The following is a 72,089-nucleotide window of genomic DNA, read 5'->3' as shown; positions in this document are numbered from 1 at the left end:
ACGATTAAAATGAGTTGGTACTTACGATTAAAATGAGTTGGTACTTTATTTTAAACGAATTTTCCTATTACACGATTCAAACAAGCTAGATTGCTATTTTGGTTTTTGAATAATTCATTTTATTTAATTCGTTTCGAACATTTTAAAGCATGACTTGTTCTATCATGTCCATAAATACATTTTTGACAATTGGCGTTCCTATTTAATTTTTATATCGAACGAATAATTTTAAACTCGAACAAAAATATTTAAATGAACCTAGAAAAGTCGGAATATCAGGGTTGTGCTTCATGGAAGTCATAGAATTTCCCAGATTACCGACACATTTCATTTGTTTTTCTTAAAATTAAGCAGCTAAATTGGCTCAAGATTCCTTTATTTTTATAAGAAATATGTCTTTGAATGTGTGGACAAGATCAAGCTCAATTGATTCGTGATGCCATCAATAATTTAATATGTGTGGTGTATCATTATGTATGTTTGCTTACTGCTGAAAATATTAAACAATTATGGGTACGAAATTAATATACATGTACGAAACTTATAGGTTGCTTCACGCGGTCGTCTACTTATTTGATCCACATAAAATATTAAATTAACCGCCATATCCCCTAATTAAAATAATTAATATACGAAAAATGAAACATGCAATTCAGAGTTTAGCTGTAGTGCACATATACTATTAATGTTTTAAAAGTCCTGGAATCGTCTTATCTTTAGATATATAATTCCATATTCAAAGTAATTGTAATCAAAATCCACAAATTTACACTAATTAGTGTTGCTTGTGGATTTTTACCAGAGTATCACTATCAATCGCTTTCATGTCTTACACAAAAATGGATCTTTGTCTATATATGAAATAGGAAATGTTCCATTTTTATTGGGACTTTTGTTTATCTTACCTAGGGCAAATTTGACATTTCTATGATACTAGCTGTAATTTGTAAGGATGATAGGAAAAAGAGCATGCTTTTTTTTTTTTATATATGTTATTGGGGATAATTTTGAAGGAATTAATGATGCTAAATATCCAAAAGAATAGTGTAAATTAATAGTTATTCATCAATTTATTTTTAATATATTTTAATTGACTTTGTGTTAATTAAAAAGAGAAAAAAAATCCTTATTTACTCGTCAACTTTACATCACAAGTTTTGCCTCTTTTTATCTCTGGAAGTTACACTTTCTTTCTATTTTCTCTCTTATCTCTAACTCCCCCCCCCCCTTCCTTTTATTCAAATGCAAATATTTTTAGATTATTTTCTTTTCCTCTCAGCTATTTTCTTCGGCAACAACATGAGTGATTTTATCCTTCAATGTTTCACGTGTTTATTTTGCCTCTGTTCACGTGTTTATTTTGCCTCTGTTCACTTCTCTGTATTTTTTGTCAGGCTATCTTCTCCATTTAAATTCGGCGACGTGGTTCTCGTTATGTGGGTTTCTCTGTTATTTTCTCTGAATATACTTTTCCGGTTATCTTCTCTATTCAAATACATGTTAACTAGTCGTTTTTTGTGCTTCTCCATTAAAATACTTATTTTTCATATTTAGTTGTGATATTTCATTCAGCTATATTTTGAATACTTATTTTCATCTGTATTTCAGATATGGTACGAACATGAGTTATTCGTACCAGTCCTGGCATGCCATTCGATCCTACGCATGACACGAATTATATGAAAAAACTCATTTGTACAATTCGTGCCTAGTAAGCCTTGGAACAAATAGTACAAATGAGTTCTTTCGTGCCATTCGTGCCAAGTATTGGTGCGACAAGCCTTTGAATGAATTGTATGAATGAATTTTTTTCGTACCATTCGTGCCAAGTGTTGTGCATTAGCAGTACTTGAGACGAATGATATGAAAAAACTCATTTGTACTAGTCGTTAATGAACATTAGATTTCTTGGGATTGTTAGTATTTTCTTCTTCACTCCAAGGAATGCTCGATGGTTAATTCCAACCATCGTCTCGCTCATTGATCTTGATAAAGTTGTCATCGGCCTCCTTCATCATCTCTATCTCGAATGACTGATCATTTTCTCCCAATAAGTCTCCACCTGTGTAGGTTGACCCATTCGTGCCAAGTGTTGGTGTAATGGACAGAATCCGTGCAACCCGAAATCATGCGGCCCAACGGGTCGGCCCAATGAAGCAAGTCCATACGTAAGTCAATAGTAGTTGGTGTAATGGACAGAATCCGTGTAACCCGAAATCATGCGGCCCAACGGGTCGGCCCAATGAAGCAAGTCCATACGTAAGTCAATAGTAGTTGGATACCTAGGAAAAATAGGAAGATATGAAAGGACGTTTCCGGGGGAATCGGAACCAGAAGGGTTTCAGAGAATACTCTAGAAACCCTAGTCGCCACCCTACGGGCCCGTGACCTATATATGCACCAGCCCATTGACATAATAGGGGGACGGTCAATCATTCATTCCCACTCTGGCACTCACACACGATCTCTCACTCCCGATATCCCCGCTCTTCTGTTCCGCCTCCACGCTCACAACTTTCTAGGGTTCCGATCGTCCGGCTGGCCCCGCTAGCCCCGACGTCCGTCGCCCCTTGATCCATACCGCTCATTAGCTCTACCTCTGACTACTGGATCAACCGGATCAGTCGGAGAACTCCCTCATTACCATCCTTTTTCTATCTTCTCTCCATCGTTTAATTATTGTCATTACGTTACTTACGTTATTATTCATATCAATTCACTGACTTGAGCGTCGGAGGCCCTTCCATCGACACCCCCACCGGTGCTCTTTGGAGGGCTCTAACGTTGCTTGTGGTTTCAGGTTGCTAGTGCCCATCGATCCAGACGTTACTGACGTCACTTCCGTAATTGTTGGATTCACCCCCTACAGTTGGCGCAATAGATCTTGAAATGAATGAGCTAATTTGCATCATTCATGCCGAGATTTGTTGCTCTAATACTTGGCACTAATGGTACGAATGAACCTATTCGTACCATTACATTCCAACAAAAAAACGCTTAGCTTTCAGCTTGTTTCAACTACAATTCATGAACAAAATTCGAATCTAATAAGCAAAATAACACGAAATCTCACAAATTGCAATTAGATCTAACTAAATGTCTGAACTAAATCTTCATTTTCTTCATTTTCATGTGGAGAGGCATAGGATGTTTTCACCGGTTAAATAAAAGCGTCGACCATTGGTGGCAGTGAATTGAAGTAGAGGATTGGTTGATGCTAGTGATGACGCTGGCGACATCGCCTAATTTTTAGAGAATGATGGAAAGATTTTCAGAGTAAATAAGAAAAGAGAGATGAGAAAAGAAAAGAAAAGAGAGAAATTAAAAATGAATTGAATAATAGAAATTTAATTTTGATGAATGGATATTTTGTACAAAATCCTTAAAATTAACTATAATTTCTTAAAATTATATTGATAGACCACTATTAATCTATACAATCTATATTAACTATATATGTCAAATTTCTCCTCATTTTGAAAAGGTATGAGATTTTATATTATCTATTAGCGTTTCATTACAAAAATTGCTCATTGACCTATTTGGCTGTCTCCTTGGACTGTAGTCAAATTGGTAAGTAACGATTTCGTCAATGAAATATTATGATTCTCAAATAATCAACGTTTTCCTTGTCAAAATATTTTATACACTATTTATATCTAAGTTATGTTTAAGTTAGAGAATGTTTGGCTGAGTTTATAAGTTCTTTAAAACAACTTGTAAGTTGTTTAAGAGTTTATAAGCTTCTACAAAGTGTTTGTAAAATAAGTTTCCTAATAGGTTATAAGTTTCTCAAAAAATATATTTTTCTATCCAACTTATTTTCTCATTATCTTATAAGACTTATTTTACAAAAATAACTCAATTATGACCTTTTTCTATATTATATATTATTCTAATTTTATTTCTTAAACACTCAATAAAAGTAATAGTTATTGTTACCATTCCACTCATTTATTTGATTTCATTTCCTTGCCATTCCTCTCGTTGAACCAAACGAGCACTTAATATTGGAAATGGTGAAAAATTGAAAAGTAAGAATAAATAAAGTATTATTAGTGGTGAGATAATGTCCCAAAATGGATATAAAGTTATTTGGGGGCGTCCAAAAAGGAAATATAAGAAGTTATTTTAGGGACAGAGAATACATCTTATTAACTCTTGAAACATCTTATAAATTCTAAAAACTTATAAATAATTAAGCTCTTTAAAATAATCTTTACCCAAACACCCTCTAAGTCAGGCAACTAAAAACATATTGAGTCCAGAAACCGTGATTACCATCCCACAAAAATAAATTTATATAAACCCATTTTTTCTTTATTTGACTTGATGTAATTAATATGCGAACACATCATCCCAATCTGAATCCTTCATATGAGTTAGTATACTATTTGATGAGCTTTATCTTAATTTCGCCGGACGTAAAAACCAGAAATTAAATACCAACAAATTAAATATTTCTGACATGAAATTGCTAAAATTAGAAATTGACGAAATTAATCACCAAAATAATGAATGGTTTTTTTCGATCTTAATCCATTTTAGCAGTAACAAAGGTTTTATCTCATTTATCAAAAAAAAGAAAACAAAGGTTTTATCTCATATTCCGTCATGAAGAGCAGTCTTCTATAGATAAACTGTACGGTTTATAGAACGAGCAAAACGAACACATTTTTTTTTTGAGAAGGAAGATATATAAATTAGGACATATTATCCGAAACAATCTCCCGCAACCACTAATTCTCGTATGTCTTTGTGATAAAGTATAATTTTTTCATTTAATATTATATAATACGAGCCAGCACCAAGAAAAAGAAAAAGTCCTAAAATTTAACGCATAAATACACTAATTTCCAATATATATTTCTCCCATTTATTGGGTTCGCATAATTTCAAGAAACATGGCGCCACCTAAATTGGCATAGTAACAAACAGCTGGCCTGTGTGCAAATTATCAAAACGCGCTTAATTATGCTTCGCCCTATCCAACTAATCCTACAAATTATGCAAATTAACACTAATGATAAACCGAAATTCAATTCATAGCTACAGCCTACAAGTAGGGCTGTAGGGGTTTTCACGGAATCAGATTAACATTAACTAACTCAGATTTAGTGCTCGTTTGATTCAAATAGAGGAATGAAAAAAGAATGGAATCAAATAAAGGAGTTGAATGGTAACAATAATCATTATTTTTATTGAGTGTTTGGTTTAACAATAAAAATGATTAAATGAATCATTAATAAGGGATTCACTTTTGTTTAGTTCCCCTCTATTTTGAGGAGTAATAAATTGGGTGATTGGGTTACCCTCAAGTAAGGGTAATGATTATCTCATAATTACCCAAATCAAACAACAGGTAATAGATTCAATTACTTAATTCGTTTCCAACCTCTAAAAACACCCGACCAAAATTTGGGTACGAAAGCTGCTAGTAATAATTTGAAGAGGAAAACCGAAACCAAACCCATGCGACATAAATATCGGACTTTGAAAAATAAGGTAAAAAATAATCATTTGGTCTCCTATGCGGGCATCCTCATAGGATACGGCTGGGTCGGGTCTGTCTTGACCCAACCTGAATAGAATTAGGGATGACAATCTACCCGCGGGTAATGGATATCCGCGAAAATCCGAACCTATTAGGGTGGGTTTGGATACCATTTGATATCCACAGATAGTTTTGTGGTTGCAATTCACTATCCATTTAGTTCGTGGGTATGGGTTTGGATAGTTACTATCCATACCCGCGAAACCTGTTTACCCGCGAAAAATACCCGCCAATTACCCGTCAATTATCCGTGAATTACCCGTCAAATATCCACAAAAAATTCCATAAAATATGGGCTTTGAATATATATTTTGAGATTATGGGCTAGCATATTATATCTTAAAATAGGCCCAAACAGAAATTGAACTAAGGCCCAAATTCTAATAGTCTAATTTAAATTTGAATTTTGTTGAGCAATTATAGAATTTTGTTGGATTTTATATTTTAGTTGATGAATTTGAATTTAAACATTGTTCTTTGTGGATTTCAACATATGGATTTGAACTATGTTATTTGTGTTGATTTTTTTTTCTATTAAATTTGTTGTAAATTTATATTTAAATTTTGTTTCGGGAGTATCCGGCGGATAGTAGGTGACGGGTCCGGCGAATAGCGGGTTCGTGGATACCCGACGGGTAGCGGGTATCCGCGGATAGCGGGTTTGGATACCATTTGATATCCATGGATGGTTTCGTGGTTAAAAACCACTATCCATTTAGTTCGTGGGTATGAGTATGGATAGTCACTATCCGTACTCGTCGTACCCGATTGCCATCCCTAAATAGAACAGGTTATACTTTAAATATTGGTAAATAAATTCAAAGTGTGGTTTGGTGCAATGGCAACATGTGCGCTCCATGTTTGTTTATCCACAAGGGCTATTGATATGTATAAAATTAATGTTACTTTTATAATACTTTATATTGAATGAAAGGTAAATATTATATTAACATAAGTATGTGTTTGTGCTAACAAATGTATAATTGATACTTATTAAAAGTAAGGGTTAATAGCCAGAAAATACATGAACTTTCACTGAATTTGCAAATTGCACATGACCTTCAAAAATGGCCTCAGAATACATGACCTTTTAATTTAATTGTAAATTGCACACGCGTTGACCAACACATTAATCTCTGCTGATGTGGCTCCCGGAATTTTCCTACGTGGACGACCGACGTTCAATTAATACGACGTCGTTTTGTAGTTATATTTAACGCTCAAAACGACGTCGTTTTGAGTGATTATAACTATTAAAAAAAAATCCCAAAATCTGCAAACCACCGCCACCGCCTGAAACCAGCCACCCCAATCCTCCACCACCGCCTACATCCAACCACCACCACCCCAATCGAACCCTGAATCCAGCCACCCCAATCCACCACCACCGCCTACATCCACCACCCCAATCGAACCCTGAATCCAGCCACCCCAATCCACCACCACCGCCTACACCCAACCACCCCAATCGAACCCTGAATCCAGCCACCCCAATCCAACCACCGCCTGATCAGCCACCCCAATCAAATCCTCACAAGACTCCATTTTCTCACAAGATCTGCAAATAGAGAAGGAAATGAACGGCAAATGAACCTTCGTCGCCGATTTCAAGTTCTCAAGGTCGGTGCAGACTTGGAGCCACTGAGCGAGATCACCGGAGTCATTGCGCGAACCTAGAGAGAATCCTCAGATCTGCACACGAGCCCAGATCTGGTGCGCCTCTCGCTTCATACACGAGTCACAGAGCACTCATTATCTTCTACTTCCGCTAGGCAGCCGCAGCGGAGGAAGGTTTTCAGGGGCGCCGGCGGAGGAGGATGAAGGAGATGATGATTTGAAGAGGAACATAAGAGAAGAAGAATTTCAGAGAGGAGAAGAAGAATTTGAAGCGGAACAGAGGGGCGGAGGAAGAGGGCGTGGAACGATGGCCAATCGCCGGTCCTCGTCGGCCCCTCGGCAGTGACGACGGTTCCGGAGGCGGCAGAGGCGGCGCCGGAGGTTAGGGCGGCAGAGGCGGATCTGTCGCGGAGGTGAGAGGTTAGAGCAAGATTTTGGAAAGAGGGGTTTTGGGTTCCGGCGTCTTCAATTTTGTTTTTTTCAATTTTGTTTTTTCTGTTTTTTTTTAATATGAAGAGTAATGCCATGTCAAAAAAAAAGTGTGTATTGTGGAGCTACACTTGTAAAAAAATCCACGTGTAATGCCATGTATGTTAAATATTGTCCACGTCATCGCCGGTCAAACTTAAAAGTATCGGAACTTTCACCGTGTGCAATTTGCAATTAAATTAAAAGGTGGTGTATTCTGGGGCTATTTTTTAAGGTCATGTGCAATATGCAAATTCGGTGAAAGTTCGTGTATTTTTCGGCTATTAGAGTTTAGGATTTAGTGTTTAGAGTTGAGTCTTCAGGGCTTAGGGTTTAGAAAATATAATATTTAATATTGAATGAAGGTAAATACTTATATTAACATAAGTCTACATTTGTGCTAACAAATGTATATTTTATACTCCCTCCGTCCCTAAAATAACTTCCTCTTTTTCCATTTTGGGACGTCCCCCAAATAACTTCCTCTTTCTTTCTTTCCATTTTTGGAAACCTACCCCACCACTAATAATACTTTATTTATTCTTACTTTTCACTTTTCATCACTCCCAATACTAACACTTCTCACAACTTCCAATAATAATTATATCACTTTTTCTCCACTATCAATACACTTTATAACTTTTTATTAAAACTCGTGCCGTCCCCAAAGAGGAAGCCATTTCAGGGACGGAGGGAGTACTTATTAAATAATGTAGACATAAATAAAATACAGAAAAAAATAATCAAATAATTATTCATGTAATCATTGTTGTAAGACAAAGTAACTATTGAAATGATGAAAAGTAATGCTTCAGAAACATTACTTTTTTTATGTCAATAATTACTTTTTGTCATAATAATAATTATTTTGAAATAATATTAAAATATATGAAATACAAATAAAATAAAATTGTAAAAATCAGAAGAAGGAAAAAAAATTGAAGTAGAATATAAATAAAACAAAAAAGAAACACAAGAAAGCAGGCTGGTAGAAAAAAGAGGGAAAAAAAGAGGAAAAAAAAGGGGAAAAAATGCAAGCTAAAAAAAGAGGAAAAAAAATACAGGCAATGGGTTTCAAATCCCATGTCCTTCTTCTGAGGTTAGAGCAAGTGGGAAGTCTGTTCTGTAGAATTCTCCACGCGGTGACTCTCACTTTAAAAGGAACTGGAATTCTCCAAACCTTCGACCGGATCTCCTTGCCTTCATCTGCAGTTGGCGTCCCATTGTTTTTAATTATGAAAACAATAATATATCATTTCGGTCCGGGTCGGATCAAAGCGGACCCAACCCGTCCGTATATTATGTGGGTGTCCGCACGCACATAATAATTTGTGAAAAACAATTGCAATTTAAATCTCCAAGTGTTGAACTTTATGGCAAATTAGATTCAATTTGTATGCATTTCAATTATATACAAATTAAACTTTTGATTTCTAGGAAATTGTTCTATTTTTAATTTTTGCATGAGTTTAAAGTTAAATATATTTAAATATTCATCTGAAGTTGTCGAAACTTGAAATTGATTGACAACTTTTAAAGCCCATTATTTGAATTGTTCTTTCTTATTGTCAATTTTATCACCAGACATTTGGTTTCTAAGTCGTTGAGTCAAGATTTGGTGCGACAAAATTAAAGTTTTCTAATAGCCATTCGACGACAAAAATGACAAACATACAATTAGCTTTATGTCATCAATAAATTTTGAATTTCAGTGTCCATGTGAACATGGGACGGATTTATATGAGAGCTAGGCGCGCGCTAAAGCCCACACCCAATTTCTATTTTTATTTGGTTCTTAGAAATTTAAGGATCGTCGGAAATTATTTCTCTCAGCCACACCGACGTTGATGAAGATAAGGGGTAGAGATGAGGATAAGGTTATACTTGTAATAGAGATTTTTTCTGTGACTACTATAATGTGATAGAAGTTGCAGGAAAAAAAAAAAAAAAGAGAGAGCCATGAGGAAGGCAACTATATATATATATATGGATGAGATGAGATCCGGTAGATCCTCTTTTTGTAGTAGTATATAGATCCAAATTTGGATCATATATTTTGTTTATGTGACGCACTGAATACGCGACACGTGGCAGAAGTCTTTCAATGCAAAATATACACATGGATAAAGTAGGAATAGAATCTTCGAAAATAAAAAAATATTTATTTTTTTGGTCTAAATATTTAATTTTATGCATATAATTGAACACAAATATTCATATATCATATATGTAAACACATGTACGCATAATGTTGCAAATAAATATGCATAGCACTAGCGACTCGTCAGGTGCCTTTTGCCAATGCTCACCACCTTAATTATGAATATAATTGAACACAAATATCTATATATATAAATACATATATGCATAACGTTGCACATAAATATACATTGCACTAGGCGACCCGTTAGGTAATAAATTAAGAATTGTCTATATGGTAACATCATGCATATCTATATGTAACAACATACATATTTATATTTAACTATTTGCATATTTTAGCGAGCGGTGCAAAAAAAAAAGATATATATATATATATATATATATATATTAATATATATATATATAATATAATACCCAAAATTAATATTTCATATTTTATCCATTTATGTATTTTTCCTTGAAAAATCTTGGAATGTCTCTACTATATATCACGTTCTTAGTGCGTCACATACACACAATGTGCGATTTATATTTAGATTTATTATAATAAAAATGAAATTCCTATATTTCTAACTCTCAATTCTATTCCTATGCAAAAAAAGAGAAATAAATTTACTACAATTCAAAATATATATGAAGACATTATTCAAATGCTCAAAAAATGGGGACTAGATCTAAAAGTTTGAGATTTCAATAAGAATCATCTCCATGAAGGAATAATACTCCCGGTGTTCATGAAAAATTTGTCAATTATTTTTTTCGGTTCGTTCATAAAAAAATGTCACTTTCATTTATAGTAATAGAGTTGGTGGTCGTCGTCTACCACCAAATAATTCCTGCAATCTTACTAAGAATTAAATGAGTATAGCAATAAGCAGGGTCGAACCACACTAGTCACTACTCTGATCATAAATTGAAGAGATTGATTATAAACTAAGAAAAATAACTAAAACAGCAAATAAGTAATAAATCAAGAATAAAACGGATTCAGTTTCAAATAAATCCACACTAGTCACTACTCTGATCATAGACGCAAAGATAAATTAATTCTCATGGACCAACCAGTTATAGGATACCGTGAATGCAGCGGACGTACCCCAATTCCACTTACTTTATCGATAGTTAGTTGTAGACGCTAGACCTAACTATTTTTCTTATTAAAACACAACCTAGCTGTAGATGCCAGACATAGATTTAATATTTCAATAGCATTATGATGAAGGAACCCGATTTAGACAAATTATCCAAGAAACTCAAGTAATAACTCGTTTACCAATTTATTCTTTACTACCATATGATAGCTTCGTCACTAATTAGCCCGATTCCAACAATTACGGATTGAAGGAACCAATTGACACTAATCTGAATTAACCTAAGGTGATGAGGCTCAAGAAAATCAGATTAAAATACTCTGCTCAGGGAACAAATCAAAATCCAATTGAATCAAAACTTTTTTTGATCAGACAAAGGAAAAAAAATTATTAATAGCGGGTACCAGAAATACCCAGAATTTGAAGAGAACAGAGTGAGAAAGTGAAGGGGAAAGAAGATCAACTCTAAACAAAAGTTAGCCAAACAGCTTTACCGCTGAGAACCACCGTTTGAAATCTGTTGACGAAGTCGACATGTTGAAAGCCAGCTTCCACCCCCAAAGCCTCGTCTTGATCTCAGCAAGCATTCTCTCTCTACTCCACGTTCCTTGGTTGAACTTGCAGTCATTGCTCCCTTTCCAAACATATCAAATCGTGCAAATCCAGACTCCAAGAAAAAATAGTTTAATTATCCTCATTGTTTCCCAGATTTATGAAAGCTAGGAGGTGTTCTTTCGCCTTATGATGGTTTGCTGTCTGTTTAACAAGCCATAGTAAAATGTATTTCCAAACTTCATCGATTTTTTGACAATCAAAGAAGAGATGATCAATGGATTCTGATTTCGACTTGCAAAAAACACAAAAAGCCTCCGAGTTTTGAATGGCCATCTGCCGTTTTTGAAGCTCGTCACAAGTGGCCAACCTCCCTTTTAAAACATTCCAAGATGTAGTTATTGCCTTGAAGAGGGCAGGAGCTTTCTAGATCGATGACCATTCCTCCTTCTCTTCTCTGTGGATATCGGTAGGTCTTGCCTCAAAACAAAAAAGCCTTGTAGGCCTCACTGAACAAGAAATTAGCTATTCATACTATTGAAATTAAACACAATAAAATAAATATAAAACATAATAAAAAATCTAAGAATTGAAAGAACCGAAATCTTGAAAATCAACGAATCAGTCTAACTATGAAATTAAAATAAAACCAAGAACAAGGTCTCCTGCAGCCGTCAATCTCCAATTCCCATTCGCAATTCTCATCTGACTTCCCAAGTTCCCCCACCAAGTCTCTAATTCCAAAAGTGATTCCTTGCTCCCAAAGCCTACTGCTAGTCTATATCTAATGTGTTTTCTCTTTGCAAAATAATAAACTTCTTCAATCTAGCAGCCATGCATCAATATGGGCCAAATAATAAAAATCAATCAAAGTACCAGCCCACTTTCGACAATTGTGGATTACTTATATTAATTAAATAATAAATCATCCACTCAAATAATAATTATCTTCTTTGCTCAAAATAAGCTTCCTCATCGCCAGCTTTTAATCTTCATCTCATGGCATCTTCTAAATTTGCATAAAAAATTGTTTCCTTTCTATTTCATTCTTCTCGACTTCATCAACATCAGTCTCTTTAATTCCTGCACCAAAAATCCCATCAATGTGAATATTAAATTCAATTCAAGTACAAAATAATCCAAAAACATGAACAACTAAAATACACACATCAAGAGTGCACACAACTTCACTCACGTTTAAAGTGAGACTCTTGCTCCGCTATCAATTCCACTAATATTTTATTAAAATTAGTGTTGTCTTCGGTGTAACATATTTTTTTGTGGATATAGTGAGTAACGAACAATAAGTTAGTTAGATTTGGATTTATTCAGAAAATCGCTTGATGGCAGTAAAATCAATACAATGAAAAAATAATAAATAACAACATACGTGATATTTTACATAGTTTAATTTAAAGATTTACGTTCACGATAGATCAATAAAAAATTCACTACCACCGGCCAAAGCTATTACAAGATCGATCGAGCAGAAATAAACTCTTCATCATTGAGACATGCTATTCTCTTTTCCTTCTCACTCTAATTATTTTATCTCAGTTTTTCATACGTAATGAATTTGCAATCATACTTGACGTAATTGATTTTGCAAACCTTAACTATGACGGGTAAAAAAAAAAACAAAAATTCAATTGGAAGGTGGAATCGAAACATGATCTATATTGTATCCTTGTAGACTACTAGAGTACATATGTATGCAAAGGAAACGTGACTTTTAACTGTGCCGAAAGGTTGCAATATGTCAATACCAAACATGTGGATGGACCACTTCCAACTTGAACGGTTCAGCGTTAATACCGTCTGGATTAAATGAAAAGTAGATATCAAAATAATGATTTTAGTGGTAAGTTGCAAAAATACATTTGCATGTATATTTCCGCAAAACGACATCGGATCGTGTGGGCTGGAAAATGAGGGCGAATCGGATCAGCTGACTCAGACGTATCTCTTTTCTCAACATCAAAGCATTATTATATTATATATGTACGGCAAATTTAGAGAGAGAGAGGTATAAGTACTCCCTCCGTCCACAATTTAATGCCCTGTTTGGCTTTAAAAAATTGTCCACAAATTAATGCTCTGTTTTGCTTTTTGTACCATTTTACTCTCCTACTTTTTCTATATTTTACTACCATTTGCCACTAATGGACCCACCTTCAAACACCTTTTTCACTTTTATATTCTATATTTACTACACTTTATCACTTTATCACTTTAGTCAACTACTTTATCACTTTAGTCAACTACCCTTATATTTCATCCACATCACATTTTTCAGCTTTCTTAGTCTCCGTGCCAGGACCCAAGTAGGGCATTAATTTGTGGACGGAGGGAGTAATTATTTTTTGGACCCAGTTTAAGATAAAAGAGGTTTTTTAGGACCCAATTTAAGATAGGACAGGAAGGCATATAATACTTATTTATTGGATTTTTGAAAGATTAAGAAATATATAAAAGAAGTGTTTTTAGCAAATTCAGTTATTCTCTTTAGATATTTCTCTATGATATATTATTCATATTTTAAATAATACTTCCTCCGTCCCATTAGACTTGTCTCATTTCTTTTGGACACGATTATTAAGGAGAGTATAATTTTATAGTAAAAGTGTATAAAAGTGTGCAGTCATATTATTTATTGTGTAAAATCATTACCAAATATAGAAACATGACAAGATTAATGGGACAACCTATAAAGAAAAACATGAAAGATTAATGGGACAGAAGGAGCAACACACACACACACACACACACACACACACACACACACACATATATATATATATATATATATATATATATATATATAGGGGGCCGCTCCAATGAGACCCCCTAATTTTAGTGAGATCTAGGGCATGATCTGGTGCGTTTATTTTATCAATCCTATGGCTGATATTGTATCTGGAGGGTGATTTTTTTTTTTTTCGCCTGGAGAGAGCAGAATATTTTAAATTTTGTTATTCATCAATATATACTCATTGTTCACCAACATATACTGTCTTGTTAATCAATATATATGTCTTATTCATTACCAATTTTTTAAATTTTGTTTTTCATCTGTATATACATCTTGTTCGTTAGATATACGTCTTGTCCATTAGTATTATATGTCTTATTCATTGTCCTCATGTTACACGAAAAATAGGGGGTCTCACTGGAGCGCACCCCTATATATATATATATATATATATATATATATATATATATATATATAGGGGGCGGTTATTCAATAAACCACCCTTATTTTAAGAATTACGAACCAACAAAAATGCACGAATTGCGAAAAATAATTTTTTGCTACCTTTGGGATTCGAACTCAGGACCATGAATTTATCCAACAAGGTGATGAATCAACCGTAGATCTTGATGATCTAAGGGCTGAAAATGGTTTCTAATTTATATTTTAAGAAGCGTTCTTATTTTAGCCTTCCCCTATATATATGTGTTGCATGTTTTATTCCTCCGAATTTCATGACTAACTGATTTCTTGTCACTTTTATGACTTATAATTCGATTTAGATTGATTAAAAATTCTTGATAATAAGACTCAATGTTTTTAACAAGTTAAGCTCGTCGCATATAATTTGCTAAGTAACTTTTGCGGAGTTTAGAAACTACTTTACTGTACATTGTTTTAACAATAGAACACCTTCAAATTGGAATCGCATAGCGTGGCATGATTGGGCCTGGGCTCCAACGCCATTACGGAAATGAGGCCTTTTCAATTAAAATAATTTTTAAATATTAAATTAAATCATAATCTCGACTGTAGTATTTTTTTTGAGGGATCTCGACTGCAGTTTTCTAGAAGCAAAATTGATAATTAATAACCTTTTCACTTTTTTTTTTTATTTTTTTTATTTTTTATTTTTTTATTATCAAGTAAAGTTTAAAAGCTCCTACATATTAAGTTTATTAGAATACGCATGGGCCATGGCCGGTAATATTGCAAATACATCGGCCTAAACGGGTTAAGTAAGCCAAGCCCTAAATTTTTTAGGAAGCTCGGCCCTAGTTTCAATGGACTTCCAAAGCCCCACAACCAAGAAAAAAGGTCCAAAAGGATGAGGATATATTCTACATTAGTGAATACATAATAACCTATGTAAATGTATCTCAAAAAGAAAATGACCTAATACAAGTGGAGCATAAAACAAACATTTTTTTTTGACTTGGAGGAGTTGGGGATGGGGAGCAGCGGGGTTTGAACTCAGGACCTCACTATTCACACACAAGAGGTCGCATCGTTTGGTGTCCCCTTGCATGGGGACAACATAAAACAAACATAGGAACTGAAAGTGTAGGCCATGTTGGTACAAATTAATTAAAATTAAATGTCTAGAATATTATATGACTATTTCTTTTCTTCTTCTTTTTTTTATTAAACTTGAAGAAAGTGCTTTGTCTCTTAACGAGTAACAAAAATAAAAATCGATTAGCCTTTTCTGTATGGCTTCATATATGAGACCGATTAAAATATGAGGTTTACATGGTATTAAGTATGCTTAAAATCTCCAAGAATTTCAATAGGTTTTTCCTTTAATTTTATTGTAATATTTTAAAATACCACTTTTCGCCATATTTCAATGTATAAAATTAGTGTTGGTGAGATTCAAACTCATAGCCTCTCAATTATAAGATACTAACTGACTGAGTCATGCATGATCGATACCAACACTCCACAAATTAGACCTTCTAATTAACCGATACAACTTCAACACTAATTATTTCTTCAAAAGATAAATTTTCATTTTTGGTATACTTGCATCACAGCATGCATTGGCACGCTTGAATTGTAAATATTAATTATACCTTGTTTGTGTATGTATATATTTATATATACCGCAAGTGTATATAGTTGAACGATATATACATAATACATCTACCATTGAATTCAGGTGTGAGTTACTGAGAGGTGAAGTGTGCATTATTGCTTCATGTGGAATATTTACAAAACTAAGGAAGAGATAACTGCCAGACTAATTAGATGGAAGAAACCAAAAAAATCACTCAAAACAAGACCTCTCTCTCTCTCTCTCTCTCTCTCTCTCTCTCTCTCTGTGAATATATGATGAGGACCACATTTGCCTTTTCCTTTATGTGCAGTCCCTTTAACCCCCACATTATTAATTAAGCAGTCATTCATTAACTGCGGTAATACACATATTTTCTACTAATTACACAGTCCAAAAGGTTAAGACAAATGTGGGATTGCAACTGAATCAAGACAAGCTACGTAGTTCCAAAAAATGTGGCCATTGAATATGGTGTGATCAGAACTTTGTTAATTGATGAAAAGAGGTGCTTATTTAAATTTTCTTGGGGTGCAATGCAAGTACTATATTGATGGGTACGCATCATGCATTAGGATTTGAATGTTTACGCATTAAATTATAGTATACACTAATCTTGAGCATGCTTGTTTACATGAAAACCGATCACAAGTGCAGAGTGATGTCTAAAAGGCAAAGGCTTTGTCTTGAATGCCCTTAGGGCATATATATTGTGATAAAAATGAATGGAAAAGGGTTTGATGCTATCTGCACCAATAAGATGCATGTTTTATGGTCACTAGTCTGAAACTTAAGGCTTGGAGTTATATATAGATGAATGTGTGGTTTGCATAATTTAGTGTGTGTTATGATGCAGGCTACTAGGAGTAGGGCAATAATCCTATCTACCAGCATAAACATAAGGCCATGTCCTTCTCACTCACTCTCTCCCGAATGCAAAAGCCTCTCTTCATCCTCTCCTTTTTAAAGTCACGAGACCTTGTGTTCCCTTGATGTTCTTTCAATTTTAGAGAGAGAGAGAGAGAGAGATGTCTCCACAGGAGCTGGCAGAAAGAAAAATCTGATAGAGAACTTTCAACCCTCCTTTCTTCAACATCACTCAACTATAGCCTCTACATTGCAGTCCCAAACTGAAGTCTTATATTTTCCCAAGCTATACTTCTCTCCCATCTAAAAGATTGATCGCCAAAAAACAAAATTTATTTTTATACATTTCTCTTTTTTCAACTGTCTTTCTCTGTCGGTTCCATGTATGTATCCCTCAACCCCACAAAAAATTTAAACACACACACCTTGATCATCTAGTAGCTTCTTTCAATTTTCACACTGCAACTTCGTCTTCCTCTTCTTCTTCTCTTTGTTTTTTTTCTCAGTCCTTGGTACTAATTAGCTTTTACTTAAATATATTTTGTGTTTTTGTTGGTATATTTTCCAGGAGACCAGAGGGAAATCCATTAGACCTCAACAACTTACCTGAGGATTATGCAAGAGATGCCAAACTTACCTCTGAGGACAGCTCTTCTTCTGCTGGTACATAACTTTCTCCTCGCTCTTATTAATTACTTCTTCTTTTTCCATCACAACTACTTTCAATTGAATCCAAACAAAAAGGAAAGACAAGAGATTGAATAATTATATTAGTCATCACATGATTAGCTAGCCTTAAACACACAACACAAGCATGGTTAGTGGAGACTAGTATGAGAACGAAACCCTAGAAAGTGAAAAATGACAAGACAGGATGTGGAATATCCAATTGAGGAAGAGGGAAGGAAATGAGAGAGAGAGAGAGAGGGTTTAGGTCTAGGATTAGTCTCATCAAAGTTGCTTTAATTGGCATGGGTGTAGCAGTCTACAGGAAAAAGAAAAGCGGCGCTAAGGAGGGAAAAGATGAGCCCTCTAAGGTCTACGAGTGCAGGTTTTGTTCCCTCAAGTTCTGCAAATCTCAGGCTCTCGGCGGCCACATGAACCGCCACCGCCAAGGTCCACCATTTATTTCTATTTCATCTCATCATTGCCACTGCCACCAAATATATCAATCTTCAATTTGTGTTTCAGAGAGGGAGACTGAGACGCTCAACAAGGCGCGCCAACTGGTTTTCACCAATGATTTAGCTCCCACGGGACACCTAGGTTATGTTTCAACGTATGCTCTCTCAATCTCAGATTAGTCTCTCACTTTTTGATGATTTGCTCTTCTTTTTCACTATCATATTATCGTGTGTGGGCAGCGGGCATGGCGGGACGTATCATCAAGGAGGCAGCATGAGCGGGGAGGCGGCGCTGCCCTTCAGACCGGTGTACCCTACCAGATTGTTTCCCGCGCCTCCGCCGCCGCCACCGCCGCCAGCGCAGGGCCCCTACATGTATGCATCGCCCCCGCGCATGCTGTCGTTCCACTCGCAGGGGGCGGGGGCGGGGGCGGGGGGCGATTACTTCGTGGGGCACGTGCTGTCGAACCCGGGGTTCGGAGGGGAAGGGGGGAACAACAACTACACGTGCATCGGGGCGCCGGTGGGGCAGGGGTTCGGCGGAGGAGGAGGCGGAGGCGGAGGCGGAGGCGGTGGTGGTGGTAGAGACGTGTCTCTGCAGAATCAAGAGGAAGGACTGGGGTGGGGCCGGAGGTAGACAGGGACAAGATTGGAAAATGTTTGGATCGTATATGTTGATCAATCCGCATCAATATGGATTCTTTTATTTTGTTTTTGTGTGTTTCTCTTTTCTTTTTTTTCTAAATATTTTGGTGTTATTTTGTTGGAGAGAGTGAGAGTGGAGTGATGATGCTGGCGCTCTCTCTCTCTCACTCAAACAGAAAGAATCCAAAACAAGCTGACAAATCTTCAAGGCTGATAAATTTTGGGTTTATGTTTCTGGAGGTGTTTTGAGCTCTCACATTCACATGAATCACATCTCACTTTGTCTTCAACTGGGGATTGGAGACCCTCTTTTCTTTTTCAACAAATAAAATAATTAACAAATTATCTATAAAATATGGTCGGTGCTGATTGAATCATATGTGATCGTTTAGTCTATAATATTCTTTATTTTGATTTCGTGTGTAGTGTATATTCTCGAAAGGTATGCTTATAGTTTCTTACAATTAATTTGGGTACCAAATGGGATGCGAATTCGAATTAGATAAAATTTCGATTGTGAATAAATTAATATATCAAATCAATCAAGATGGATATATATAACGGACGGTTGTGTGAATGATTAGATTATCTGATGAAATTGTAAATCGAATATAATGTCGACGAACTTAAACTGCTGAACAAAGTTTGTTACATGATTTTAGTTAATAATGGAGTAATATATAGTCAAAAATTAATTTTGTAGCATGGTAGCTAGCAAAGACTATACATATAAAGCTTATTCTTGTTTAGTATTTAATGTTAAATATACTATTAGGGCTATTAGGACTCATTTGCTTGACAGTACGTGAAAAAGCTTGGTATTTGATTATTATGTCTTATATAAGGTATTATTCTTATATTTGATTAAATATATTAAATATTTTTTATAAATAAATTATGGTAAAAGAGTGAAATTAATTTATAGATAAAAATGTAAAATTATAATCAATTATATATTATTAAATTAATAATGATATAATTAAAATTTATACTACATATCAATACAGAAGATGACGTCAACCTAGCTAGAAAAACATTTACTATGTAACAAATTGTTGATCAAGTGTTTTATCATGAGCGTACATTAATAGTAGCCTCTTGTCTTCAACAATTTTATGGTTTGCTCTTCACACGGACACAAACATACAATATCCAATTAATAACAAATTTTAAAATAATATACTGACACTAAGCGGTGCGACCTCCTGTGTATGAACAGTGAGGTCTCGGGTTCAAACTTCACTGCTCCCCCTCCCCAACTCCCCCAAGTCAAAAAAAATAAAAATAATAATAATATACTATTATGAGTTTAGTGGACTGGAACTAGAACTGGAGCCTTCTAGCAGTACTTAAGAGTAAATAATTTGGTAAAACAATAAGATATATATCTATACTATCTTAAAAAAAGAGTTTTTAATTTGAAATCAATTTTAAAATTCAGTGACAATTTTATAGTTATAATTAAATTAAAGTTTATGTTTAAACTATATAATTTTCTTTTTATTTTCATTTTCGTTAACTTCTTATTTGTTGTTACATTTTTTTTCAAAATTGTGAAATTTGATTAATTATAAAATATTTAATATGCATATCAAATTAAAGATTACAATAAGAGCTTTAATATGATATATTTTATGTAAATATTTGATTTAAAATGTATAAATTAAATTTTTTTAAATATTAGAATTTTATAAATTTCTCTCTCCTCTCATCTTTTTTGAATAAATTATTTTTAATTCTTTTTTATTAGTATTTTATTTTTAATTTTTTAACTTATTTTTTTGTTTTTCATAATATCAAATTTTATAAATGTGAATTCTTTTTTATTTTTTCAATATTCAAATCAAATATATTTAATTAAAATTATTTTTTTATTATATTTATAAGTATGATAATTGAATTAGTATTAATTTTATATAAATATCAAAATTAAAAATACTTTTTCGTGCATTGCACGGGATGCAAATATATATATATATATTTATATATAGGGTGTGGTTATAATGAGAACCACATTTATCGTGAGAACATAAGAACCATTAAAATCAATGCATCTGCTATATAAATTAATGCATTCGCTATTAAATTTAATGCATCCAAAAATAATAAAAAATTTGCTCCCTTCAGGATTCGAACCCAGGATCTGCATTCATCCACCAAGATGATGCATCCACCGTAGATCTTGATGATCGAATGGCTTACAATGGTTCTCCGTTCTAATTTTATTTAGTGGTTCTTATTTGAACCTCTCCCTTTATATATATATATAAGAGCTAGTATATATATATATATATATATATATATATATATATATATATATAGGGGTGCACTCCTGTGATACCCCTTATTTTTCGTGAGACACTGAGTACAATAAATAAGACATATGAATAACGAAATTTAAAAAAATGGTAATGGATAAGACATAAATACTGATGAATAACGCAATATATACTGATGAACAATGCAGTATATACTGATGAATAACGAAATTTAAAATATATTCGCCCTCTACAATATCAGCCAGTAGAATTGATAAAATAAACGCCCGAGATCGTGTCTAAGATCTCAATAAAAATAAGGGGTCTCATTGGAGCGCTCGCCTATATTAATATGTCAAATAAGTATTAGCGAAATCTATTACATTTCCTCCGTTTCATTAAATATGATTCATTTTTTTATACAAAATTAAAAGTATATATATATATATAAATTAAATAAAAATGATAAAGTTCATAACTTTTTATTAATTAAATATTATCTTTAATAAAATAATTCAAAATAAAAAGTGAACCATGTCTAATGAGAAGAAGGGATGGTATATTATCTTTAAGTATTCTCCTAGGCTCAGGCATTACAATTACTTCATCCGTCTCATGAAATTAGTCCATTATTCCATTTTGAGATGTCCCAAAACGATAGTTCACTTTTTAAAATATTGTTTTATTAAGGGTAAATATCATCAAAACCCCTAAACTATATCTACTTTATCAAAAATACCCTGAAAGTTTAGAAATGTTCTCTAAACCCTCAAACTATCAGATTTTTATCAAATATATCCCGCATCTATTTTCCAGTCACCAGAAACGTAATGTGGCTCGAAGAATGGCACCGTGTAATTTATATTCTATTTTTTTAAAATAACATGGCAAAAACGACATCATTTCGTATCATATCATTTAAAAAATACAGCGTGTCAACGTGAATTTTAAAATCCAGGGCGGATTATTTTTCCTGAAATTTTTAAATGATATGGTATGAAACTACGTCGTTTTTGACATGTCATTTTAAAAAATAGAATATAAATTATACGGTGGCATCCAGCGAGTCACATCACGTTTCTGGTGATCGGAAAATAGATGCGAGATATATTTGATAAAAATCTGATAGTTTAAGGGTTTAGAGAATATTTCAAAATTTTCAGGATATTTTTTATAAAGTGGGTATAATTCAGGGGTTTTGATGATATTTATTCTTTTATTAAATTAATCTTATTTAATATTTCACTTAATGTGAAAATAATGTGTGAAAATAATAAATAAGAGTATAAAAAGTAAAAATATAAAATTAGTATTTTTTTTAAAAATGATTAAATTCATTTTTTTAATATGTGTGAAAAGTGAAATGAGATTAAATTGATGAAATGGATGGAGTAATATATTTGAATTTACAGTCTAGGCGTTTTGATTATTCTATGTTTTCGTACATCTCATTTATGTGAAACTAGTGTATTACCCGTCGAAATTGGACGGGTACATATTTTTTGTAATTTATATATTTTATGTTATTCTTATGATAATTATATAAAATAATTTTGTATGTAAATTATTTATATAATTAATTAAATTAAATTTAATTAGTAATACATTTTAAATTATATTAATCTCAACAACTTTTAGCAATTAAATTATTAATTTTGTTGAGATCATAAAAATACCCATTAGTTTTCATATGAAATTTTATAAAAAGTTAACGCGTAAGAAAAAAAAAAGAGTAGAAATACATATAAATTTGACATAGGTATGATGACGGATTGATTTGTTGCATTTGTTGTTACAAGATTAATTAATTTTGTTCAATATTTTTTTTTTTTACCTTTTGACCATAATTTTATATGGAGTTTGAAGAATCATAATTGAATTGTGAGTATCATATAATTCCGAACTTCTAAAAGCATAACTAATTATGAAAATAATCTCACCTGATATTTAAAAGACCATAACTGATTTATCGAACATCGTATCATTTGGAGTTTTAAGACCAACCAAGTTGTGGGCATCATCTCGTCGCAAACTTGACAGATCATCTCTAACTTCTGAGCATTATCTTGTCTGAAACTTGAAAGAGAATCATCTCGTCTAAAACTTGAAAGAGCATCATCTCGTCTGGAGTTTTGAGCATCATCTCATCTAGAGTTTGATAGAGCATCATCAAATATGAAATTATATTCAACCATGACTCCAATTGTCAACTATCAAACAAACATAACTCTAACAATTTAGATATTTTATTTATATATGTAATTTTATTAGTTCAAACTCTAGAGAGAAAGGAAAGAGAAGAGATCTTAAAGCAGTAAAAGAGAGAGCGTGTGCTTTATTTCATCATCGTAGGTATTTATAGGCATTACAGTCGGGGTAAAGTAGTAAATTCGTTTGGTCATCTATTCCGCATGCTCTCCATTAAACTAATTAAGGCTATTATTAGATTATAACTTGACAGGTCGTTGTCCCCTAATTACAGAGCTGGATTCTGTCCTCATCATCCCGCTCTGTCTAGTAGCTCTGGATTTCCTTCCTTGGGGCAGACTTTTACTCTTTGGCTCCGCTCTGCTAAATAGCTCCGCCTTCTGGCGAATTGTCTCTGGCCTGTGGCTCTGCGCTCTGGCTCCAATAGCTTAGCTCTGACTCTGGATCTGGCGATTTGGCTCTGGCTCTGACTCTAATAACTTAGCTCTGACTCTGGATCTGGCGACTTGGCTCTGGCTCTGACTTTAATGACTTAGCTCTGGCATCTCTGCTCTGACAGCTCTGCTCTGGCCCTCTAGAAGCTCTGCTGTGGTTAGCTCTAGCTCTGGCAGCTTTGCTCTGGAAGCTCTGCTCTGGCAACTCTACTCTGGCAGCTCTGCTCTGGAAGCTTTGCTCTGGCATCTCTGCTCTGGTTAGCTCTGGCTCTGGCATCTCTGCTCTGGCTAGCTCTGGCTCTGGCATCTCTGCTCTGGCAGCTCAACTCAGCGGTGACTCGGCAGCGGACGAACCGCAAGCTCAACGGCGACTATTTCGCCGGAGTTTAGAAGAAAGAACGGCAACGGGTTATAGGAAAAAGAAATCTTAGGGCTCTTGTATTAATTGCTTCGAATGGAGAATTCTCATGGGTTTAAGAAGTGGAAATAGAATCGAACTAATTAAGGAATGGAAGTGGGAGTCAGAGATGAGGCGGAGCAACGCTGCCCTTAGGACGGCGGCGACGCCTGAATTTAGAGGGAGAGAGAGGCGGGCAGTTTAAGGGGGGAATTAGGGCTCAATTTGAGTGTGCAATCGACTTTAGAGAGAGAAAAGGATTGAGAGAAGAGAGAGACAGTGAAGGGGGAGACGACGCCGACCTGATTCAGGGATGACGGCGATGGGGTGAGGAAAATGGAGGCGTGAGGAAGAGGGAGGCCCGACTTTTGTTTTAAAAGTGAGAATGAGAATATATAAATTGGATTCTCAAATGCCACGTTGCAGATTGAGATTGAAAAGAAAGAATTTGAGGCCTGCCACGTAGGCTAAGGCCTAATCGTATTATAGAATAGATATTATTATTATTATTATTATTGTTGTTGTTGTTGTTGTTGTTGTTGTTGTTGTAGTAATGGACGAACAGAAGCAAATAAAGTTTGCAGAAATGAAAAATATATTTTTCTTCCCTATATAAATAAAATGTATGGATTTATTTTATAAAAAATAAAAATAAAATTTTAATTATTTTGATAGACATATAATAAGATTTTGTTTTAAAGTAATCAGTTTGTAGAATTTGTGCCTTATTATGCAAACATGTAAATCAATGACCGGACCCGTTTATAATTTACATATACGTGCATGTCTCAATTCAAAATTAATTTTATTGAAAATTAAGAATATAAATATTATATATATATATATATATATACAATATAATATATTGCAACATATACATATAATATGTACGCTATTGAGAAATATAAAATTAATAACAAATATACATCTAATCACTAACATTGAATTAAAATAATTTATCGTATATAGATTATAATTTTTTTCTTATCAGACATGTAAATCTAATTTTTATCTAGAAAAAATAAATAATAAAATTTATTAATTTAGATTATATGTAATGTTAATATTATATATATATATTATTAATTATATTTATTATGATTAATGAATCTTTATATAGAATGTAATAATTAATTAGTTAATAAATGATGAAGATTATATATGGTAAATTTTGAAATGGTGAGATTTTAGATATGCCACATGGGTTAAGGCTTAATCCTATTATATAATAGATAGATGACCGAGTTTGTTGGTAATTGAATATAGTTAAAAACTAATATACTTAGATAATTCTTTCTTCAAATTTTATACTAGCTTTGATATGAAGAGGATGATTAAATTGATTTTCGCTTTCTTCGAGAAGATAAAAAAGGTCGTGACGAAGTAACACGTGTTGAGTTATATTTTTCATTTATTCACTGCAGTTCGATGAGGTGTTAAGAATATTTTTGCTCATGTTACCGAGAAATACCAACATTAAAATGAACTAATAACTTTGTTGATTGGATACATAAAAACATTATAAATATGGGCAACTGTTATAAAGCACAGAGAAGAAGGGAATAACGGAGCTCTTATTATGTGGATTAAAAGTCTTTATTTATAAGGAAATACGAAATTAGAATTTAGGGTCAGAACGTCATATATACTAAATAAGGATAGATATAATTATATTTATATTTACAACACTTCTCTTTAAATAACTAACCCTAAAAATATGTCGCCTCATTAAAATCTTGTCAGGAAAACTCAATGCGACAAAAACCTGATCAAATAAAAAAGAGTACAACCGCTCTCCTGAAAATGATCATTGTATATTTTTAAGTCGGCGCATGTCGATCTTGTGTACCAACTTTCTCAAAGTTGATGTTGGTAACGCCTTTGTTAATAAGTCTGTCAAAATTTTTGCTTGAACAAATTTGTTGGATGTTGATGTCGACAACATAGTTAAACTGTTCTTTGGTGAAATCAGTCCGCACAACTTCATGAAAATTCCCCCTGGAACTTTATTGTTTTGATGGGATTATAGTAGAGTGATTTCCATGACATCTGTTGTGAGAAGTAAAAGAAGTTAAAGGAATTAAATTGTTAAAATTATAAATATTTATAACATTTGAACCCACTGTCTCATATAAAGTATTGTCTTCGTCCCACTATTGTTATCTCACTTATCATTTTAGATTGTCCCATTATTATTGTTCCATTTTTATATAAGATACTCCCTCTATTTCAGCTATCTACAGACTTTTTTTTTACACAAGAATTAAGAAAATAGTGTTTTGTGTATATGAGAAAAAGTGAAAAGGTGAATAAAAGATAAAACTTTTATCAAATAAGAAAATGCCTCAAAATAGGTGGGACAAAAAGAGTAATAATAATCCTGGTGTTAGTCCTACCATTTTTTTTTTATCAATTTGCACATTCTTCCTAATCACCATGCCTAAAAGTTTTGAGATAATAATATAGTGGGATAAAAGGAGTATCTAATTCAAGAGAATAGTACCATATTACGTTAAAATTGATAAATGAATGAAAATATAAGCGACAATAAGAAAAACCTAGAATCATATTCATATATCATCAGCGGAGCAAAATAAATTGAGTAAAATCTACTTTACAATAATTCCATGTAAGATTTAAAGATATGAATAAGGATAAGGTGAGAATGACTTGTGTTAGTACAATCTAAAAATATATATATAAACACATAAAATTTATGAATAACAGCCGATTAAATATACTATTAAATCTGGCGTACCTTCGTAAGCACAACTATATATGCATAATACTCATAATTGATCAAGTAAATAAATCCAATACATGTACAACCATATTAATTAGTTCATATATGTCTATTCTTGTGCATTATGTTTTCTCAAATCTAGCCCATTGATTAGCGATCAATGATGTAAAATAATTCTTATTTTTCACCATAGAGATAATTCTTATTAGATCTCAACCCATAAAAATATATATATACATACTCCCTTCGTTGCGTTAAAAGTGACGAGTTGCATTATTATACGAAAATAAGGAGAAAAAGTAAAATGATTAAAAGTGCTAGAATCTATACTTTTTTTATGTGTTAAATTTTACTATTTATGGAACAAGCCACTGATAGAGGGATAACCCAAAATGGAATACAAACTAATTTTAAAATAGTTTGTTCAATAAATAGGTCTACTAGTCTATATTCTTGCACTTCATTCAATTCCCAAATCTCTCTCTAGTGTACTCTATTTCCTTCAAGGTCACTGTCATCATTAACTTGCCGATCCATATTACATTTAGTTTTCTCTCACCTGACATAATACTAGCTAGCATACAACATTAAATCAATTTTCCAGTTAATTAAAACTAGAAAATTTAGAAGAGATATATATTATGTGAGATGACTAGATTCGATAATGCAATCACTATCAAAACACCAACTAAATATATATGAACATCATATATATATATATAGAGTGAATTATGTTGACCAGTCAAGTCAAACACTCCAACATAAATATACAACTCACTCTTCAAAGTGTTGGGAGAGGTATTTTGCACAAAATTAACCATAGCTAGTAGTGTCCCTCTGTAGATATATTGGATAGTTGCATGTTGATGAGTATCAATATTTCACAAATACTAAATGAAATGCATAGATTTAGAGAGAGAAAGAGAAAGACAAGAAAACATAGATGTTGGAAATTTATGCAGGGCAAAGTAAATTGGGGTCAAAAGCTGCAGATGAAGATATTCGGCAAAAATAGGATGTGAAGGAACAAATATATGGCAACTCTAATTGGCAGGTCAACTCACAGTCTAGTTAGCCTATGATCATGTCTGAACACTCTCCATTCTCTCTAGGTCAATCAACCTCCATTTTCACTTACTATATCTCCATATTTCAGTGCCCTAATCATAACTCATTTTCGCCCCAATCCCTAATTTTACTACCTACTCCAATATTTCATGAAATTCATCATCATCCTTTAACTTGTGTAATTAATCATAACTTGGAGAGATGGAAAGCTTTGTTGATTTGAAGTACTGCTTAATTGAATTGAACACGTATATATGCATGCCAATATGCCATGGTGGTATATATATATATATATATATATATATATATATATCTTACATATGCTTGTATTTAAGTACTCTCCATTTCAGTCGCATGAAATATAATAGGTAGTAAAATGAAAACAAAAGTGCACCACCACATATATATTCCAATTAATTAATGTCACACCACTATAGAGTATATTGCTAACAATGTCGCAATATTCCATTGAGTAAAGAAGCAGTCCACTGTTACACTTCCACAGTACAGAACGTGTTAGATCTCTCTCTCTCTCTCTCATAGCTGAAATCCCGAGACCTTATTGGTGAAAGGAACAAGACTGGGTTGTACTGTTGCCTTAAGAGGGTTTTCCAGCAAGCAAAGCATCGCATGTAGGCCAGAAATACTACACTAAAAAAGTTGCATTCCCATCTAAATACTGTGTGTACCCGTATCATTTTTTAAAAAATTAAAAATATACAAACAAGCTGAATTGAAGGTGCAGCAGCAGCAGCAGCAAAAGTCGACGAGCCCTATATTTTTATAGAGTCAGCTTAATTGCAATCACAATTTTTGAGACGTTTAAAGCTGCTGCTGCACCACCTTAATATTTTACTCCAATTTAAATATATCATCACTTTTCTCTTTTGATAAATGAAAAACAAATAAAAATACTCAAACTACTTTACCTTAATTACTGATCATCAGTACGGTTAATTCAAGTAATTTACAGAAGCGGCTTTCACACGTATTCTGATCACATGCATGCCTTCTCTGATGCGCAGGACTTTACATATGTGGTATAGCTATCATATCCAATTTTAGTAAGTATTAGTCTTTAATTTTAATTTATCTTTACAGATTTACTTATATTAAATATTTTGGGTCAAACGTCGTCCTTTTATTTTTTTTATTTAATACTACATAAAAAAAAGAGCAATAAAAAAGAGAGAAAAGAAACTAGCAGTTACTTCTTCATCTTGGAAATAGAGACTGATAGTTTTGATATAATATAATGCAGCAGTATTAATCAATTCAAGAAACTACACTTCAACTCAATATTATAAATAATTTAAAGCTTGTGTTATATAATAAACTATGCAGAATTGAAAAGCACAAGTCTTTTCAAAGTCCAAATTAAAGTTGACCCTATTTTCTACTAGTATTATTTTTACCCTTTACATATGCACGAGATGTCCTAGATATCTACACTAACTTGAAAGGTACTGATTTTCTTCAATTTGATGACAAATTTGAATAAAGAAATAGTATAAAATAAAGATCAATAGGCAGCGGTATAGTGCAAAAAGTGATTGAAGAGTTTAATTAAATTGGATAAAAGAAATACAATAAGCAGACAAGACATATATATTCAAATTAATAGTATAGAATAAAGATCGCTATAGTGCAAAAAGTGATTGAAAGTTTAAATTGGATAAAAAGAAGTAATAAGCAGACAAGACATTTGATTGCCCATGAATCAATTCTCGTGTTTATAAAATTGTACCCTTATATATGTGCATACATTAATTATTATATATTCTTTAGGTTATTTGCTACAGTACCAGAAAAAGTTTCAGTTTTTGTCGATGAATTGTAATGACTAAATATGTATTCATTAATTAAACTTGACAAACTTGGATAAAGAGTTATGAATTGAGGTGTATACAGGCGTATATCTGTCAAAAGTAATTGTAAAGTTTAAAACTTATTATAAAGAAATAAACAGACAAGACATGTCTCGTGCTTATAAAATTGTACACTTAAAATATATATTAATTAATACCTATATATTATATGGTTTTCTACTACAGTAGCAGCAGAATTTTTTTTTCAGTTTTTGTCCATGATTTGTGATAACTAATATGTATTAAGAACGAAATTAACGTCAGTCCTTTTTTTGGGGGGTTTTGTGTGTGTGTGTGTGTGTGAGAATAACGGCCGTAAATGTTTTAATATAAGTTGTTCGCTTTTCTTTCACAACTTTTTCTATTTTTGATGTTAAAAGTATACGAGACTCATCAATTTATCCACCGATTCATATTAGTGTGTGACAAAATAACAATCTAGTGTTTCCATTTTATTTATTTTTTATCGAAAGAAAACGAAACCATACATTATACTTCCTCCGTCCACGAAAGAATTTTCTATCTTTTTTTTTTGGGCATCCACAAAAAAAACTTCCTATCTATTTTTGCACTATATCTCGCCACTTATAATTACTTACTTTTCATTTTCTCACAACTCTCAATATTAGTTATAACACATTTTCACCACTCCCAATACACTCAACAACTTTTTCTCCACTCTCAATAACCTCAACAACATTTTTCTTAAAACTCGTGTCACTCCCTTCTGAAAAGTTCTTTCATGGACAAATGAAGTATTTCATATTTTCCCTAAAAAAAAAAGGCTGGCAACTGACGACGATATCAACCATTCACTTTGCAAATACATGTTATGATTATTGCGGCAAAATATATATACTTCATCCGTCTCATAAATCTTGACACGTAGTATTTTTTTGGGGACCGTCTCACGAATATTGACACATTTTCAAATAAAGTAATAATTAGTCTAAAAATAAGGGATATTAATTACATTCCCTCTCCTACTTTATCACTTTTATATTTTATTACCTACACACTTAAAATACTAATTTACAACTTCTTAATTCCCATGTCGAAATCAAACGTGTTAAGATTCGTGAGATGAGTGAGTAACATAATTTTCTTTAATCATACGATGTTTAAAATGTCACAGTAACTAGTTTATTCTCCAGTAGTATATGTTGGACAATGTCTGCCGCCGAAAATCAGAAATGTTGTAATTGCACAAAAATAAAATAAAAGTATTATACAGGTACGTTCTGAATATTTATATTAATATAAAAAATATTATGAGAAATAAAGTATAGATCACTTATTATTATCATTATCACATATTTTATTTTTATAAGTAATTTTATAAACTATACATTTATAAGAACTAGTACGCCCGTCCATGCTATGCACAACAAGTATTGAAATTAAACGACATGTTTAAATAAATATAAATATTAAGCATAATTAAAATATAAAAAATGATCAATATATTTTAAAAATAAAATAAAATAATCAACATCAATTACTCAATAAAAACTCAAATTTGAAAACATAAATTTTCAACTTTATAAAAAGTGTAGTGGTAATTATGGTTATTGAACAATTAAAAATTATTTGATAAAATTAGCATTACTTATTATTATTATTATTATTATTATTATTATTATTATTATTATTATTATTATTATTATTATTATTATTATTATTATTATTATTATTATAAATACATATATTGGAAAAAATATAAAGTAAACTTGTCAATAAGGAGAGAGGATTTTAGAGGAAATTTAAAAAAATATTGTTTTAAAATTTTAAATTAATATAACTTATCTATTCTATTTTTTTTTATTTTAAAGTTCTAAAAAATTTCTATGAAATCATAGCAAAAAAAAAAGAGACAATTATATCTTTGAAATCTTACTTAAACACGTTATGCACAAATTGACAAAAAAGAATAAGATAAAATCGAAAAATAAAACAAAAGAAAATAAAATCTAAATGAAAATAAATAAATAAAGGATGTAACGAAAATAAAACAGAATCAATCAAATAAAAATAGATCATTTAAGAAAAATATATAAGTGAAATAAGAGAGATGAGAGAGAAAACAATGTAGTTTGAAACTTTAAATTTCAATATCTTTACTATCTTAAATATATTTTATACATATTATATATCAAAGTAAAGCTAATCTTGTGATCTTTAATTTGATATGCATATTGAATATTTTATTGTTACTCAAATTACACAATTTTCAAAAAGAAAGAAAGAAGAAAGAAAAAAGTAAATAACAATAAAAGAAAAAAAAAAGTAAAAGAAGTTTAATTAAAAAAACAAAACTGCTCCTTCACAAACAATGTAGTTTAATACTAACTGAAACTTTAAAAATAATTGTAGTTTTAAATTATGGTGAAAAAAAGTACAATTAGCAGTTGAATTCCTCTTTTACATATTATTTAGATATATTAATTCATTAGACATGACACTAAATCTATTTGATATATATTTAGAACTGATAGGGCTTATAAATATCTTTCTCCTATTAAAATAGATGTATTAAACTTTTTTGATCAGAAAAAGATTTCATTAAAAGAGAAAGAAACAGGTACCAGAGGTACCCAGGAATGGTTCTTACAGCAGCTTTGGTAACAGATCAAAGGAACACCAATTACAGAAATCAAAATCTTTTTCCATAATCTTGAACTCCTTAAACCAACTCCAAGATCTAGCTTTAATCTCCATGAGCGTACCTTTGATATTCCACGCCTTCCCATCGAAGCGACTTGCGTTCCTTTGCTTCCACAAAACCCAAGTAATACACATCCACATCGCCTCAAGAAACTTGTCGCAATTCTTCCCCCTGCCCAGTTTAGTGAACATTTCGAAATGAGAGGTGATATGGCGGGGCCGCACCGAACTGCTCCCCAACCATTTTTGCACTTCATCCCACACCAACCCCGTTTTCGGGCAGGCAAGAAAAACATGGTCGATTGTTTCGGGAGAATGAAAGCAGGCATTGCACATTATCTCTTCCTCATTCAGCTTCACTTTCCTCTTCCAAAGGTTGTCACAAGTTGGAAGCCGACTTCTCAAAATCCTCCATGCACAAACTTTTGCTTTATGTGGGGCAGGAGCATCCCATATCTTTGCCAATGCTTCCCTGTTTCTAATAACGAACGTGCTGTCAGACTTTGAAGCTTTGATAGCCGAATAGGCTGATTTTGTTGTATACTCCCCGCCTTTTGACGCGCTCCACAGCCACCTGTCCGATCCACCTGTTTTAGGAGCAAAATCAGAGAGAAAAGAAATCAAGTTATTAGCAGCCCCGAGCTCCCAATCGAAGAGCTCTCTTCTCCACTTCAACTCCCAAACCCAGGCGCCATCAACCCACTTCCCGAGATCACAAACAAGAGCCTCCTTGTTCTCACAAAGATAAAATAGTCTAGGGAAGGCAAACCGGAGGGGGCTCGTACCCGCCCATAAATGCAGCCAAAATTTGGTGTTCTGTCCGTCACCCACTTCCCTAGGCCTCTTGACGTTTTCCAGAAACCACTTCCCATTCGGTCCACCACCCTTTGACACTATGTTCGGCCACCAACCACCTAAAGACCAATTTTTCCCGGGGAGGCTCAGGCCCTCCGCTCCCCATGTCAATTCCCCGTGAATAGATCTCATGACTCTTACCCATAACAGCCCTTTATCTTCTAAGTATCTCCACAACCATTTCAAAACGAGAGCATGGTTAAACCATTCAAGATTCCTGATGCCCAGCCCCCCCTCTGACTTCTCAGTACATAACTCGCTCCATTTCACCCAGCTGATCGTACCTGCATCCCCTTTCCCACCCCAAAGAAAGTTCCCAAGCAGAGAGTTAAGGGATTTGACGGTTGTTTTTGGGATGAAGGAGAAGGAGAGCTGAAAGACAAGGATAGCTTGGAGCACCGCTTTCACCAACGTGATGCGTCCTGCCAAAAACAATTTCCGGTTCTTCCACCCGTCGATTTTTTTCTTAACTTTATCGACGATGTAATTCCAGTTAACCACACTTCTCAATCTGCCACCAACTTGAACGCCAAGGTACTTGAAAGGAAAATCCCATATATTGCACTGTACATTGGTCGCCATTCTCTCCATACAGTTCTCAATCACTCCAATACCCATAAGACTGCACTTACTGTAATTAACCGCCAAACCTGACATGAACTTGAACAGAGACAAAATGTATTTTAACGTCTCCACACTCCTTTCGTCCTCGTCAAAGGTGAAGATGGTGTCATCGGCGTACTGAAGGTGGGAGATCTTAATTTTCTCCTTGCCGACCAACGCCGGCTGCAATAGATTGCTTTCTGTTGCCCTGCAGACAAGGTAATGTAACCCTTCAGCAATAATGAGGAAGAGGAACGGAGAGAGAGGGTCCCCCTGTCGAAGGCCTCTCTCTAGAAAGAATTCTCCAGAGGGAGACCCATTCACCAGCACGTTTGCAGATGCCGAGACCAGGAAGCCCCTAATCCATCTTTTCCAGACGATATCAAAGTTGAATTGTTCCAGCATGACGTCAAGGAAATCCCATTCAACAGAGTCGTACGCCTTCGCGAAATCAATCTTAAAGATGAATCTCCCGATCCCTTTCTTTCTGGCTTCGGCAATGATTTCATTCAATATCACCACTCCATCCAAGATGTGTCTACCACTGACGAAGGCACTCTGATTGTCAGAAATGATTGAGCTCATCACCTTTTGCATCCTACCCGTAAGGACCTTTGCAATGACTTTATAGAGACTACTAATGAGAGAATTGGTCTGAACTCATCGATTGAACTCGCCTCCTCTTTCTTGGGGATGAGGACTATGAAAGAGGAGTTGCACCCTCTTGGAATTTTTCCGTTTTTATGAAAGTCCTTCATCACCTGAATCAAGTCATCCTTGATAATCTCCCATGAAGTTTTCCAAAAGTTAAGATTGAACCCATCCGGCCCCGGACTCTTGCTTCCATCGCAAAGCCAGATGGCCTCCTTTAATTCCTCTTCCTGGAACGGTCGGATAAGCCATTCCTTGTCCTCCGTCGTCAGCTTTCTGGCCACAAAGTCAGCTGGTAAACTTGGCAGCACTCTTTTTCTTCTCTTGAATAGATTCTGAAAATGCTCTTTGACTCTCATCTTGACCTCCGCCGGCTCGGCAATCCAGCGGTTATCGAGCTGCAACCCGGGGATCTCATTTTTCTTTCTTCTGCCGACAATAAATCTGTGGTAGAAACTGGAATTTAGATCTCCTTCCCTCAACCACCTCGCTCCAGCTTTCTGTTGTAACACACTGATCTTGTTTCTAGTTTGAAGAGTGATAAGAGCTTTCACTTCATTTCTTCTGATCACTTCCGCTTCCTCAAGTCCGAAAGTATCGTCAATGGAATCCCATTGAAGGAGTTCATCCTTCAAAGAGCGGATGATGTGGTCAATATTCCCGAAAGAACTCTGGTTCCACTCTTTCAAAGTTTGTTTCAACCTTTTGAGTTTATCCTTAAAGACAAAACAGCTCCATCCCACCACCTTGGTCTCCTTCCAAACTTTCTTAACAACTTGTAAAAAATCGGGGTGGGAGGTCCAGGCGTTTAAGAACCGAAATGGCTTCGGTCCCCAGTCAACCGACTTTGTGGAAAGGAGAATTGGGCAGTGATCGGAAAGGGATCTCTGCAGAACTCGCCCACACGTGGAAGGCCATGCTGAAATCCAATTTTCGTTGACGAGAAATCTGTCAAGCTTACTTTTGCATCTCCCATTTGGTTGATACCACGTGAACAGCCTTCCAAGTGTTCTGATTTCGATCACTTCGCATTCGCGAATGAAAGTGTCGAACTTTTTCATCTCGGAGATCCCATGTGACTCCCCCATCCCTACTCGCTCCCCTGGTTCCCTTATAGCGTTGAAATCACCCACCATACACAGGCAGAGGTCCTTGTTTTGCTCAATAACTGATCGGAGTCGCTCCCAAAGAACGTTCTTTGCCGGGGAGTCTGAAGGCGCATAAACATTCACGAAACAGCATCTCAAGTTATTCGGTTTCCAAACCCCAATAATGATCACTGCTCCTGGGAAATCCCACTTACTAGAGACCGAGAACAAATCTTTATTCCAAACGCACAGGATGCCGCCTGATCTACCTTCCGAATTTCTAACAGCCCAATCGCAATTATCAACACCCCACCAATTAGAACAAATAGAAACAGAAAGAGATTCAAGTTTAGTCTCCTGTATAAAACACAAATCTGCTTTCTCCACCCTAATGAGATCACCACAATCTTTCTGTTTAACAAAACTCCCCAAGCCTCTAACATTGTATGAAATCACAATCATTGGATACCTGAAAGTTCTTCTCCAAGCTCTGTCGTTGCTATCAAAGCTTCATCTTGTGACAAAATTTGATCCACCACTTCTCGATCCGTAAGTTTGCTGGAGAGCCCCAGCGCTTTGCCGCAATTCCAGATCTTATGTCCCTCTTTGATTCTCTTTTCCATCCTTGCTAAAACCGGGGCCGCTTCATTTGTATCTCTGATCGGCTCATCGAAGTCTCCCCCAGCGTTGCCCGGCTCGATATGAGCTATGAACTTCCCCCAATTCTGCTTTTCCTTCTCTTTCGCCTTTCTCCGTAGGATTCTTTTAATGTTCTTGGGCAAACTTTTACCCTTCAATCTCTCGAAGCCCCTGATTTTGTTGGAACTCTTAAGGGAACAATCCCCATCGGCGTCAGCCTCTGGTTCCTCATCCCGCTTTTCATCGCATTTTTCCTTTGTCTCCGCTTCCATCGTCAGGCTGCCGTGGTCAGAAGCGGCTTCCCTACATTCTCGGCGAGGCTCTGTGCTTTTTTCTTCCCTCTGGGGGCGGGGTTCATCTCCAACCTGGTGGGTAATACCATCAAATTCTTTTGAGATCTGGTTTTCCTTAAAGACTTCAGGCCTACCGAGAGCTGTCGAGAAGCGGGCCTGGTCTTGGGCCGCATCCTGATCTTGGGCTTCAGCCTGGTCTTGGGCCACAGTCCCTTTTGGAAGGAGAGGCTCAGTTCTAAAGTCCCCTGAACCGTTTGTACAGCAAAGTTCATCTCGGCCCAACTCGAGAGAAAGGCCCCAATTGTCTTGGGCCTCGGCGTGGGGCAAACATCTCGAAAAATTCACCACCGCCCCTCCATGATTGTTCTTTTCGGGACTGGAGCGTTCGGCGGAAAGAGGTGCAGAAAACGAAGGGTTCTTTCTCTGGGGAACTGAACCGCCGTCCTCTGAAATCTCTTGATCCTCCCTGCCGTCGATGAAGAGAGCTCCTCCCAAGACCAATCAGACTCCGATTCACATTCGATACTCTTGGAGTCTCCCTTCAGGTGTGGATACATATCGTTAACTTCTTCAATCCGAATCTGGAAGCTTGCGCCGCTGATATTGCATGCAATGACTTTTTCGACAGAATTGAGGCCAGTGGAGATTTGAACGAAAGCTTCGTCCAATCTTTTCCTTTGTCTTGTATCCTCGTCGATCTTAAGGACCAAACCAAACTTTGCACATGCGAGGTTGAAAAACCTGGGGTCCATGCATGAAGCGGAACCCCAATCCACCTAGTCCAAACAGACCTCTGAGAGTTAACGTCCACGTACTTCCACGGTCTAAACCACTGGAACCAAAATTTGCTCCACTCATCAAGCTCCTACAACGCATTTTCCACTGATTGCTCGTTGGTACTTTCGATGAGCACCAAGTTACCCCCCATCGCCGTTACTTTCAGCTTTCCAACACACTCGCTGTTGATTTCCTCACTGACTTCATCCCAACATAAATCATTTTTAATATACCCCGTGAAAGCTCCGCGAATCCAATCCTTCTCGTCCTCCGAAGGTTGGAAATGAAAAACTTCATCAACCACAGGTACATCTGTTTTCCTTCCCGTTAGCACTTCTTTGAACGACACCCCCGCTTTCCTAGTGGTCGCGTTAATCGGCCGTTTCTTGCCTTGCTCCTGAGTAACCTGCCCTTTCAAAGGATTGTCATTTTCATTCCGGACCGCTTTTTCTCTGTCGAATTTTGGTACGAAAACCCTAAGCTTATAGTTTCCAATCCATAAATTGTTCAACTCTCTCAGAAGTCTGTCTTTGTTATCCACATTTTCGAACTGAACGAAACCGAAGGGTCTGCCTTTGAGGTCCCGTTTTTTAGGGCAGAAGATGTCAGAGGGTTTCGCGATCATTTCGAACTTCCTTCTGAGGAAGTCGATGTTGCAGTCCTCCGGAATATTATTGAAAAAGAACGTCATCTCCCTTTCAAGGTCCTTCACCGGCCAAGGTCTTCTAACCGCTGCGCTTTTCTCGCTCTGAATCCGCGATCCATAAACACTATTCCATCGATCAGCTTTCCAACGATCATGATATGGGGTCCTAGGTTTTGGGTAATATGGGTGCCTCACCGGATTGCTCTCGGAAAAAGGTCTAGCTGCCCCTCTCTTCCTCACCTCTCTCCACTCACTCTCCATTTTCTTATACTTACGTTTATTCTGATATAGATGTATTATACTATAATCATGCTTTCATATTTTAAATACCATTGAGTGATTTTTATTATAGTTATGTAAATAATTTATTTCCTTTTGAATAGTTTTCATACACATTAGAATTCGAAACCTGTGTATTGGTAAATTGCAAGCATATTCTAATGCGAGAATTTTGTAAAGAAGGATTTTGGGAATAAGTATACGCTTATTTAACTCTTTCAACTATGAGGTCAAATATTTGTAAGAACAAGAGTTCATCAGTGTCACTCTTTTCACCCGTAGCTCATCGAACTTCTTGGTCGAATTTATTGAAATATGACCTTCCCCACTGGTGATTAGCGGCGGCATCACCTCCGCCGGTAAAGTTGACCGGACGGCGGTGGCTCTACTCGCCCGATCGGCGGTGTGTGCCGGAGTAATATATACCAGTGGCACCGCGCCGCCGGTAATGTTTTTATTTATTTATTTATACCGCACAAGTATTTTCATATTTATACAGTATTGCATACGTTAGACGAACTTTCCAGTCGGTCACTCATCTTAGTTGTGCTCTAAGTCAAGCACGCTTAATCTTGAAGTTCCTTTCGAGTGGTCACCAGAACAGAACACTCGTATTATTGATATATCTGGTACCTTTTAATTCATTTAAACTCTATTTCAATATATATACAATATCATACATTCATAACCTTAGAATATGTAGAGATGATATACAAGAAATGTCGCTAATTACTGATCGGTCTCGTTTCAGTCCTTATTTTTATGTCGAAAAAATATTTGTTAATTTTTTTTATTATTTTTTTTATCAATCTAGTTTATACAATAAGTATTTTAATTTGGTATTTGTAATGTATTTTGAATTCAATTGCATGCGTTGAATTCAATCTAGGTTACCTTTTTTTAAGTATATATATTTTTCGACTTAATTATACAATCACAATAAATAGGGGATGGAGAACGAGGTAAATGTAATGTTGTTTGAAAACATGAAATAAATAGTTCAAGAAAACATAAATGTAAAAACAAAGTGCAAGTGTAATGTTGTTCCAAAACATGAAATAAATAGTTCAACAAAATATAAATACATAAAAGTCAGAACGAAGGACTGGGGATCAGAGACCTAATCATCAGTAGGGGATCGAGGTAGCTGACCCGACTGCCTTATAAACTCCTCGAACATAGTCATCCGCTGCTCAAGAGCCGCACGCGCTGCTCGTTCGGCCTCAACTAATGCTCGTTCTGCAGCCCTGTCCTTGTCCGCCTTCTGCAGGCGCTTCCCTAGCGTGGAGATCTGTGTCTCGTACAGCTAGCTGCCAAGACATCCAGGAACTGCCAGTGCTGTGAGTAGACCCCCTACTAACCTGGCTCACACCGGCACTTCTAGTGTCGTAGAGCCATAACCTGCTGGGCTGTATGACCTCCAAGTAGACCTCATCCAGCCGGTTCTCTCGTCCAGTCTCAAGAGCAATGCGATGAATCTCCGCCTAATTCATACATAACAAATGCATAATTGTTAGAAAATAAATACATTTTACTATGAATTTATTCTAGGGTTAGTACCTTTTAGTCGGTATTTTAGCCTTTTTAGCCTTAGTGCTAGTACCCTTTTATTCTAGGGTTTTGGTAGTAAACAAAATGATGATTTTATGACGTTATTCAACTCAATTAATCAAGACTTGTTTTATCATCTACGTGTGCTTGTGCTTATTATTTGCTTAGTTGATTGATCACCAATTTTGCATGATTACTGTTATTAATTTGATACCGGGAGATGATTATTATTACCTGAACTAAGAACACGGAACATACTTGTCAATATTAGTCTAAGAAAGCATAGACGTGAGAGTGATATCATGAAAATCTCAGGAAGTGTCCTAGAATTTTGATGAAGGCACACAAGTAGTAATGTTATACAATGCTTGTGGAGAGTGCATCAGGATGTTCATGGATACAACTACAGAAGGTTCATTACTGAAAAAGGGAAGTTCCGAGGCTATGGAGATCATTGAAAGTATGGCCTCTACTAGTTACCAATGACCATCAGAGAGGGTTATGTTGAAGAAGGTGGTAGCTGCATAAAGCTATGATTCTATGGCATTATTTGTTACTTAGATGGTTGCGCTAACCTCTAAGCTTGACGCCTTGACTACTATGTAGGCGGATCTGAATGTGGAAAATCCGACTATTATGGAGTATGCCAATTTTATCAACAATAGATACTTTAGGAATATCTAAAAGGGTTAGAAGGATGGGTTTCAAAGAGCAAATTAACCAAGGGAATTATAACGGTAGATAGCAATTCCACAATGGAAATCGTCCACACCCAAACCTGTCAGGTGGAAATCCCAACAATGCACTTAAGGCTCCCCCGTGCTTCTTTGTTACCAATGGAGTTATCAATAAGGAAAAGAAGCCAAATCTGGAGGAGTTGTTCATGAAGTACATCTCCAAATCAGATGAACGAATGGAGAAGCTTGAATCTACTACTACTTCTTTGGGGACCCAGATGAAGAAGTTTGAGACCCAGTTGGACCAAATGGCCAATGCTATCAGCAATCTACATTAGTCGAGTAAATTTCCAAGCAACACCATATTGAATGAGTGAGTAGTGTATAGGCATTAGTTGAAGAGTGGAACTGCATATGAGGGACTGATGATGCCAGAAGTTGAGCATGACGACATCAATAAAGAAGGCATCCAAGAATCTCATGAAATGAGGATGAGCTAAAAATAAATAATAAGCAGGTTCGACGATGTCTACCTCCATATTTCCTCCCATGCCATTCCTTCAACATCACCGTAAGACGATTAATTTGAGGAGTGGGACTACTTCAAGTCCCAAGATGCCGGATAAAGAAACTACACAGCCAGCTGTGGAGCAGAAAATTGAAGAAGCTTGGAGAAGGTCAGGACAAAATATGATGACAAGAGAAGGACAACTTCTCCTACAGTTGTCTCTATGCCTTACCCTCAACATAACAAGAAGGACAGGGTGAAAGAGCAATTCTCCAAAATTTTGGAGATTTTTAAGAAAGTGCATATCAATATTCCTCTGGTTGATGCCCTAATATGCCAAGTTCTTCAAAGACGTTGTCTCGCGCAAGAAAAAGTTGGGAATTTAAAACTGTCAACCTCAACAAGGAGTGTAGTGCAACTCTACAAAGAAAGCAGCATGCGAAGATCAAGGATCCGAGCAGTTTCACTATAGCTTGCATGATTGGAGGTTAGCACTTTAGGGGTGTTGTGAAATCTTGGAGTCAACATCAACTTAATGTTGTTGTCGATTTTGTAAGTTGTTGAAGATAGGGGACACGAAGCCTACATCTATTGTGTTGCAAATGGCGGATCGATAGGTCACTTACCTAATCAGAGTTGTGGAAGATGTGCTCGTGAAAGTGGGTGATTTTATCTACCCAACTGATTTCGTGGTGTTGGATATAGAGAATAACAAGAACATTCCGTTGATTTTGGGTCGCCCATTCTTAGCAACGGGAAGGGCCTTGATCGACGTGGAAAAAAGGGAGGTCACGCTTCGAGTGAATGAGAAAAGCAAAAAGTTCTTTATCTATAGACCAGTTTGCAACCATGAGGATGAAGTGCCAAAGCAAGCTAAAGATCCGAGAAAGGTAAGAGTTAAAGCTCTCAACATGTTTAATGAGGATTGTTAATCTTGGCAGGGCTTAGCAAGACAGAAATCCCATCTAAAAGATGTGGTTGGCAAGTGTTGAGCAAAGCGTCGTTGGACACAACATTGCTTGCACCAACCTCCTTGGGGAATCCAAAGCTCCGTCGAACTAATGACGTTAAAAATAACGCTTATTGGGAGGCAACTCAGCCAATTCTTATTAGTTCAATTTTTTTATCTTTAGTGTTCGTTTTCGTGCCCCACAATTCCTTTTTAAACTTATTCACATGTGTCTTTGTGGGTACACTTCTATTTTTATTTTTGCTTTTGGTTGTGTCTTTAGTTTTTAGTGTCTTTATTTTTGTTTTTTATGATGTTTCTGTGAGCGAGTCTTGCTATGAGTCGTTTGTTTTGATTGTGAGACTATTATGATGAGTTAGAGTTTGTGGGAATTTTTTATGATTGGATTGTGGCAATTTCTATGAAAATTGGAACAACTTGCATATGTGCTTCTTCTTTTGAAGTTGAGCAAAATTTAATGGGTTAAAATTGTGGCCCCTAAAATACTTGTAATCAAATAATTGAGCTGTGAGATTTGAGCCTAGACTGTTACTCCATTCGTCCATGAAACAAAGCCCTATTTCATCTTGGCATGGAAACTAAGAAAGCTAAAGATGTTGAGAGTGAGATAAAATGGTAGTGGTTAAGATATTAGATTAGTTTTACTAATCTTTCATTAAGAGATGCCTTTTTACTTAATTGATTTTGTTTTTTCTTTAGCATTTGTTAATTAATTTTGAATTTTTTTTTCTTTATTCAGTGTTTTTGCCTTTATTTTTAATTTAATTTTTTATTTTGCTTTTAAATTTAATTTGCTTTTATTTCAGTTTTTTGTCCTTTACTTTTAAATAAATTTACAGCCAATAATTTCAGCCCACATGTGTTTCTGTAATCTGTCAGTAGACGTTTTGAAGGCAAAAGGAATAATTTCATTCATTCAACAAAGATAAAAGTACAAAGGATATTCCAAAAGTTTGGAGGAAAAATCAAACTCCAACTACCCTTCTAAAATCTCTATAAATACATCCATCAAATTAAGGCATCACCAGCCATCCCACCCAAAATAAGAACAGAATCACTTGATTATATGAGAGATAAGACACTAGGGAAGAACGGCCAGAGATTCCGACCTATTTTAGGTACTTATTGGTCTCGTACATGGAAAACTCCGAGATCTCTAATTCAGAGATATCCATGGTCGTGGATTGAGAGTTCGGCACCATCGTGTCCGAATCAGAGACATCCATGGCCGTGAATTCAGTTTTCGGCATCATCATGTCCGATTCAAGGAGAATACACATAGGTTTGTACAATTGATTCCATCGATGAAGATGTAGGAATGACATATTCAGAGATATCCATGGACAAGCGAAGACGAGAGAGAGAGAGAGAGAGAGAGAGAGAGAAAGAGAGAAATAGAGAGAAATGTAGGATTTCATGCAAATCAATAGATGGGTAATGAGGCGGCGTGAGAAGGAAAATATAGAGGCTAGGGTTTCATGGAATTCTCTAGATGAACATATATAAATGATGAATAGAAAAATCCAACAACAAATGAGAGTGATTTGGGCCACTATGGTTAAATAAAAATAACCCAACATTTGTTTGATTTAATTAGTGAATAATTAGGGTGGGTAATTATAAAGGTTAGTTATTTGTGGTGGGACCGTTAATGTCAAATGGTAGTAAATATAGGAAAATAATGAGTGTAAGAAAGTACAAAAAGCATAATACTCCCTCCGTCCGCGATATCGTTTCCACATTGTGGATGGCACGGGTTTTAAGAAAAGTGGTGGATAGTAGTGGATATGTAGTGAGTGGAGTTTGGGTCCCACTATTGTTGTGAGTGGAAGTTTGTGGACCCTATTTCTATAAATGGAAGTGGAAACGATATCGCGGACGGACCGAAATGGCAAATGTGGAAACGATATCGCGGACGGAGGGAGTATGACTTTATTTGGTAGACAAAAATTTAAGGGCAAGTAGAGCTTTGTTTCATGGACGGAGGAAGTATTATTTTTCATTCTCAATTTTTTTGTTTTAGTTCTTGAGTGATATATTTGAGCTTGCATGTATTTCACTAGAACTTGTCTTGGTTTCTCCCTCGAGGTCACGTTAGTGTGCTTAATAACTTTGGCATAATTTAAGGCCATCTTTGCTAGCCTATTTATCCAATTGTTGTCTTAATACTTTATATGATTTCAGTTATTAGAATGAAAAGAAAGAAAAAAGTGAAAAAATGAAAAATTATTAATTGACAAAAAAAAATTGAAGACATAAAAAAGAGTACATAGGGTGTATTTAGAAATGTGAAATCCTTATGGAATTGTTGATTGGTTTAGAACCAGAGTAGGTGAAAAAATATGGTGTTGGAAGGGTGAAAAAATGGTGCAACATTAGGAGTTATAAGGTTTGTTCTTATGCTCATTATTTATTTCAATTGAGTCATTAGCCAAATTTATCCTACCATACAAAAGAGCCTACGTTACAACCAAATCTAGAGACCTTTTAGATCTTGATGCTAGGACCACACATTTAAGTGATGGAGATGTGAGACGATTTACAAAGCTTATAATTGATTTCATATCTTGCTTGAATTGAGTGTATACACGTCCGAATCTTAAACACTTGAGAGATGAGTACATACATATTCTTTATCTATTTTATGAGAATTGCAAGTTATTGATGCCATGGTTTGAGTTTGTCGTGAATGCAATATTTTGATTGAGGATCGCATACATGCATGTTTGTGTTTTTGAAAATTCTGAAGCCACCGTGTCATCATTATTCCTACGTTCTTAATGATTCATTGGTGTCTAATCTTTGTTTTGTTCGAGGATGAATAATGGTTCAAGTTTGGGGGATTGATAAACATGTACTTTTGCTCCTAGGATTATTATTATTGGTGCTTAATAGTGAGATTTTAGGTGAATAAAATTTAATTGAGCTTTAATTGTATTTATTTTGTGGAATAGACTACTCACTAGTGTTTACGCTATTTTAACATGTATTTGGACTCATTTTAGGATGATTTTGTTGAATATTTGAAAAGTTCATAAAGCTACGAGACTGTGGGCACAAACAGAGTTCAAATCAGATACCAAACGGAGAAGAATGTACGTGATGAAATCTGTGTGTAGGGATAACACGCAATCGCGCCCGCCGACGTTTGCTCAGTGACCTGCGGTTCAGGGCCACAACCGCGGGTAAAGGCAGCGTGTACAGGGAGACCCCAACTGGTCAACGAGACGTTGAATCTCGTCAAAATCCATCGGAACCACACACCGGAGAAAGACTATCCTTATCGGAAGGGAAGAGCGTGCCACCAAGACGAAAACTATTCTCATAGAAATCCTACCTAGCAAAAGCCTAGAGCATATGGAGAAAAATTCGGTTATAGTACATAGTCACGTCATTAGTTGACATTATTTTCATATCTATACTATATTAAAAAAGGAGTTTTCAATTGAAAATCAATTTCAAATCAATTTGAAATTGATTTTAGTGGTAATTTTGCAATTATATTTAATATTAAGGTTATAAATAAATTTAATATTAAGGTTATAAATAAATTAAAAACTATTATGTCCCACTAATTAAAACAGTCGGTCAAACCACAAACATATTATAATATGCTATTATAAAACAAAGTAAAATAAATTCCACCAATTTCCCAATCCACTAACCCGTACACACCATATACCACACAAGTTCAACAACATTTTCACTAATTTAAACACTACAATATTTATCTCACACCAACACAACATCATACACATTTTCATTTATGCATCTTCATTTCTTTAACTCATACGGAAATATATGTAATATAATTATATATATATATATATATATATATATATATATATAAAATTTAAAATTTTAAAGATGTAAAATATTTTTCGTGCACGAATGGAAAATCTAGTACTCGTATATAACCACAGGTACTGAGGTACATAGGGGATCACGATCAGGTAAAATTTGTCAACGGAAATTTCAATGTAAAATACATGAAATTTCAATAATAAATAATGTAATTTGCTAATGCTATTATTTAAGGTTTTATAATAACGACAGAAATAGAAGTGAAACCATTCCAGAAATCTCTTCAATATATAACTTGCTAATAAATGCAAATATGAAAACGGTAACTTTCTGAAATAAGTTGCAACAGTCTACCGAAATTTCTATATCAGTCATATGCCCTTAACTTTACGTATGTCCGCAGTATCTTCTTTTATTGTTTTGTTTCCAACAACTTATCTTATCAAATTAGTAGAGAATTTTTTGAAAGAAAGAAAAAAAAAAACTATTCAATAAATTAAATAAATGGAAATTTCCCTCCCATGATATTTGTAGGACCACGAATGCATTCAACGAACCCAACGTAAATCTTAACGATCAAGGAGCTGAAAGTGGTTCCTTATCTATATTTTATAATTGATTCTTATATTTATCCAATCCCTATATACATAACATTAGAAAATTTGAGAAAATACATGAAGTTGATGGCTCCCCTACCAGCTCTCGTGGCGCTGGAAGTTATGCTGCAAAGAAATGTCCTTTTTTTTGTTGCAGCATAATTGGGTTTTGAGTTGCATGAAAAGGTAGGTGAGTGTTAAATTTGTATATTGATTTGGGTATGCAAGCATATCTGCATACTAAACCTATTTTTGTGAAAAGTGGCATATCACATATATAACCTAGAGGAAACCCCATCGTTATCTTGTGCTGCCACCATTTCAACTTGGCCGACGCAGTTTAGGCCACATGCATAGTACTACTTTGGCTCTTTACGAGATGCAATATTTCCAAAACAAAGAGTTCCAGTCGTTAAAACTTAACATAAAGTCGCAACGGCCAAAATGGGAACAAATTAAACCATCCATATATCAATTCATTTTATTCTTAAAAATGAAATGTAGTTCCAGGCATCCTTAAAATTTTACAACTTTTATTTTAGCAGAAAATTTCAACTTTAATTTCTCCGTAAAATTTTGGGACCATATAGAACGGGATCGTTTAGGGAAAAAAGTAGTAAAATAATAAAAAAAGGAAGTGGGAATATTTTAGTCGTCAAATGATGATGAGATGAAAAATCTGATAAAGAGCAGAAGTCTGCTTGTCTCATCACCAATCATGCTGCAGCACTTACACATTACCGTGAATGTGTCTTTTCATTGAGATGAAAAGTTGGCGAAGCATTCACAACTAAGTTTTGTCTCTCTCTCTCTATTTGGAAACTGATTGTACCATCTCATCTTCTCTCTAAATTTTTGCCACTTTATCATACTAGTACAACTCTTTCTCTTCTCTTCTTACGCCAAATTAATTTCACATTGTACATATAGTAACGCACTAGTCATACATGCCCCAAAATATTCTGTGAATTTCACCACACACACACTTACAAATAGTTGCATCAAATGGATAACAGTTAGCATCTGATATATATTTGAACTACAAACTTTGCTGCATCAAATTTGATTCCCGAACCTTTCAATTTTGCTCAATATTTCTTTCCCTCAGATTTTTTACTTAACGCTATATATAAAACAAACAAAAAGAAAAACATAAAATAAAATAGTAATTACGAGGCTAGATTTTCCGTTGTTCTTGCTTCAACGGGGCAAACCTGGTGTTCACCAGCTCAGCAGCCGCGCGTGCAGCAGCTGATGCGCGCTCTGCTGCGGTGATAGCAGCACGAGCCCTTTGCAGAGCATCATCGGATGAATGTGGATTTGGATTCCGAATCTCATTGATTGGTTCAGTTCGCCTCGTTTCCACGAATGAAGTGCTGCTGAGGGACGTGGGAGATTGCAGGTGGCGCGCTGCCTGGTTGCCATTTGAAGGAGCTGCTGGCTGATCCGTGGTAGTAGACGATGCTTTCCCAACTTCTAGCCTCGAATCTGCACGAGGTTGCACAGCTATTTGTTTTGGTCCGTTCTAAGACATAATAAGGAAATGAAATCAAGACAAGAAATGCAAGATAAGGGTTGGATTACCATAGAAGAAAGTCATATGAAAGGTGAATCAGATGTGTGCTGAAAAGCTCACAATACCATAGGCATACCACAAGTCTGATAGAGAGTCAGAAAGAGATACTTACAAGAAGGTCCTCGGGTTTCTTTCTGAGTTCTTGTTCCGTCTTGGTTGAATCCCAATTGACGTTATATTCTAGTGCGATTGCCTTCAGTATGTTGAGCTTTACATCTGTGGGCGGAGCACTCACCGAGAGTTTTTCAATTATCTGAAGATTACATAATATATCAAAATAAATTTGGCAAAGATAGTGAAATATGAAGCTAAAAGAACATAAATTCTATTAACTGTTCGGTTGACACTGGTATCGGGGCGAAGTTCAGATGCAGCAGCTATGAATTCCTTTCCATACTTTGCAGCAAATAGATTCCGAACATGCAATAGATCTGGCAAATCTGAACATCTTGGAGCTGAAAAGATTATGCTAGCCACAGCTTCCCGCAACTCTATAGGGCATTCTCTGTTTTAAGCAAGAAAAATAGCATAGAAGGTTAGGAGTCAAGGTTTAGAAAACTAGAATTATCAAACAAGTATAATTAGAAAAAAAGTCAATGACTGATCCCAATCAAGAATTAAGCCATGAACTAAGATATATTGACTCCATCTAAGAAAAACAATGAACTCACGAGCATCAGATATTTACTTATAACTTAGCTCAGAATAGAGTCGAACTAATGCATTCGCTTCATGTACAACTCTATATTATCACATCCAGAGAAGCAATGTTCTAAGCCCTAAACAATGCTTTATATCAATCACAAAATGCAGAAGTCATCTTATACTAGGCTAGTTTATCCATAACAAAGCTCTGTTGCTAAAAAGTAAACTGATATATTTTGTGTAAGCATATTCAGTCGAAAAATTCTTTGAACCCCTTCAGATTTTTCTTAACATCTCAATATCAGGAAAAAAGATGGGCATTGGTATAGATCCAAGGACAGTGTTCAAGGTTTTACCTCTGGCTTTCAAGAATTGGTACACGGGCAAGAACAAATTCGCAGAATAACTCTAAGATTTCATATGCCTCCCATGTGTTTTGTTCTCGTATAACATGCTCCACCTAATCATGCAAGAGACCCGAAAATATTAACATAGAAAGACAAATTGTGTCAGACGTAAACAGGATCCCGAGATGATTAGCAAAGTACTCTAATTCGAGCAATAGCTTCTTGGCCAGCCTGCAGAAACTCTGCTATCTCCTTTCTCATAAGCCTCAGCTGCACATCCCTCTTGTTTTGCAGCAACTTGATACGTGAGATCGCCAAGGTTAAGCATGTTTTACTACAACCAAGTACGGATAATCAATCCCAACTGTGACAAATTTCAAGAACAAACCCCCTATAAAAGCTAAATCATATGAGAATCTTAATCTGGACTCTTCCAATAACAGAATAACGGATTGCTCCATCGTATAAAAGCATTCAGCATAGCACAATTCATCAATCCCTTTGGCAATATAAACCTAATTCAGGCACATAGAAAACCCCAAATTGGTTGGCAGCATAGCATAAGATGCAAATTTCACAATTATCCATCATTCTAGATCCAAATATCATAAACGGAAACTCACCAACCTCGATGCAGATCACCCATATACATGCAATTTCCAGGATATATACAATTTTAAGAAATAAACTACGAAGTAATTCAAAGAACAACAACCGATGAAGACCGGAAATTCTTAGTTCAATCGTTCTTTACTCTTTATTGAAGAGCAAGATTTTCAAAATTTCTTCTTCCGATTACAGGAGGGGAAAAGAGGGCATGCTAGATTAAAAACAAAAAAGGAAAATTGAAAAGTGAATTGATTGAACTAACCATTTCGCTCCAAGAAGCCCCCTGTTAAAGAGTTGATTCAGCATAGACATTTGGATTTAAGCAGCAGAATTCAGCTTATTATAATCGAATACCTCCGATTTGATTTTATATGAATTCTGCGCTCATTACCGAATTACCGATGAAAAAAACGAAAAATTGATTCTTAGTGATGTCTTTACAGTTCATAAACTGATAAGAATGCAAGAAATATCTATGGGCCGGTCCGGGCCCCAGTTGAAGATCCGTTTGTACTTTCCGGCCCGACTCTTAACTGTAAAGTCGGGCCCTATTGTAATTCTTTTTTTAGACACCGTTCCTTAATTTAAGAATAAATTTACAAATCAAAATTCCAAACATAGCGTATTTTTCTCCAAAAGAATTGTCGCTTATTACAGACTTCATTATTTTTGAATTAATCTTTTATATTTAGCTTTGGTAATTGATTCTCAATTATCGTCCAAGTTTCCAAATTCGAAATCTTTTCAGATCACAAAATAGCTATACCTGCTGCAAACTTGGCTTCAGACATTGCTCGTATCTTCGAACAAAAGCTAATCTTACTCATAAAATCATGTAAGACCTGGAAACAGCTCCAACAAATTCAGTCGCAGATTACAATCAATGCCACTGAACACCGTAACCACATCGTAAGCTCCCATTTCCTCTCAAAATGCACTGAACTGAGGCAAACAGGTTACGCCCGACAGGTGTTCGACCGATTGCCTGACCGAAGGCACACTTCGCTATGGAATGTAATGTCGAAAGGGTATCTCCAAAATGATGCCTTGAGTGAAGTGGCGGTGTTGTTCTGTGACATGATAAGGGAGAATGTGAGTCCCAATTGTTACACATTGCCGGCGGTGCTAAAGTCGTGCTGCAAGTCATCGTCTTGGAAAGAAGGAGAGCAGGTGCATTGCATCGCAGTCAAGAATGGTTTCATTTCGAATACTTATGTTGGTACTAATTTGATTGAGTTGTATTCGGGCGCGGGGCGTCTGGTGTGTGCATACAGGGCGTTCACTGAGATGGTAGATAGGAATGTGGTTTCCTGGACTGCAATGATCACTGGATATGTTGCCAATGGTGATTTGGTTTCAGCAAGAAGGCTCTTTGACCTAGCGCCAGAGCGAGACGTCGTGTTGTGGAACAGGATGGTTTCTGTTCATATAGATTTAGGAGATATGGTGGAGGCTAAGAGGCTTTTCGATATGATGCCATGTAAAGATTTGATGTCTTACAACACTCTGTTGAATGGATATGCCAAGAATGGGGACGTGGAGGGCTGCGAGAGACTGTTTGAGTCGATGCAGGAGAGAAATTATTTCTCTTGGAATGGATTGATTGGCGCATATGCACACAATGGGCGTTTCCTTGAGGTTCTTGATGCCTTCAAACGGATGCTGAAGGAGACGAACGTGCAGCCTAATGATGCGACGCTGGTTAATGTGTTAGCTGCCTGTGCAAGACTAGGAGACCTCGATTTTGGTAAGAAGGTACACAAATATGCGGAAGAGTATGGCTATGAGGGGAATGTTTATGTTTGTAATGGATTGATTGACATGTATGCAAAGTGTGGATTGGTGGAATGTGCAATTCGATTGTTTGAGGGCATGGTTAAGAAGGATATCATAACATGGAACACGATCATAAATGCCTTAGCTGTCCACGGCCATGGAGGCGAAGCTCTGAGCATTTTCAGCAAGATGAAAAATGGTGGAGAGAAACCAGATGGGATCACTTTCATTGGAATACTGTGTGCTTGTTCTCACATGGGATTAGTTGAAGATGGATTGGCCTATTTCAACTCAATGACTGATGAATACGCGATTCAACCTAAAATCGAGCATTATGGCTGTGTGGTCGACCTCTTGGCTCGAGGAGGGCATCTGGAGCAGGCTGTGGAGTTCATACACAGCATGCCGGTGAAGGCAGACAGTGTGATATGGACTGCATTGCTTGCAGCCTCGCGGATTCATAAGAAAATCATGTTTGCTGAACTTTCTCTCCAGAGGCTGATTGAGCTCGATCCTTGCAATCCTGCAAACTACGTTATGTTGTCCAATGTGTATGGAGAAGCCGGGAAGTGGGAGGCGCGGGCAAGGGTGAAAGTGGCGATGAGAGACACCGGGTCGAAGAAGGTGCCAGGATGGAGCTCTGTTCAGACTGAAGATGGTGGTGTTGCTGAGTTCTATTGTTTTGATGAGAGGCATTCAAGAACTGAAGAGATATATGTTGCACTCAGAGGATTGACAAAGTTGTTGAGGTTGTCTGAATGCAAAATAGAAGAGCTCATGGAGCTTCAGCTACAAACCTAAACAAACTATACATATATTATTTTTTTGGTGATACAAGATTTTATGTCATAGATTCAGATTTAAGCTGTTTGTTTACATTCATTAGGACTGAGTTCATGTTTTGGATTAATATGACAGTTTACTGGTTTTATCACTTCTATCCCAATTCTAGAACTTTTTAATTTTATCCCCAACATTTTCATTGCGTTTAAATTCTATCATAAGAACAGTGGTATGTTTTTGAAACTCAAATTGATAGAGCCCTTTTAAAGCCTATGGTTTGAGTTGGTGCTTGTGTGCGCTTTAAAGAGTATTCATGATAGTTATGTTTTCAGTATTTCTCCTATGGTGACTCAAACTCGACCTATTAATTGAAATGAAAACGTCTTACCAACTAAGTTGTGTTTCATTGTCAATCTCATGATTTAGAGTTTATAAGCTCTTTCAAAGTGTTTGGCAAAATAAGCTCTCCAAAAAATACATTCATCTACTCCAACTTATTTTCATAATCTTATATTCAATAATCATTTTACAAATATTATTCAAATATAATTTATTATTTTCATTATATACTATTTCAAATTCATTTTTCTTCAATATTCTCTCCAACAAATATTTTCTCTCCCTAATTTATAAGCTCAATTATCTAAACACTTTGATAACTTGTAAACTCTTGAATAATTACATCTTATCAATGATCGTGATATCTTATAAGTTGTTGGAGTTTATAAGCTTTTTAAAATAAATTTTAGGCGAACATCCTCTAAGTTGGAAAGTTGAGGGCACAGACGAATATTCAAGTAAAAACCCCTCAATTAATTTTTTGAGTTTCTAAAAATTCTTTCAATGTATCGACTATACTATTATACACGTTAAAAAGATCAATATAATATTGAAAAATTGTAAAGGTTGGTGTAATTTGCAAATTTGTAAAGGTTGGCAAATTTGGTGTATAACCCCCTCCCCCGCACAAAAAGGTTGCAAAGCCCAGAAGTTTGAAGCTGTCTATCAGAAGTTTGAAAAGCGTTTACTCAGCCCAGAGAAGGTTGCAAAGCCCGTTAAACCCTTGGGCTTTCCAGTCCAAAGTTTATAATATTGAAGGCTCTTTGGTCCATGAGAGGTAGCTCGGTTTCTTTTTTCAAATTCATATTGATTTGGTTGATTTAGGAAATAATACAATATCCTATATTTTTTATAGATAAACAAATAATTTAAATACCGCATGAAGATAAATTCAAATTTGAGATTTTGGCTTATGACATTAACCACCCTATTACTAAACCAACACGCATACCATACCATGTCCTATATAAGCTACATTTCGAGGAATGTCACAGTAGAGATTATCCATCCATCAATTGAAATAATCATGCATTTGTCTTAGTTGTTAGTTTAATTGCTAAATAATAATGAATAGGATATAAAAAGCAATCCAATATGAACTGATATCAAAATTATATTCGAATCCTGTAAATAGGAACAATTTAGAATAGTCATTTATAACCTTAAGGGCATGACTGCTATGTAAGAATGAAATGCGAATGAAATGATGATTTATGTTATGGAATTTTATCATATGTATCATTTAACTAATTTTGTAGCTTAACTTCTTTTGCCAAGCCTTGTATTGAAGAACATGTCTGGATTTCTTATCGTTCTTTGTGGATGACGAATATTCTGGACACGGCGTTGCTTAATACTCCCTCCGTCCCATAAGCTTAGGCTTGTTTTCTTTTTTTGATTGTCCCACCATTTACATAGGCTTGTTTCCATAAAAAGTAATGTTTTTTAACTCATTTACTATTATGTCCCTATTTAATTCTTTAATTTACTCTCACTTTAATACATCATTAAATAATAAATATGGGCATACTAGGAAATTTACTTATATATTTTCATTTCCAATGATTTTTCTTAATCTTTGTGAAAATTTCAATCAGCCTATCCACATGGGACGGAGGGAGTATAATTCTACATTCATTTTTTTCAAAAAAGATGGCAACTATTCCCGACATTCTAGCTTCAAATTATAATTACTACTCCATAAAACTAGCAGTGTTCCTCAACCTACTGACAATAAATATTCATTTTTTGGGGGGGCAATATATTCTTGCAGTGAGTACAAAATGACAAGTTTGATTTATCAAACATAAGTATGGCAACCTAATTGTCATGTGATATACAAGTAGCATTACTATTATTTATTTGACTTAAATTTTATTGACAAATTATAATTAATAATCATATTACTGGATCATTATATTGCATGCAAATCTCAGTTTCAACTTAAGGCGGCGTGCAGGAAAAAGAAAACGGAAGTTTGATTAAACACACAAGTTGCTTATCAAATATTATCGAATAATTGTTTAGAAGGATCTTCCAAATCAAGCATTTAAATATGAGTTAGGATATTTTGTCTCTCTATGATCTAATCATGGTGAAACTGATATAAATAGTCAATAGACACGCACATTATAATTAAGAAGGAGAAATAACAAACTTGTGAATAAAGAGCGAAAAATTACCCTAATGAAATTGAAGACATTTCAACTTTGATTTTTTTTTTAAAGAGTAGTATACTATTTTTACAAATCTAAACACCTTATAGGAAATGGTTGAGATAACAATCAAAAGGTAATGTCATGCTTGCAAGAAGTCATCAAATGGAGGTTTGCTTCTTATCACGGCGTGAAGAAAATTTAGTACTATGTTTATACTTTTGCTTTTTTTTAATTCTCCGTTCATCTCTTAGCTTTTAGACTAAGAGATTTCCTTTTCATGACATTTTTCTCTCGAGGATTATAATTAAGATATTAATTAATTTCATGCTTGCATTCATGTAACCTCTGATAATTTAAAGGGCACATTACGTATATCGAATATTACACCATGCTATATATAAAACGAAACATAACACATAATATATATAATACGATCGGAAAATAATACATCTACCTATATATTATAAGTACTATATTTGACGTGATTCAGCAGTCGTCAAAACAGTTTGCAAATTGTTGCTCGTCAATTGTCAAATATTTCTTATACATTTTGTACACAACATGTGTTTATGGTGTTGTGTCCCTATCTTTGAGATGCTTGGTATCTTTGAACATTGAATTTTTCCCCCTTGGAAGAAAAAATGAAGCTTATCGTGATGATTATATATCTTGATCATGAAAAAATTATCATTAGATTAATGTATTTATTGTTTTCACACTAAAATTTTACTTTCCATGTATTGGCCATGATTGCATCAATAAGACTATATGTTTAAGTTAGATGAAGAAAAGTTGAACCCCATTTTGATGTTGACTACAGGGGTTCACACAAGTGAAACCATCTTTTTATGACCGATTAGATTCTTACACTTTTTAAGAGGTTTTAATAAATTTGAAGTTCTCACATCTTTTAATGATCTCAAGTGCGTAAATGTCAATGTGGATAGACAATGAAGAATTTATAAGTGAATCATCTGTCGTTTTTATTTCTTCTTGGGCATATAGCGGGGAGAACTTCTTTTTTAGAATTAATTATAGGTTTTACCCATCCTTAAATACAAAAATAAAAAATATCCAAATAAAGTAAAATATATAAATAATATTCACTTTTTATAAAACTTGACATTTATATCCTTCATAAAATTTTAATAATAAAAAATAAAAAGCTAAAAACACCCCCCCCCCATCGCCGAGTCGCATCTCCGCCTCCGCATTGCACCTCCATGCACATTTCTCTCTCTCTCTCCAGATTTGCCGCCTCCTCGATTTGCCTTGTTGCGCCTCCACTTCTCCACCTCTCTCCTTGTTTGTTTCTCTCTCTCTCTCTCTCTCTCTCTCTCTCTCTCTCTCTCTCTCTCTCTCTCTCTCTCTCTCTCTCTTTCTCTATCTCTCCAAATTCGTTACCTCTTCCCTCTATCTCGCCTCGTCTCATCCGCGTTGCGCCTCTGCTTTGCCTCAAATTTGAATTAGGTTCGGTGCTCGATGCTCAACACACGATGCTTGACGCTCGAGTGTCGAGTGATAGTTCAAATTGAACTTGCTCGATTCTCGACAAGTACGCTCGACACTCAATACTTGAGTGTCGAACAATCATTCCAATTGAATTATCGTTCAACGTTGATGCTTGACACTTCAGTGTTGAGCAATGCACGAATGCTCGATGCTCAATGCTAGTCGAGCATGTATGGTGGTGTTGGTGGATCTGTGAATTGGTGGAGGCGGTGGTGGTGGATTGGATTGTGAATTGTGGCGGTAGATGGTGGGGGTGGCAGATTATTTGAGAATTACATTTACTATTTATTAAATTTGATATTTGATTTCAATAGAAGGTAATAGATGCAGTCGGTGATGGTGGGGGATAAGGATAAAATGTTTAATATTTTTAATAAAATAACTGGTACATAAGGATAAAAATGTCTTAAATTGATACTATAATTTATTGTTTTGTAAATGATTGATATTTTTTAGATTTTATTTTTTAAGAAGGGTATATATCATTTTGCCTTTTCTCTTTTTGGAATGAGTTTTAGGTAAATCTCAAATTATACCAGATAGGTGCGGTATTAAAAATTCGATCTTAACGTGTAAATATCGTTAAACTCCAACTTAATTTTGTGACTTATGAGTTAAAAATGTTCATTGCTAAGTTTTAATTAGTTAATTTAGTTTTCATGATTTCGTACTAGATTAATCTATCAAATTTCGGAATAGAAAAGGTCTAAAGTTATTATGAGACATCGTTCCCTTTTCGTGCTCTTTATCTTTTTTATCTTTTCTAGTCCAATATTTTCTAGTCCACGGGTCAATAGTTTCACATTCAATTTTAAATGTGCCAATTATTGAATTTTGAGTTTGGGGAATTAATTTTAAAGTTAATGGGTCATTCTAGCCTATACTACGTAGTTAAAATAAAAAAGTACCTATGTAGATAAAAATATAAAAACAATAGTTACTTTTTATTTTAATATTTTACACGGAAAATTAGACGATTACACAAAAAATTTCAGACTATAATTTATGTAACAATGTAAATGATATTATTACACAGAATTTTACAATGTCGTGCAATTACAGCAATATTGTTATTTATACCGTTACACGAATTATATGAAAATTTTAATGTAATTATCAAAAAATAATTATATAAAAATAGTAAAATAAAAAAAACTGTTATTTTTATATTTTTATTCACACCCCTACATTTTCTTATTACAAGTATATCATTAGCTATTATAGGTGCCACTCATTGTCTCATTGATCGCATGCAATTATTTTCTATTATACAAATCAGGAAATATGATCGATTTCGGGCATTTTCATTATTTATGGTGGATATGGCGGCCACCTCGTGAACTTAATTAGCATAGCGCACACTACAAAAAAAACGCTAATAGACAACGAACGGAACCCGTTGTCTATTACAAAATCAACTGGTGTAAATGAGAGTATTGTCTATTGAGGGGCGGTCATAGACAACGGTTTCTAGACCGTTGTCTATTCTCTCATAGACAACGTCTTAGCGTTCGTTGTCTATTCTGTGATAGACAACATGAGAAAACCCGTTGTCTATTCTCTGATAGACAACGACTGGTCATCCGTTGTCTATTCTCTTATATACAACTAGTTCTTGACCGTTGTCTATTTGAAAATACAACATTGCAGAAAACCGTTGTCTATTCTCTGATAGCGCACACACTGCACCTTTCTTATCTTCAGAATTATTTGAAGCAATTAATTTAATCCAAGCTGTTGTCCTGAATAATCGTGCCTTTGTGAAAGACCAAACCGTGTGCCCTTGTTTAATAATGATTCTAATTGTGCAGAATTCAACAAGAAATTGATAATTTACATGAAATATATCTAATTTTTCACTGTAAAGGCCCGTTTGATTTTCAGTATTGGATTAATCAGGATATAAATTATCCTCATAATTTAGTGTGGATTAGTCATGATTTCTAATTTCAGATGGGTGTTTGATATCATTGGTAATTAATCCCAAAAAGTGTTTGGTATCCATTGAAATAGGTTGGATTAACATATCAAATACCTAAATTAGTAGCCTATGGAGGGGGTGGAATAATTAGTGTGGGTTAATCCCATGGGGGAGGTGGGATAATTAGTGTGGGTTAATCCCACAAAATAAGCTAGGGTCTTGGGATAAACCTGGAGTTGACCATATTTTTTTTTTTTCAGAAAAATGATTTTATTAGAGAAAGTTCATGGTACCAGAAGTACCAAACTGATTACAACAGAAAAGGGGAAATAGAATTGGAGAACCAACAGCTAAAATTAATCTCCATATCTAACAGTTTAAAAACCTTATTCCAACTCCATAGCCTCGCTTTGATTTCGCCCAGCATTTTCTTGACTTCCCAGTTCTTGTTCTGGAATCTACTCTCATTACGACCTTTCCAAATAAGCCAAGTGGTGCAAGTCCAAAGAGCCTCAAGGAATTTCTTACTGTTTTTTCCTCTGCCCTTGTGAATAAAGGAGTGGACCATATTAGTAACACATAATATCAAACACTACATAAATTCATATTAATTTAACTTATCCTGCTTTTAAACCCATATCAAACATAAGCGTGTTCATGGAGTATATACTAGCGATGTCAATAGCCTCAATTTACTAAATTTCGTGTCAATCTTATCAAGTTGCATGTTATTGAGTTACGGGATATATTTTTAGTTAAATTTTTCGTGCTAGAAGTTTTCTGACTCTATCCTTAAACTTTAGAGTTTCGGGACCTGTCAAATCAGTTGGACTTCAAAAATTATTTAAAAAATTAAATTAATATATTTATCTTGATAATTTTATATTTGCAACAAAGCAATACACATAATGTCATTTCAATATTGACTTACATAATAACTAATACATAAATATTAGAGAAATAGAGATACATATATTTTTCTAAATAATTATCATTTTGTAACTTTTACATCAAAACATTTTATGCCTAGTGTTAAAGTGAAAAACAAGGAAGTGAAAGTGATGAGTACAACTTTCAAGTGCTAAATGAAAACACAATCCATAAATATTTGGAAACAAATCTTTAAAAAGCTCATTTTCAAAAAAAAAAAAAAAACTTAAAATTGTGAAATTAAATAATGAGAAAATTTTCAATTGACCAGACAACTCGCTAGTTTTATGGTCAACTCTACGAGGCTTGAGCTATTTTGACTAACTATCAGATTATTGAGCTATTTAGTTATTGATTATTTGAAGTGAATTTTTCAAGCTATGAATTTTTAGCTCTAATCCTTTTAAATTGTTGAACTATTTGGGTCAATGTATGAATTTTGAACTAGCTAGATTGACATCCCTTGTTGATCTAAATTTTTGTTATACTTGTTTTCTCTAAAAGAGGTTTTAACGAGATTCGGATCTACTGAGGAACAACGGACTTAAGGAAGCCGACTCTCGTTCTTTGGACCAACCTATGACCGAAAAAAAAGGAGTTCGTCACGTCACTCTTTTTCACATAGGGAGAAAAGGTTACGATAGCAAGCCCCTCCCCGGCCTGAGAGCCTCCAGGACAAGGAGGCGGCGATCAACCATCCACATCCACTCTCGAGATTCATATTGATCAATTGATCTCTGTGTCCTGCCAGTTCGCTAAGTAGACTCAATTGCTCCTTTTCGCTCTTATGGATTGAAATTTTTTCTCTTTTTTTTTTTTAAATAAAATTGTAGTTTAATAATACGGAATGTTTGGAGGCGCTTATATTTACTGTGGATAAATCCGAGTCTGTCAAATTAATACTTCACAAATTATTACACTATTTGTTAAACTCGATATAAATTATTTCAGTATGGTTACAAAATAAATTAAGGTATAAGAAAAAAGAAATCAACATTACGCATCAATATATATCGTCTATTCGTCTATACACGTATAACACAGGTAAGGGTTAAAAAAGTTCATAAGCCAAACTAGGGGGGAAAAAAAAGTAGTTAAATAAATACAAAACAAGAAAATTAAAATTATATTAATACTATTTAAATATAAAATTTCAAAATAAAATAAAAATACATATTAATACTAGACATTCCACATTCCACCAAACCCCAAAATCTAGAAACAGAAGCGTGAATGCATAGTGCATGAGGTTTCCCATTAGCACACAATCCACAGGCGTTGCCTAGGAAAATAAAAATTATAATTTAATTGTTCTAAGAGCTAAAGATTAATTAATTAGCTATAGTATTAATTTTAGGAAAAATTTCATGGGGCCCTGCGATGAACCCCCACGCCCCCCTGCCCCTGCCCCTGTGCAGCCAATCGGGTTCGAGTCGAGCCCCCACGCGGCCGGTTGGGTTTATTCCTATTTTAATTTTTAAATTAGTATTGGATTTATCTTCATCTCTTCGGCCTCACTTATTTTTTTTGTTATCTTGAAAAAGAAAGATTCAGCTGTAGATGTGATATTTGTTGTTGTTATAATTGTACGTATATAATTTGACGTATATATCTCATCAAATCATTATAACTATACTTATGAGTTTTCTTTTACGCAAATGTTGTTTTTTGATCCATTGAAATTGGACGATTCTCTCTTACCCAATTTCACTCATTCATCATTCATGTCAGATACAGTAACGAGTTTTTAGGACATCATCTTATATTATTGGAATCACTATTTCAATCCAAGCCTAACTATAGATAATGACCTGCAAATTCCATCGAACATTCACACACTAAAATATGCTGTGGTTCTAATTAGATTTATCTGGGCCGTTATAGGCTCGTATTTATTAAAATGCTAAATATTGTTATTGCTAATTACCTACAAACTATAATATCAATACAACATAACACTATAATATAGATATATATATCAGAAAAAAAGGGGGATTAATATCATTTCATGACAGAATAATATGGATCACACACACATACCAAACACACAAATTACATATATCCTTTTTCGTTTAGTCGCTTTCTGTATTCAAAATTTTAGGTAGTTGGCATTGTTTTTGGTATGTTCATTAGTAATATTCGATGTGTTGACATGTAACATGTTGCAAGAAACTACTTGTCTAATGAAAAGACAAGATACCGATATGGCGGCGTCGACCATGAATCAATTCATTTGTATAGTAACTGTGCAAATCAAGAAATCCTGCCAATTTGCTAAGTCAAAAAGGTCCCTTTTATTTTTTAGGGATATGCATCATACAATTATTTATATCGTTACATGTTCTATTTAGATTAGCACCACGCAATGCAGGCAAAAAGAAGTTTGATTAAATTGGTGTCGACCATTCATTTATAATTTCATTCTATGATTGGGATTCCATGCATTCTTTTCCTATGAAAGGATTCCATGCATTCTCACCTTCCTTAATTGGATTTACAAATTAAAAGTTGAAACTAAAAAATAAAGACGAGATTTTTAAAATCATCCAAGAAAATAGAATAAACCCGAAGTAAATTTTAAATAGACCAAACTGGATTATAGTTAAGAAACAAATAAAAAAAGTTAAAGAACAAAAAAAAAAAAGTAAACTAAAAAAAAAATAACTCAACCAAACAATGTATTATGATTTTAGTTTTTTTTTTATCAGAAAAGAAGTAGATAAAAACCCAAGGAAGGCATAAGAAATGCCCAAAGTTAGTTACACATGAAGGGTGCCAAAATACAGGAGCACCAAGAAGGAAAAGTATCCTTCCACTCAAAAATACCAAAAATAAAGTTCCAACTCCACATTCTTGCTTTAATTTCCAAGCAAGTACTCTTGATATCCCAAGCCTTTCCATCGAAACGACTCTCATTCCTTCTCCTCCACAGAACCCAGATCGAGCAACACCACAAAGCCTTCAAGAATCGGTGCCATTTCTTTCCTTTTCCCAGGTGAATAAAAGAAAGAAAATGATCCGGGATGCTTGCCGGACGAGCTGTGAACACGCCTAGCCATCCATAGATGTTATCCCACACGGCCTCTGTTTTTGGACAAAGGATGAGAGTATGACTAACCGATTCAACTGCGTGGAAACACGCTGTACAGCTCCGTTCAACGAGTCCAAGTTCGACGTTTCTCTTGATTAAATTATCGCAGGTTGGAAGCCTGTTCTTCAAAGCTCTCCACGCCGTCATCCTTGCCTTCTGAGTAGCCGGGGCTTTCCACAACTTCCGGAACTGCATCGATGCGTTATCACACGTCTGGTTCGTCTGGTTCAGATCCTTAATTGCGCGATATGCAGAATTTGTGGAGTAGACTCCACCCTTGTCAGCCTTCCACTCCCACGTATCTTTTTTACCTGCACAAGGAGGAAAACCAGAAATCGTCTCCATTAAGGAGTTGACAGATTCCACTTCTCTCTCCCTCAGTTCGCATTTCCACTTTACCTCCCAAACCCATCTCCCGTCACACCATTTCCCCATATCATTCACAGTTGCATTTCTATCTTCACAAAGCCAAAATAATCTTGGGAATTCATCCTTGAGGGGCCGACTTCCCAACCAAACACATGACCAGAAACTAGTGTCTCTTCCATCCCCGATGACCCTCTTCAAATTATTATGGAACCATTTTCCGGCAGGTCTTGACGCCTTCATCACAATTCTCCCCCACCAGTCACTCCTCCGACCCCTACTATCTTCCCCACTTCTCTCACACCACCCCTACTTCACCTCCCCATGGATCAACGAGATGACTCTAGCCCACAGGCTTTCCTTTCCAACCAAAAACCTCCACACCCATTTCAAAACAAGAGCCTCATTAAACCACTCAATATTTTTAAGACCGAGGCCTCCGTCACCAGGATCCCGACACAAATCAGTCCAACTTATGATTTTACTATTCTTTACTAATCTATATAATATTCCCTCCATCCTGTAAGAGGGTATCACTCGGGGGATGATAAAGGTTTTAAAAACTATTTGGATACTTTATTATGGGACCGATGAAAATGAAAAAAGAAATGATATTTTCTTATGAAATGAAGGGAGTATATAAAAACACAGTTTCTTCCCGCCAATATTTAAAAATCAATTCTCCACTACTATTTCTGCGTTTTAATATCAACCTATATTTATATCTATATAATATATTAAAGCACAGTTTTAACAGATACTCCCTCCGTCCACGAAAAAGACTCTCATTTGGGACTAGGCACGGGTTTTAAGAAAGTTGTTAAAGTAGGTGTAAGTGGAGAGAGAAGTAAATTTATAGGGCTAGTTTTAATAACAATTTTAATTGCTTAATCCTCTATTAATGGGTAAAGAAATTCGGCAGATTCCAAACAAATTTAAAGCAGTATTGAGCAAACAATTTCAACAACAAATTCAAACAAATTCGATTCCAGCAAGAAATGAATTTCAACAACAAATTCAACAAATCGATTCCACTAACAAATTTAAGAAATTACAGCAACAAATTCAACAAAAAGATTCCACCAACATATTTAGGAAATTCCAGCAACAAATTCAGCCATGGTTGTCGTCTGTTCAGACAGTGGGGGAGTCAAAGCTTGGGGCAGGCAGCCATGGTTGTCGGAATTTCTGAGACAGCAAGGAATTTTTTAGGGAGGCGGCAATTTGGGGGAGGCGGCGATTAAGGGTTTTGGGCTCAGAGGGAGGCGGCGATTTGGGGTTTCGTCGTTGTTACCTGAGAACGACGACGACGGCATCGGGTCCTCCCGCGGCTGCTAATTGTTGTGTCGGAGAAAGGGGCCGTCGATTGTGGCACTCCTCACTGGGGAAGAGAGGCGGGCCGCGCAGTGCATGTGGCTCCTTACCTTGAAAAATGAGGCGTCGATTTGAGGAAGGCGACGCCTTAGGGTTTCAGGCTCACAGGGAGGCGGCAATTTGAAGGAAGCGACACCTTAGGGTTTTGGACTCACATGTAGGCGGCGATTTGAGGGAGGTGGCGATTTGGGGTGTTGGGTCAGAGGGAGGCGATGATTTGTGGGAGGCGGGAGGCGACAATTTGAGGGACGCTTGCTTTGAGGGAGGCGGCGCCTTAAGGTGAAGAAGAAGGAGTAAGGCGGTGAGATCAGAGGTTGAGCTTTCAGACGAAGAAGAAAAAGGTTGAGACGCCGCTCCAGATTTAGAAAATAGGGTTTGAATTGAGAATTGATATTGAACGAGTGAATATTAGAATTAATCTCTAGGGTTTTTTTTATTGCTAATTATGTTTGATTAAGTTTAAGTGGAGAGAATTTTTAATTAGTGAGGTGGGTCCTTTAATGCAAATAAAGTAAATACATAAAGTTACAAAGGGTATAATTGTATAAAAAGTGAAACAGGACTCTTTTTTGTGGAGAAAAAAAAGAGGGGAATCATAACTCTTTTTTTGTGGACGGGAAAGTACTTTTTAGTGTAAATTTCAAAAATTTTGATTTTTGGTACTCTACGTCTACGATGCCTATTTTTCTTCTACAATTCACATTGAATCCCACAATTTTTTTCTCGTTGTTATTCTCATATATATATATATATATATATATATATATATATATATATATATATATATATATATATATTTTCTTTTCAAATATAATATAATTTGACTAATGGTAAGATATTCAATATACATATCAAATTAAATATCAAGTCAAGAACTTTAAATTAGTATATATTGTATGAAAAATAATTTTAAAAAATTAAAAAGTTTAGAAATTAGAAGTTTTATACAAAATTATTTTCTCTCTTCTCCCTGTTATTCTTTTCTATATCTTATTCTTTTCGCATTTATCTTTTCTTGTTCTATTTTTTTTTATTATTATAACATGCTTTAAAGAATACATAAACATATTGTCTTCCTTAATTAATTAAAAGTAAATTATTTAAATACTTAAAACTTTATGTTATACAACTTACAAGTGAATTGTTTAAATTATTAATTATGCATGATATATAATTTAATCTTAATTATGTTTTCTTATTTTATATAATTATAATGAATTTTGTGCATCACACGAGAGACCTGTACTAATTATTATAATGAAAAAGAAATTCCCTCAAAAAATGGGAAAGAAATTGCCTTCAAAGTTTTAGTGAAAAAAAAAAACCAATATAAATCCAATAGCCAAGGTAGCACGTAGGGATGGCAATGAGCCGGATCTGGACCGGATCCTGCTTGGTCCAGATCCAGATCCATGTTTTTTTTACTTAGATCCAGATCCGGTCCAGATTCATTGGATCCAAAAAATTGGGATCCAGACCTAGATCCATTAGATCCACAGGGTCTCGGGTCCAGACCCGGATCCATATTATTTTATTTTCTAAAATAATTGTGACTAAAATTAACATTTCGAATAAGCTATACTTAAATATATTTCCTACATCAAATTACATTTAACTATCTTCTAATTGTCAATTGTAAGATCAGCTTGTTACTTCCATGATTACTAGTTTACTACTCTCTCCTAGGTTTACTCCAGTCACAGGTGCTAAATTGCATAAACATGTTTCGTGCCTAGTTTCACTTGCAGTTAGAACTATCAATTCATCTGTATATATATTGCATTTTCATCAAATAGATACATTTTACTTATCAAAACAATAAACAAGAAAAGAAAAAAAATATAAAAATGAGCTTAGGGATGGAGAATTAAAAATAAAAATATTATATATTTAAATATAACCGGGTCCATGGACCGGATCTGGACCGGATCTGGGTTTTATATCAACTACTCCAGATCCGGATCCGATTTTTTAGAAAATGGTCCAGATCCGGTCCAGATCCGTCGGGTCCAAATTTTGTAAGGTCCAAATTCAAAAAAAAGGGTCTGGATCCGCGGATCTGGACCTGGCCTCGGATCCATTGCCATCCCTAGTAGCACGTGGCGTGCATTGTAGATTTTGGGCTTCTAATTGATCACCAACATACATAAGCATAAGACTCTAAAAAAAACATACATAAGCATAAGGATTTTGTGCATTAATTCAAGGAACTGCATTTCTTGCCATATGTAAGCTCTTACGTGGGCCCACTTAAATGATTGTGAAATAGTACTCCCTCTGTCCACATTTGAAATGCAACCGAGGGAGTAATATATAGCTAACTGTGTTCTTTTTTATATAAATATCATTATTGGCCTTGAGGATTTTTTTCAAAAATATTTTACTTCAAGATTAATTATAAAATAATATCTATCATTTTATTTTTTATTTTTATTATTTTTATGACCCATAAAAATAATTCGATAATCGATAATTGACGCGTTCCGACAAATAATCATGTTGTCAATATACGTTGAATAAGAAAAAACGAAAAATATCCATAATTGAAAACACACTCGTTTTTGTGCCGGTGAGCCACATCATCACTACCACGTAGTTTTCGAATGGAGAGAATTGAAAATTGATGATAAAACTAAACGACTGTAAAAAAAATTAATAAAATTAAATTTTCAAAGTTCATGGACAATATATTTTGACCAAAATTTATAATTTTACATGTATTTAACTAAAAAATAAATAAGTAACTAAATTCATTTAAACTTTAGAAACCATCAATAATGATGAACATTTAATTTAAATTTTAGCATAAGCAACTACAGTTTTAAATTTTAATCCGATGAAAAAGGGACTGTCTAAATAAACCAAATAATTTCTCTTTACACACTTCTTTTCCTTTATATATAAATGTTTGGTGTATGAATTAAGAAAAAAGGGGTGCTTAAAAAGGTTACGGGGTGTATAATTGCATTTAGCACGGTAGCATGGTAGTTTTTTGCTTTCCTCTATATACGCTGTCCGTGACTCCGTGCAATTAAAAATATCATTTTCCATTGTACAGTCTTTAAAATTTTCTTTATTTATTCATGTAATTTATTAAAAATAAATAGTAATTTTTTATCTACATTAATAAATATTTTAATCCTTCTTATTTATATCTCTTATATTTAAGTGTTTCTAACACATTGTTAGATTAATTTATTCAAATATTTGTCAATGATTTTCTGTATTCAATATGATAAATTAAATAAAAAAGATTACACACCTAGTACTAATATTTTTTTACAGAAAAAATAAATATTTTAAAAGATATTTGATGGTGAATTCAAACCTGATAGATTTAATTTTAAACATTAATCATCTTAGGTCTATACACGCCTTATAATAGTTTATTAATTGTAACATATAAGGTTCACAAATTTATAGACATAGTTAATCTAAACAAAATCATCTATTGATTTTAATATTTTCAATGATAGTCATTCAATTCATACAGCTTAAGATATTTTGAATATTATTGGTAATTAAGTCAAAAGAAATCAACCAAAAACTTGAATATCCCCCCTAAATAAGAGAGAATTTCCATAGTGTAAAAAATAAAAGATTTTACCCAATAATAAATTTTTTCGATGCCACCTCAGCATGTGTAATATTTAAAAAAGTAAAAGTTCACTTTGTAGAGGAGAAAAGGGAATGTTGGGATTCACTAGTCAGTCTCACACCGTCAAACACTCGGCTCAAATATATAGATACACACAAGCACAAAAAAATAAAATGAAGAGAGGGAGAAGAGAGAGAGCGAAGAATCAAGTGAAGTATATATAAAATGAAGGAATGAAGAAGAAGAAGAAGCTATATATATACATATTTATTTATGAGGGCCAACAGCTCAAGACAAAAGTGCCGTACAATTGTGCTTAACAACTCTTCATCCATTCCTCATTCCCTTGTGATCAGGTGCGGCTCTCTCTCTCTCCAGCGGCATTCGCATTGCTTGGTTTTCCTTATGAGAAGATTATCATCATTCTTTTTAAAGAGCCATCACTTCCCTTACAAAACCCTCTCTCTCCCACCGCGGCGGCCCCACATGTCCTCCCGCCCCCGCAAAATCGTGGTAGTGATGGGCCCCACGGGGTGCGGCAAGACTAAACTCTCTATCGACCTCATCTCCCGATTCTTCCCCTCCTCTGAAATCATCAACTCCGACAAAATCCAAGTCTACCGCGGCCTCGACATCACCACCAACAAAATCCCCCTCCCCGACCGCCGAAACGTCCGCCACCACCTCCTCGGGGACTTCGACCCCTCCGATTCCCACCCCGAGTTCACCCCATCCGACTTCCGCTCTGCCGCCTCCCAAGCCGTGTCTCAGATCCTCGCCCGCCGCAGGATACCCTTCATCGTCGGCGGCTCCAACTCGCTAATCTACGCATTGCTGGCCAACAAGTTCAACCCGGATTGCGACGTATTTACCCAGGCGGACTCCGCCTTCTGCAAGGAGCAGAGGTACGAGTGCTGCTTTATCTACGTGGACGTGGCGCTGCCGGTGCTCAACCAGTACCTAATAAAACGCGTGGACGACATGCTGGAGTCGGGCATGTTCGAGGAGCTGGCGGCGTATTTCGCGAGCCCGGAGTCGGAATCGGTGAGGGAGAGCGGGTTGAGGAAGGCGATTGGGGTGCCGGAGTTCGAGGGGTACTTCCGGCGGTTCAAGGGGGAGGGGTGGCGGAGCGGGGACGATGACGTGGAGAAGAAGGAGGTGTACGAGGAGGCCGTGGGGGCCATCAAGGATAACACGTGTCAGCTCGCCAAGAGGCAGGTCGAAAAGATCCTGCGCCTCAGGGACTCCGCCGGATGGGACCTCAAGAGGGTCGAGACTACGCCGGCGCTCAGGGCCGCCGTCGACGGGGCCGGCGGGAGGAGGGTGGCCGAGATTTGGGAGAGGCAGGTGGTGGAGCCAAGCGTGAAGATTGTGAAGCACTTCTTGATGGAGTAGGTTTTCCAGCTATTTCCAGCTCCTGTTTGTCCTCAAAATTGAACATTCCCCCTCCAACTCTCTTTCTCTCTCTCTCTACCCGTTTCTCTCTCCTGTTTGTTAAGAGTATTTTTTTTTTTCATTCAAAGTTTTCTTGTTGTAAAAGTTTTGCAACTGTGGGGGTTGGGGGGTGGAAGGGAGGGGGGCGACCAATTTTGGGGTTAAGGCTGATCGAGTCTCTAGAGATGAAAATCTGGGCAGTGAGAGGTGGTACATTCTGCTAACTTATGAATACAAACAAAAACTAGTCAAGAAAAAATTGTATGTTTCTCCTTGTTTTTATTCTATTTTTACCCATTTTTGTTCGTACCAATAATTTCCAGCATTTTCTGAAATCTAGCAAATAGCTAGACTGGGAGTTTGAATCCTAGGTTTCATGTGATCGCAGACCAACAAAAATTTATTTTCCTTTCTCTCCTTCTGATTATGATAATTTCTTTTTAGAAAGGGACACTTTTGGACCCATATATATTAATTACTCGCTTTGCTTCATAAAAATATTCATTTTTAAATGAAACAAATTTTAACAAATGATTGCTCATTTGTTATGAATGAGTAGAGTAAGGTCTTAAGTGAAAAAATTATTAAAAATAGATTAAATATAGTTTATGAAGACAAATAAAAATAATAAATTAGATATATATTTTATGAGAACAGAGCTCAAAGCTTGCCTTTGGGTGCATTTGATCAAACTTGACCTCCCAAATTTGATAGTCGGTGTATTGGTAGATACCATATTTAATTACTCCCTCCATCCACACCTCCGTTCACATGAAAAGATGTCCTAATAAGCAGGGACGGAGCCAAGAATTAAGTTCGGAGGGGGGGACTGAACTTATACGGGGTTTTTTTGGGCATTCTGTATATTTAAGGTATTTTTTTATTAAAATACGAGCATAATACTAATAATAACGAACAATATTTTCATAGATTATATAGTTTCAATATATCACAAAACTTTTTTTGGACATTCCGTATATTTAAAGCATTTTTTATTAAAAGGCAAGCATAATAATTAATAATAATAACAAACAATATGTTCATAGATTATATATTTTCTATATATTACAAATTAGTTTCAATACATTATAATTTTTTTAGCATTTCATACATATTAGGCATTTTTTTATTAAAAGACAAGTATAATAGTAATAATAACAAACAATATTGCATAGATTATATAGTTTTAAATAACAAAATTATCCTTAAATTAAGTATATATGAGAGAATATAATAACCAAATACTCTTTTATAAAACAAAATTATTTTATAATAGGTATAAACATATATCCATATATATTTTAAATTTAAAATTTAAAATAAAATAAAAAAAAAACTCAAAATTTGGGAGGGGACTCTAGCCCCCCCCCCCCCCCCCCCCCCCCCCTAGCCCCTCTGGCTCCGTCCCTGCTAATAAGGATGATATGTGTTTTAAGAAAATTTATGTTATTTATTTAATGAGTTAAAAAAGGGATTCACAAATTAAGAAAAGTGATAAAAATTAATTAAGTTATTACTAAAAATAGATTAGGACATCTTTTTGTGGATATAAGGAGTGCTATTTATTATCATTAATAAATCAAGAATTGATTATATTAACAAAAAGTTGAGCAACTTTTCGGAAATTAACTTTAGGTAATTATCTGCAGAGTCAATGCTACGTAAACTCGGCTGATGGTATTCTGGAAAAAAAATGGAAATAAAAGAGAACCGAGGTTTTTTTGGAGATGGCAAAGTGGAATTAAATATTGAATTTCATCCACTCACTCACTCACGGATAGAGTTAATTTTGTGGATGGAGTAGATGAATATCGATAAGTTAATTCAATTTTAAGATTTATTCTATTTTATGCGTAGTCATATCTAAATATGTGATGAATTGGTGTACAATCGATGTACAATAAATGAAGAATTTCAGTCACCTAGTATACATGAGCGTGTTCTAAAATAATAGTAATAAAAATCAACATAGACTTGCCATTTCCCTTCAAAAATATTTAGATATAGATCATTTTGATGCAATTCAAATTGAAAGACTCATGGATCTGAGATTGTTTGTGACAGACGCTGGTTATGTAAAGAATTGGTTGAAAGTTGAAAGCCTATAGATAGGCAATTTTTGGGTAGTCCATTATGTAACACAATCATGTATTCGCAGATATTAGAATTTACAAGTAGAGTGTGGTGCGGATTCCTATAAAAGGTGGTCCTCATCCATCCTAATATGTATACACTGCTCCCTTTCAGTTTTTCCTCTGCTCTGTAAAACAAGCTCCCTTATTTTCATGCTATAATCAAGCTCCCCTTCCTTGTCACATCATCACATTAACATCCTCCTACTCTTTTCTCATTCATACTTATAATTCCATTTCACTCTACCATTTCTTTTTATATTCAATGCAGTTTAAGAGCATCCGTAATGGGGTTACATGATAGCTTATATGATAGCCTACTTTATGATGGGGGGACCACATGGTGTAAAGATGCTGCAGTGGGGTTACATGATAGCTTACATGATAGAATTAGTTTCCATTTTTATGCTTTTTACTTAAATTTAATTGCTCAAATTTAAATACCACCTTTGACTAATAATTAAAATTTCATTCAAATAAAAAACCTAAAAATTACATTAAAAAAAAAATTAAAAACATAATTTAAATTACATAAATTAAACTCCTAGTCTAGATAAGGCCACGACGCTTGAGCATTTCTTGTACCATGTGCTCGTGGGCCATCCTCTGTACATCGCTCATATGCGATGTATCCAGACTGAGGAGTTGCATGTCGAGCTCCCTCTCCTTGAGCTCGTTCTTTTTGGCATATTCGGCCGTGATATTTTTCAAGTTCTGATCGGACTGATCCAATGCCTCTTTGTACTCCGATGACTGCTCGGAGCTTGCCGTCGCCTTCCCCTTCCCCTTCGCTTTCGCCGCCCTTGCCGCCGCCTTCGCCGCCTTGTTCCCAATCGGCCGGGCAGACGAGATCTCCTCGCCTGACGCCGAGGTGGTGAAGGCGCCCTCCTCTGTCGTCTTTGTCCTCTTGGAGGAATGCACGTCTCCCTCGAGGTACATCGACTTGAACTTGTGGTTGTTCCGGAGAATTCTCCACGCATTCCAGTAGTTGAAGGAGGCGTTATTTGCGCTCCGACTTTTGAAAAGAGTTT

General features: G+C 35.1%; 6 protein-coding genes across 6 annotated transcripts; 3 read left to right on the top strand and 3 right to left on the bottom strand.

Annotated features, from left to right (window-relative positions):
* The first annotated feature begins 16,975 nt into the window (after positions 1-16,975).
* LOC130986364 (zinc finger protein JAGGED-like) lies at positions 16,976-19,161 on the top strand. Its single transcript, XM_057909758.1, has 5 exons — positions 16,976-17,503; positions 17,689-17,783; positions 18,105-18,236; positions 18,312-18,399; positions 18,485-19,161. Coding segments are annotated over exons 1-5 (714 nt in total). The 5' UTR covers positions 16,976-17,501; the 3' UTR covers positions 18,882-19,161.
* Positions 19,162-34,571: 15,410 nt separating this feature from the next.
* LOC131025575 (uncharacterized) lies at positions 34,572-36,188 on the bottom strand. The gene has a single exon (XM_057955375.1). The coding sequence runs from the start codon at positions 36,186-36,188 to the stop codon at positions 34,572-34,574; it is 1,617 nt and encodes a 538-aa protein (XP_057811358.1).
* An 11,225-nt stretch (positions 36,189-47,413) lies between these two features.
* On the bottom strand, positions 47,414-50,046 carry LOC130986356 (uncharacterized). Its single transcript, XM_057909749.1, has 6 exons — positions 49,906-50,046; positions 49,236-49,368; positions 49,044-49,147; positions 48,376-48,547; positions 48,155-48,295; positions 47,414-47,991 (listed from the first exon to the last, which is right to left on the bottom strand). The coding sequence occupies exons 1-6, from the start codon at positions 49,953-49,955 to the stop codon at positions 47,644-47,646; spliced, it is 948 nt and encodes a 315-aa protein (XP_057765732.1). The 5' UTR covers positions 49,956-50,046; the 3' UTR covers positions 47,414-47,643.
* Positions 50,047-50,191: 145 nt separating this feature from the next.
* On the top strand, positions 50,192-52,353 carry LOC130986339 (pentatricopeptide repeat-containing protein At3g29230-like). The gene has a single exon (XM_057909732.1). The coding sequence runs from the start codon at positions 50,661-50,663 to the stop codon at positions 52,218-52,220; it is 1,560 nt and encodes a 519-aa protein (XP_057765715.1). The 5' UTR covers positions 50,192-50,660; the 3' UTR covers positions 52,221-52,353.
* A 9,465-nt stretch (positions 52,354-61,818) lies between these two features.
* On the bottom strand, positions 61,819-62,763 carry LOC131025574 (uncharacterized). The gene has a single exon (XM_057955374.1). It carries the CDS (start codon positions 62,761-62,763, stop codon positions 61,819-61,821), a length of 945 nt encoding a protein of 314 aa, XP_057811357.1.
* Positions 62,764-67,594: 4,831 nt separating this feature from the next.
* On the top strand, positions 67,595-69,347 carry LOC130986359 (adenylate isopentenyltransferase-like). Its single transcript, XM_057909751.1, has one exon. The coding sequence runs from the start codon at positions 67,766-67,768 to the stop codon at positions 68,885-68,887; it is 1,122 nt and encodes a 373-aa protein (XP_057765734.1). The 5' UTR covers positions 67,595-67,765; the 3' UTR covers positions 68,888-69,347.
* The last annotated feature ends 2,742 nt before the right edge of the window (positions 69,348-72,089 follow it).

Source organism: Salvia miltiorrhiza, chromosome 5 (assembly GCF_028751815.1).
Source record: "Salvia miltiorrhiza cultivar Shanhuang (shh) chromosome 5, IMPLAD_Smil_shh, whole genome shotgun sequence".
Taxonomy (NCBI): Eukaryota; Viridiplantae; Streptophyta; class Magnoliopsida; order Lamiales; family Lamiaceae; genus Salvia; species Salvia miltiorrhiza.
Note: the sequence above shows the minus strand (reverse complement) of the source record. Positions and strands in the feature narration are given on the sequence as shown.

What these genes read in the sequence shown, in the direction of transcription:
- LOC130986339 (XM_057909732.1), top strand. Translation starts at nt 50,661, where the DNA reads ATGTCGAAAGGGTATCTCCAAAATGATGCCTTGAGTGAAGTGGCGGTG.
- LOC131025575 (XM_057955375.1), bottom strand. Translation starts at nt 36,188, where the DNA reads ATGATTGTGATTTCATACAATGTTAGAGGCTTGGGGAGTTTTGTTAAA.
- LOC131025574 (XM_057955374.1), bottom strand. Translation starts at nt 62,763, where the DNA reads ATGAAGGCGTCAAGACCTGCCGGAAAATGGTTCCATAATAATTTGAAG.
- LOC130986356 (XM_057909749.1), bottom strand. Translation starts at nt 49,955, where the DNA reads ATGTCTATGCTGAATCAACTCTTTAACAGGGGGCTTCTTGGAGCGAAA. An exon ending in GGGCTTCTTGGAGCGAAATG is followed by an intron (nt 49,369 to 49,905) that starts GTTAGTTCAATC and finishes ACTTGGTTGTAG; the next exon opens with TAAAACATGCTTAACCTTGG. An exon ending in AGAAACCCGAGGACCTTCTT is followed by an intron (nt 47,992 to 48,154) that starts GTAAGTATCTCT and finishes ATTATGTCTTAG; the next exon opens with AACGGACCAAAACAAATAGC.
- LOC130986364 (XM_057909758.1), top strand. An exon ending in CATGAACCGCCACCGCCAAG is followed by an intron (nt 18,237 to 18,311) that starts GTCCACCATTTA and finishes TTTGTGTTTCAG; the next exon opens with AGAGGGAGACTGAGACGCTC. An exon ending in CACCTAGGTTATGTTTCAAC is followed by an intron (nt 18,400 to 18,484) that starts GTATGCTCTCTC and finishes GTGTGTGGGCAG; the next exon opens with CGGGCATGGCGGGACGTATC.
- LOC130986359 (XM_057909751.1), top strand. Translation starts at nt 67,766, where the DNA reads ATGAGGGCCAACAGCTCAAGACAAAAGTGCCGTACAATTGTGCTTAAC.